We start from the raw sequence: 72,089 nt of genomic DNA on the forward strand, positions 1-72,089 counted from the left end.
TTAATTTATTTTTTAACATGTATTTTATTCGAGTGACTGACTTTAATAACTAATTTTAGTATACATATAGTATAGTCATAAAAATAATTACAATATAATATACTACAATAAAATACTCTTATACTATAATTAATATATAGTATCTAGTAAATACTATAAAGTATAATCAAACTTTAATATGTATCACTTACAATTTTTAAAATTTTATCTCATACTTTATAATATTACGTTCACTATTTTATAAAAAAAAATTCACTTAAAAAAAAACACACACACACACAGAAAGTTTTAATTTATTGGATGCTTCTTAGCTTGTTACATATTTTGTGTTTTGGTGTGTATTAAAATTTTAGAACTTACGCTATTTATAGGCAAAGAGAACTTTTCTAAGCCACACATCACAAGAGCAATATGACATTAGTGGTGGAATAATTGAAAAGAGATTATTATCATGCAAGTCATGACATATAGTGATATCAGAGCCATTTGATTAAAAAAAATTCAATTCTTTGTATGTTCTATGGTTAGAGTTATATCTAATCTTTCACATCAATAAAACAATTTTATCTTGATATAAGATGTTAGTCTAAAAATTTGAAGTAGATAAATTTGATAGTTCCAATAACTTCTAGTTATAAAAACTAAAAGTACAAGCTTTGCTAGATTAATAACGCATAGCAAAGGCATTAGCATTAAAAGAAAAACTCGAATTTACCGTCAAATTTAACAGCGAATATTAACGGTAAATTTATGATCGGATGTGACAATAAATTCATCCAATAAAAAGATGAATAAAGAATAAATAGGTTTTTGACCTTTTTTTTTTGCGGATATTTTTGTCTTCGAGGAAGGGAAAATACATTCAAGTCCCTCATCCCCGAAAAACATAGACATTTATGTTCTTCCGTTGAACTCAAGCGTTTGGACTGAACGGAAAAGTCTGAGCTGGCAGAGGTGGCGCTGACATGGCCGTTACGGAGGTCACGTGGCAGGGAGCATTTCGAAATAGGACAGATAAGTCCCTGGAGACGAAAACGACGCTGTTTCGTTTCCTCCCCCAATCTTTCAAACTTGTCTACCCTAATCCCTCGTCTACACTGAAACGGCAAAGTAGGTGTTGTGGGGAGTAGAGGCAGAAAGGAAATTCTTCCTTCCATGGCATCTGAAGGAGTATCATCAAGCTGGAGAAGAGGTGCAGGTCAGGTCGGCTCGAGCTCGCATCCTAACGAGAAGGACGGAAAACATGGCATCTCACCAAAGTGCTTTTGTGGAGAAAACGCAGTCCTTTTCATGTCGAAGACGCGAAGCAATCCGGACAGATTGTTTCTGGGCTGTCCCTTTTCATGTCGAAGACGTGAACCAGTTTTTAGTTTTTGAATTATGTGGGTTGATTTGCTGCAGGCAAGACAACCCTATTGTAAATTTTTTTTGTGGCTTGATGAGCACGTTGCTGGACTTGGATTGACAGAAACAGAGTATATGGGAGAGAAGGAATTTGTGGATGTTGAAGATTATGACAAGCAGCAGGACATGAAAATGAGGATTAGCTGCTTAGAGAAGAGGATATTAGCTCTAGAGATAAAAACAAGCCCAATAAGATGGTGTATTTGTGTCATTGTCATTGTGTTAATTTTTGCTGTCCTAAGTTGTAAGAGTTGATAAAAGAATGAAAAAGTGTGTTGTATTGTTGCACCAAACAAAAATTCAATGTCATTTATATGAATGATTGAATTGCCCTGTACATGTTGTATAAAGTATGGACGAAATTAAAGTTAGTTCCCTAATAGATAACATAGCATTGCATTATTGATAAAAAAAACTAGTTTAGTTAACATCTATGTTCATCTGACCCACAAAGGGTGTTTAAAAAGTATGCGACAAAAAGCTAAATTGTATGTACTACTTGTCATGAACCATTACATACACAAAAAGGTATCACAAAAGCACATAATGACAGAAGTCTTCATTTTTTCGAGTCCTTCATTTTTGGAGAAGTTGGCAAATTTGGGGATGGAGCATCCTGATTGGGTGCTGCAGATGGGATGGTAGATGAAATTGGCTGTTGTGTATTAGGTTGGATTGTGGAGGCAGCAATTGGAGCTGGCGGCCTGAAGATCTTCTGCTTTGGTCTAAACCTGGACTGTTGTGGGCGAGCTGTGTCATTGGCTTTCACTGGAGGTTTAAATGGATGGCCTATAATTGGGGCCGGTGGCCTGGTTTGAGTAGCTGTTGGCCCTGGAGGTGAAATGACAAGTGTGGATCTAGTCACCCTTGTTGGAGCTGGTGGCATAGGTGGATTGCTTGGGGCAGGTGATTCCACAGCAGTTGGGTTTGGAGTCAAGCTTGTGGAGCTGTCTGGTTGGCTGTTGGATGCATCCTAGAAATATGCATGTAAGATGTGAACAGAATAGCAGTACTAAGACAGATTAGTCCCTAACCATAATAGTACTAATACAGAATAGTCCCTAATGTTAGTAGTACTAAGACAGATTAGTCCCTAATCATTTCCATACTAAGACAAATTAATCCCTAATTATAATAGTTATAATACAAAATAGTCCCTATATGACAACGATAACAGTGGGGATCTTACCTCTGGTGGGGGAGCAGATTGTGACAGTGGAAGCACAATCAGTGACTGGGAGGAGCTAGCTGCTTTCTTCCTAGGGCGCCTTGTCTTCGGCTTCCAGTTTGGGTTGGTAGGAGCTCCGTTACATGTTTTGTAGTTGTGGCCCTTCTCACCACACTTGGAGCGGGATACAACGAATGACCTCTTCAGTTTTCCTTCTTGCATGAGTGGCTCAGCAGGATCCTTTTGCCTATTATGAACATTTGGCCGTCCAATTGGCCTTTTGATAATGGGTGGGTCTAGCTTCGAGAACTCAGTTCTTACCCAAAATTCTGGACTTGGAACAGGCTTAATGCAGTGTGCATATATCCTCTTGATGGACTCCATGCATAGCCAAGGGTGAACATAGTCATGAGGTGTGTCATGTCTCTTCCTAATGGCAGCAAGTGCATGTAAGCAGGGCATGCCTGAGGTAATGCAGCGAAGGTGAGTAATATAACCAAATAATCAGTAAAGGAGATTCAAATGAAAATCACAAAAAAATGAACCAATTAAGTACAGTAGTTATCAGTCAATTGCCATCGGTTGCATGAGCAACTGTGCCGAATGAGGTCCACATCCACCTTGGTTGCTTTGCGAGAAACCTCAAATCTCTTTCGTTCATTGTCACCAACTCATTCAGCCGTCCACTTGGTGCTAAGGTTTAATAACTTCTCCAGCCTCTTTTCCTGAACTGGTGCCAGCCTCCCTGAGTGATTCTCCAAGACCCGTTTATGATTCACCATCCTCCTCATGAGATAGACACATGGTTAGGATAGGCTTGCAGCGGTAGTTTACAATTTTAACATTAAAAACCTCACACATGTTGTTTGTGAGGTTATCCACTTTTGGCCCATGGGAGAAGTAAGCCTTAACCCATGTTTCTGGTTCAAATTTGCTGAGGTACTCCCAAATACCCTGGTTAACTGTCTTCAACTTCTCCATGCATTCCTTGAATTCAGCAACAGTCGTGCATCTAGCACACTCCCACATGACATGTCTAATGTATAGATCCTTGTAGCGATTTATGAAGTTTTTCCACATATGCATGACGCAATTGCGGAGCTTAGCGTGTGGCATGACCTCCTTCAACGCAGGCAGCAAACCCTGGGTTGAAATAAATCAAACTGACAGTAATAAAATTAACCAAATAGATAGCAATAAATGTCAGCAAGAAATTAGAAATGATCTAAACAAAATGCAGAGTAATGAAAATAACCATAAAACATGATTCACCTTCTATTGGTCTGATATGAAGTTCCAACCATGGTTTGCATCGTCTCCTATATCCCCTTGCAGATTGGTCAGGAACCACTTCCAGGCTTCCTTGGTCTCAGCTCTGACCACCCCATATACAACAACATAAAACTGGTTGTTTGCATCCTAAGCAACTGCTGCTAGAAGCCAACTACCATAATATGTTTTTAGAAAGTACCCATCCAAATGTAACAAAGGACGACATCCATCTTTGAAACCTTGTTTGCAGGCATCTAGGCAAATGTACATTTTATCAAAAATAGAGAGACCATATGGAATTGGCATCAGCTCAAGCCTAGCTGATGAGCCTGGATTGCTCCTCAGTATTTCCTCACAATAATCCCTCGTTCTCTTGTATTGTTCCCTTTCATTTCCGTGGATCTTGTCCCTAGCCTCTTTCACTGCTCTATAAACCATCTTAGGATAGGGACAGAGGGAAAATTCCTCTTTAAGAAAATCAGTAACCTCCTTCGTATTCATGTGTGGTTGGGTTGACATCCGCTTTTCAATCTTCTTACTTAGCCAGTGTTGATCAGCAGTGTTACTGCCCAAATCCCTCGCACAAGTGTGTTCTGGATGGTAGGTTTTGACTTGATAACACTGCAAACTTTTGTTGTATGACAAGTGAACCAAGTAAGGACACTCCTGATCCCCACACACCGCTCTCACTCTCTCTTTGTCATTTTTTATCCATTTCAATTCCCGACCCTCAGCAATGAAAGAATCTTTAACTACCTCCTTGAACCTGTCCACAGTGGCAAACCTAGTTCCTAGCTCAAACCTGCCTTCACCATGAGCATACTCATCATCAAATTCTGGAAATTTATCACCTCTGCCTTCATCATCAGATGATATGGGAGTATGCAAGTCTTCAGACTCATACTCAAACATGATCTCCTCCACCTCCGTCGGGAGCTCACTAACATAAAATCCACCCCCACTGCATAATCGGGCTGGACATCAGGCACTTGATCCCCTGCTTCACTACATGCATCAATCCCATTCCCACTGCCTTCCCCTCTTTCATTAACCCTTGTGCCAAATTGTCTTTTCTTCTTCCCTTGCTTCTTTGGTGTAACTACCTTCTTCTTTGGAGTAACAACCTTCTTCTTCGGAGTAACTACCTTCTTCTTCGGCGTAACTACCTTCTTCTTACCCTTGACACATCTTTTCCTCTTCCCAGCAGTAACCCCGCCATTGATGTCACTTTCAGTACTATCACTCTCAATTCCAGCCGGTGGAGGTTTATACAAGACGTCCTCCATGCTCTCGTACCCGTCCAGATGAAGAGGATAAATTGAGTTCCTCTGCAGTTTCATCCACCTCCCCTTCAGTATCTCTGTCCTGGGCATCATCCTCAACAACCTTCGGATCGTCTACAAGATGGTCAAAGTATATATAGAACTCACCTCACCCTGGGTTCTTCATTAGGTTCTCTCGCATTGCGTTGATCCCTGCATCCCCAGTCAATATGTTCAACCGGATTCAATATCAGTGCTTGTTGGATCATACCAGTATACTGCCTTGTATGACTAGTAGCCCAAGCCCTTAAATAGTGTCACCAGGTCTCCAAAATTAACAAAGTCTAGGTCCATCTCAGGGAACCTCTCATCCTTTCCATTCTCATATACCATTTTTTCATAAATTCCTCTTACAAAGTTCCCTCCATGGTGAAAGACCGGCACCACAAACACGTCAACCATTTGAAATTAACCAGTACAGAACTAGGATTAAAATGGTAAACAACACAACATATGAAAGAAACTACATTGCCCTAACACAATCCCTCCCCCTAATCCTACACAGGACGTTATACACCCCTTTCTCACTTTCTTTCTTACACTGTAAACATGCACACACATTGTCTTCCTAGCTAAGCATCACAATCTTACCTTCTGGCGAAGACAGCAGCCACGACCTCAGAGCAAGCTTCTTCTCAGCTTCTGCCACCAACTTCAACCCCTCACCTTTTGCTATTCTATGTGGTTGTATTTTTTGGAGGGAGAAACAGAGACAAAGGAGTTTGATCGTCCTTGGCTTAGGGTTTTCAGTAATTCTCTCACTCAAGTATGGGTCTTCTGGGTAATGTATATGGGGATTCAACTGTGTTTGGAGGGGAAGAAACGAAACAACATCATTTTCGTCTCCAGGGACTTATATGTCCTGTTTCGAAATGCTCCCTGCCAAGTGGCCTCCGTAACAGCCATGTCAGCGCCACCCTTGCCAGCTCAGACTTTTCCGTTCATTCCAAACACCTGAAATCAACGGAAGGACATAAATGTTCACATTTTTTGCAGGTGAGGGACTTGAATGTATTTTCCCTTTCTTGAGGACGAAAATGTCCGCAAAAAAAAATCAGAGACGTATTTGTCCATTACTCAAACGTGATTACTGTCGAAATTCAAAATACGAGTCCCTCTTCCTTTGCCTCTGAGAACACCATTTTCTCTCCCCCATTCTCCTCTCTCTTCTCTCCCCTGCAACATCCTTCGGCAGCACCTCCGGCCACCCTCTGCCGTGTCTCTTCTCTATCGACTAGATAGGTTGGCCTCATCCCTTTCCCGATTCTATTATGTTTTTATTTTTTTAATAAAAAATTCTAACTCCTTTTTTACCCTAACCCCCTTTTCAACTGCGGTTCCACCTCTCGCTTCCCATATCCATGAACTACAGAACCGCAGCTGATGAGTCCTCCATTCTCTTCTCTTTTTTCCTCTCGGTCTAGACCACCGCCCCCAATGCCTTGCTTCTGCCACACCCAGCCTCACCGCAACTGACAGCAGCAGAACACGGGCCTGCTTTTCTCGCTCCGATGACCTCCCTGCCACCGGGACCTCCACCAACAGCAGCTGTCACAGCGCAGCTGCTACCTCCTCTCTCCCCTTTTTTTTATTTGTCTATTCTTCATTTAGGTTTTGCCCAAGTTCCTTCTAATCTTTTCTGTTTTAATACAATAGGGTTTATTTAGATTTCAATTTTTAGTTAGTAAATGGATTGGTTATGATTGTTTTCTGCTACTGTTAGGTTGCTTTAGAGTAGGATTAGTATTAGTTCATAAAATTGAGCCTTTAGTTAATTTTAAATTCTTGTGATTTAGTTTATTATACCTTTTTAAATTTTGTTAATTAATTTTACTTTGATTAATTTAGTTGATTTCTAGTTTATTAATCAGATTCTGATTTTCTATTGTATATTTAGGTGGTTAGGTTAGGTTTTGCATTGTTAATGGAAGTGTTTGAGATTATTCTGAATTTGCTGATTTATGATGGAATCACTGATTTGCTGTGAAATTGCTGCTCCATTCATTTGAACCAACTTGATTAAATTTCTGTTTAATTAGTGGATAGATTGCTGGAAAGTTTTGAATTCTCGCTCTACTTCCTGATTCTTGCTGCTGGACTTATTGAATTGTTTTGAATTGCTCACTATGTTAATTTTGCTGAGAATTTGATGCTGACTTTTGGCATTATGCTATTTTTGGTTTTATTTGTTGATTGATATTCATTGTTGGATTGAGATTGAGGTTATATTTTGTTGCTTAGTGTTGCATTTTGAATGTTGGATATTTGTGCATACTAAATGCTTGTGACATTGACTTTATGAATATTTTTAGATTTCTGAATTACATGTTGTAGCTAGCCACCATATGATTTGTTTTCATTATTGTTTAGGCAATTGTTTTCTTGATTTGTTAATTTGAATAGCATTATAATAAGGTATAAGAAATACTTGGACTTTAGCTTCTTTATGTTTTGTTATTATTTTTTGTTTTCAATTTTCTTATGATTTTGTGATTTGTTTAGGGTGTAGGAGTTTATTCAATTTGATGATTTTGTGATTTATTAAATTGGAATTGCAAATTATATAGGAATTACTTGTTGGATCATTAGTTTTTTGATTTGTCATTGTTTAGTTTCCATGTAAATGATAGATTCCATTCATGAATGAAGTAGTTTTAAGTAGAAGAAAAGAGATAAAAAAAAATTAAACTTGTTTAGTTCATCTTTTGTATTTAGAATTCTTGTTTGTGAACTTTTCACTAAACATTATAGACAAGTTATTATAAGAAATTCTAAAATTTTAAATTTTATTAGTTTAAAAATTATTGAATTTAAATATTTAAAATTATATGGTGAATTTTCAAACAAATTTAAAAAAATTAAAATTTAAGTTTACTGTCGGATTTATCGAAAAAAAATTTGCCAGTAAAAAACTCAAGAATTTCATAATTAAAAGAGTTTATATTTGTCGGTAATTAGCAGCGGACGAAAAAATTTGACGGTAAATAATTACCGGCAAAGCTTATATCGTCAAATTTTTTAAGTCGCTAAATCCGACGATAAATCTGATGATATTTAGCTTTTGTAGTGTAGAAGGAATAACAGAATTGCTGAAAACATTGTCTAATAATAAAAAAGCAGATATAATAATAAAAGCAAAAAGTACAATTTATTTATGTCTGGCAAACGTCATATTTCGAGAAATAATGGATGAAAAAACTACTGATTTATTGTGAAAAACCTTAAATAAAAAATATTCTGTTAAGACCGTATCCAATAAGTTGTATCAAAGAAAGAAATTATATACATTTAAATATTTAAGAGATAAATCTACGAAAGTTTACATAAATGACTTTAATGGATGATATTCGATGTTGTTGCAGCCAGAATAAAAGTTTAAGATGTTGATCAGCTATGAATTTATTTACGTCACTACTTTTGGTCATGATAGTTTCTGTGATACGGTGATACTATGTTGGAGAACACTCAAATAAAGATGTCTGAGTTAATAGTCAAAATCGTCCCTAAAAGATACCTCGATCTCTATTTTCGTCCTCGAAAGATAAAATTAATCGAATTCGTCTCCGAGAGATGACCAACATGGTCATGTTCGTCCTTCCATCATCTCCTTCGCTAAGATGGCAAATGTTCGCTGATGTGTCCCGTTAATTGCCAGCATGGCAGACATCAAGTAGCACTCTCTTATTGCTGACAAGACAAGTCTTTTAAAACAATTCAAATTAGTCCCTAAGTAGATGAACCCTAATCCCAAATTCTTGGGATTACCTAGCTACTTAGAAATGTAGAGCAATGCCGTCCCAACAACTGCACCCTAATCACCGTCTACAACCCTTCCCCTGTCCATGTTGCCTTAACCCTCAACCACGAGTACCTCCGCAACTCCATTGCCGGCTCCATTGCCGCCATCCACTTCATCCTCCACCACTCCCTTGCCCTGAGAACATCTTCTTCCATTTCCTTGTCTCTGACTCCAATCTCAATTCCCTCGTTCAATCCACCTTTCCGCAGTTAACAGGACAATTTCCTATATTCTGTTTTTGGGATGGGGTACAATTTTGTATTCACAGTAAGTATTTCAATGGTTGTTCTTTCATTATACACACACCGAGTTTGTTTTACATGGTGGAGAAAAAATTTAAAAGGAAAAGTAGAATTGAAATATTCTATATAGGAAGCAAGATACATTTCTAAGATGTATAAATTAGATTGATGTGATTGTATTCCTCTTCCAGGATGCCGATATCATGTGGTTCAGGGACCCATTTCCTCGTTTTCACCATGATGCAGATTTCCAGATAGCATGCGATCATTTCATGGGTAGCTCATATGATTTAGAGAATATACCCAATGGAGGGTTTAACTTTGTAAAGTCCAATAATAGATCAATAGAGTTTTAAAATTTTGGTACTCTTCGCAAGAAGTCTATCCGGGATACCATGACCAGGATGTGCTCAATTTCATCAAAGTAGACCCTTTCATTATTGATATAGGACTGGAAATGAGGTTCTTGGATACAGTAAATTTTGGTGGCCTTTGTGAACCAAGCAAAGATTCAAATTAAGTTTGTACAATGCATGAAAATTGTTGCTATGGCATGGATAGTAAGCTTCACGATCTTAGAATTACTACTTCGATCCTAATATCGTTCGCAACCTGATCTCAACCTCCGTCAAGCAACTGCTAACTTACGCCAGAAATTACCTCGCTGACCTTCTCGAAACTTGCATCAACAGAGTCATCTATCTCGATTCCGATTTGGTTGTCGTCGACGACATATCCAAGCTCTGGAGCCCCAGTCTGGGCTCCAGGACCATCTGAACACTCGAGTACTGCCACGCCAACTTCAGCAAGTATTTCATGGCGGCGTTCTGGTCAGACCACCACTTTGTGGGGACACTTGAGGGGCGCAGGCCCTGCTACTTCAACACGGGATTGATGGTGATGGTGATGGATTTGGTGAGGTGGAGGACAAAAGGGTACACAAAGAGGATAGAGAGGTGGATGGAGGTTCAGAAGAGCGTACGGATCTACGAGCTCGGATCCTTGTCGCCGTTCCTTCTAGTGTTCGCGGGACACGTGGGCTCATCGAGCACCGGTGGAACCAGCATAAATTGGGAGGTGATAATGCTAAGGGAAGCTGCTGGGACCTCAACGCTGGCCCGGTAAGCCTCCTGCATTTGGGATTAGGGTTCATCTATTTAGGGACTAATTTGAATTGTTTTAAAAGACTTATCTTGTAAGCAATAAGAAGGTGCTACTTGGCATCTGCCACGCTGGCAATTAACGGAACACATCATCAAACGTTTACCATCTCAGCGAAGGAGATGGCGAAAGGATGAACGTGACCATGTTACTTATCTTTCGAAGACGAATTCGATTAATTTTATCTTTTGGGGACGAAAATGGAGATCAGGGTATTTTTTATGGACGATTTTGACTATTAACTCAAAAATGTCTATATATCATCTTTTGCTAAAGATATTTTGGTGTTGTATTTTAATTGGTTTTTGTATAATTTATTCGGTGTTCCTCGTCACACATTAATAATAATAATAATAATAATAATAATAATAATAATAATAATAATAATAATAATAAATTTAATAATGTGTGACGAGTAATACCGAATAAATTATACAGAAACTAATTAAAATACAACACCAAAACATCTTTAGCAAAAGATGATATATGCATCTTTATTTAAGTGTTCCCTGCCATGTTATGTGGGCATTTGAAATCACGATGTGAAATGATAGTTTCTGTGATACCATGTTATGTGGCCATTTGAAATCACAATGAAATATTAAAGATACACGGTTGACAAAGGAATATTAGAAGTTAGTATCTGTGCTCACAATCCTGCCCATGAGTTATTCATGACGAGAGGTCCAAGTAAAAAAAGAGGGTCAATAAGTTCAAGCAAGAGTAGATGGAAGTCATTAACTGATAGCAAGAATCAAATGCAATAGAACGTGATTCTCCATTCCCATGTAGATGCTCATGATCCAATACAACGTGTTGGGATCCAGGATCAGCACCCTCGAGTGGCCATTGATGTAGAAAACCACGCAATCACTGACACTGCTGCTGCTCCTTGCCTCCTGCAACGGTTCAACAAGCGGCGGTGGCTACTGATGAGGATGAAGGTTCTCCCGGTCCATTGGGCATCATGGCCACTGAAAATGGCTTTACTGATCGGCTCAAGCGAGTGGACTTGAAGAAAGAAGAAGAAAGGGAACAAGAAATGAGAAGGATTGCACAACTATTTAGGAATGCATATCGTTTCAGAGCAGCTCGAGAGAGTGAAACTGTACAACCTTTTCTAACCTCATCTCATGATGATGACGATGAAGAGGAGGAGAAGGAGGAGGAAGCAGCAGAAGAGATGCTTCATGGAGTGCAGCTTTTAGAGAGCATGTCTCTTTTTTCATGTAAATAACGTGTTGCATTTCAATTATAATGTTGATATTGATAAATGGTTACCTTTGAATCAGGGATGTTGGACGATTGAATATGCTAAACTGATATAGTAACTATGAGATGCATTCATATGCTAAAAAGGAAGGAAATAGGTACAGAGGGTAGCTGATTCTGGTAGCTGCAAGTAAGCTTTTGTTCCAATTAATTAGGTCTTACCATCTTACTACTTACCAAGCCTCTTTCTAGGATTAAACTACATCACATACATGCCAGTTGTCGTGGGAGAAGAGTTAAGTGATTGCACAGAGAGTTGTGACAACTTTAATATAGGTGCTTGTTTTGATGAACATGGTTTTAAGATGTTCATATCATATGTTTTTTTTATTATTTTTATTTCTTACGATATCTCAATCAAGTAGAATAAAAACTAATCTGTTAATGATTAGAATTTCATTTAAAAATTTATTGTTAATCAATAGATTGTTGCTTGTATAAAACGAAATTCAAACTCTTAACATTATTTTAAGCAAACTAGTAAACTAACCGTTGGACTAACATAACTTGATTATATTCATATCATATGATATCTACATTTATTTTACTAAATTTCTCACTTTAAAAAATCCTTTTTTTTTTAATTTTTGTATGAAAGAAAAAAAAATAAGGACTGATTTTGATAATAAGTTACATCATTCGGATTTGTGGGAAAGAAATGTTAGGAAAAGCAGGACAAAAAAATAAAAACGATATTGATAGACTAAGGATTTCCGGAGAAAAATAAGAGGTTCTTCAAGGATATTCCAACATTACAGTGTATCCAGTAACAATATTCTAGATGGTTGATCTAACATAAGAATAAGGCAAAGAAACTGGTTCACATATATACATACATGCACAGGTTATTTAGGTTTCATGACAACATTGACAAACCTAATATAACAGTACCTCATTTTAATAATATACACATTAGTCAAATCTGCAAACTCTGGCATGCAAGCTGACAAAGAAATGCCATCTTATTCTCTTCCACTTCTAATCACAATTGATTTCTCTACACACAAGAAAATGTTCTTTGCTGCTTCCTCCATTGATGATTATTAAATATTGACATATTCAGAGTCTCCAGCAGCTGAAAGCTATGCTGATTCTTCACCTTTATACACCAACTTTTTTGTTCTTTTAAATCAATTAGCTTTGTACACCTTAACATTGCCCTATGCAGTTGTTAGCATTCCCAACCCCCATTTATTATTGTGGCTAGGAACATATAAATAGCTAGCAAACGGTTAATCTTTTTCTAGTTTCTCGTCCCAATCGCCCTTTGGACTCTCCAATAAATCACCTGAGTAAGACCCGTCTGGTTGACGAATACATATATTCAAATTGCTGGACAGAAAATTCTCCTGGATGGTAAGAGAGAAACAATCAGAAAAACACTTGAAAAAAGCAATAATTGATCAATATATAAATTAAACCATTTCCAATTCTAAAGTCTTAATGACTTTTCACAATCAAGTTTGCAAGACGTATGTATAAGATCAGGATGAATGTGTCCTGTCGGCTCGGCTCTCTTAACAACTTTATTGTCGTCAGAAATTACCTGATCATTCGTCTCTTGGCCCTCTGAATGAAAGAGAATTGGCCGACACCGCTTATCCTCATTCATTAAGCTTGAATTCTGAAAATGTGTCACAAGTGCAGCCTTTCTTTGTATCCTTGCATATGCCAGTGAGACAACTTTTTTGCTATTAAACTTCCCCCAATTCTTCCCATTAAATGCCTACATAGACTTTTATATAATTTTTCTCTAGACCATTACAAGTTAAAATACTTGCAAATTACAAGAGAGTTACAAGAGTGTCTGCATCTATTTGCAACTTAGCAATTAACATGTATCTCCTTTTTATCTTGCTGGTTTTACTCAGAAAGTTTTAGCATCCATGGTGCAGTAAAGGTAAGCACCTATGTCACACATGGCGTATTCCCCATCCAATCGTGGGAGCGATTCACTCGTAAAAACAATTAGTCCCAACTCCCAAGTATAATTTTTTTTGAAAGAAAGAAACTCAACACATTAAGTAGAGCGAAAACAAAAGAACCAGTGGAAACCATAAGGCAAGCTATCCAACTCTAAATAACACTAATGTTTTTCTCATTGTCATCTCTGGCATTGCCATCAACAACAAAAATGATCCACACCTAACTACTTTTTATAGTTCATGAAGGACATATAAATAATCTCATCAACCCCTTTTCCTTTATTCTTGAAAAATCATTCTGTTCCTTTCTAGCCAGATGTTCCAGATAATCGCACAAAAACCTGTCAATCACCTCTTGCGCTCTTCCTTGCTAGCTGATATCTCAGTCCAACTTATAAAATGTTCTTTTAACGTCCCCGGAGAAGACCATTGCCTTCCAACAAATGATAACCAAGCATACCAAACCTGTCAAGAAAAATCACAACCAAGGAACAGGTGGTGACCATATTCAGTACTCTTGTTACAAAGCACAGATACAACATCTTCCTGGTGGATAACTCCCAACCGACTCAGCCTCTCCTTTGTATTGACCCTACCAGTCAATACAAACCAGACAAACAGTTCAACTATTGGTGGAACTAAACCTTTCCAAAGTGTCCTGGTAAAGTTGTAACTTGTTATATCCTTCGGAATGATGTCTTCCTGTAATACCAGCATAAAAGAGTTAGTAAAAAAGATCCCTTGTTTATCAAATTTCCATATCCTCACTCCCATAAGCCACTTTGACCAGTCTTAATGCATCATGCAACTGGTTCACTAGATCCAACTCCCATTAGAATAGGTCTCGCCTCCATTGGAAGTTCCATATCCACTCAGCCCCATCCCAAAACCCGCAATCCCCTATAAAAGATCCCCTTTGGTTTGATACTGAGAAAAGTCTCAGAAACTGATCTTTTAGAGCACCACCACACAGCCATACATCCTCCCAAAACCGAGTCCCTCTTCCATCACCAACTTCCATAGCCAACCCAGTAATCATCTTCTGTCTTACTTGCTGATTCTTGAACTGTATCTGGCAGATATCCTTCCAAGAGCCCCTTGATAGGTAAAACTTGAGAGGACAGCAACACATTTGGGTTGAGGTTATTACAAGCGCAAACCACCTTCTTCCACAGCGGATAATCCTCCTTTGAAAAGCGCTACCACCACTTAAAAAGAAGGGCAGTGTTTCGCAGCATGGCATCCCCAACACCCAACCCACCAAGCTTTTTAGGCGCCTACACCACCTCCCACATAACCAAAGCCATACCAAACTTACCATCCTCCTTACTCCATAAAAATCTTCTCTGTAAGGAAATAAACTTCTTCACAACAGCCTTTGGCATCTTATATAGGTTCAAATAATAAACGGGAAGGCTATTTAATACGAATTTAATGAGCACCAACTTACCGGATTTATTGAGAACATTGGCTTTCCATAGGCTAAGTTTTTCCTCTACTTTGTCAACAATTGGCTTCCAAGTCTTCACCAACCTTGGATTAGCTCCTAGCGAGATCCCCAAGTATTTTACTGGAAGGGAAGCTTCCTTGCAGCCTAGCACGCAGCACATACGTTGCACCCACTGAGCCTCATAGTTAATTGGAATCAAGCTAGATTTATCAAAGTTGATACTTAATCCCGACATCAACTTAAAACAGCGAAGGATCCTCCTGTAGTTCTTAATGATCTCTTCCTCCAACTTCAATATTTTGTTGTCCATGTCTCCAAAATTATCTTATGCCATCTTCCCAAAGGAATTGCCAAAGTCTTCAGCTTATCTGTGAATTGCAAGTCTCCTATATCTCTCCATTCCTTCTTTACCATCCTCAGGAATCCTTCATGTGTAAACCACGAGTCAAGGCTTCTGAACGGTCTAGGGCCACCTCGCAGTCTCTTATCTTCCACTATAATAGGACAATGGTCAGACAAACCCCTTGGATCACCTCGTAATTGAGTCTCTGGGAACTCCTCCAGCCATTCCAAACTCACCAGGGCCCGGTCAATACGGCTATAGGAACGTCCTCTGAACCAAGTGAACTTGCGGTCATTAATCGGCAAATCCATTAATCCCATGTCTTGAATCCAATTCTTGAAATCCTCCGCCGACAAGGCTAAGCTATCGGTGCCTCTCTTTTCTTCAACATGTACAATCTCATTAAAGTCCCCTATGAAACAACAGAGAACCTGGCATAGACCAGTTATGTAACTCAACTCCTCCCACACAACAAGCTTCTCATCTCTAACATGAGCACCGTAAACCAATATAAAGGCACAATTAAAATTATTCTATAGCAGAACACCTTCAACACACAACCGTATCTCACTTTTATAACAATTTCTAATTTCAAAGAAACCCTCATCCCACATTAGCACCAACCTGCCAGACGCACCAGTAGACTCAACATATTCCTAACCAACACAACCATTCCCCTATATTTTTGAAACGTCAAACTTAGTCACTGACTGTTTTTTAGTCTCTACCAAATCTAGCATGTTTAATCTATATTTACTCTTAAGATCCTTGACCATCCTCATCTTCCCGTCACCCCTCAACCCCCTAACGTTCCAAGAACTAATAATCATTTTACATAAATATTACACACCTTTTTTTGTGTTTTGGGTCTACTTCGTCTAGCTTTTGCCTTCTGTTTTGCCAGTCTTTTTTTCTGAGCCATTTCTTGGTTCTGTTGTTGAAGAGCTACCATAATATCCTCTTCTTCATCATATATATAGTTCTGCTCCTGAATCTTTTGCCAATTCCCAAACCCTTTTGTTTTCTAACAGCTGCTCATTCAATCTTGAACTCTCATTATCACTGGCTTCATTATCGTTTGCAAGTGTTCTGTCCTCAACACTATCCTCATCATCACTGAATTCATCTCGTTTCTGATGTTCTGGTAAAATTTGGTCGCAGGTCGCTTCAATTTCTGGCACTGTGAAGTCATTTTGTTGAACTCTGCCACTGTTCTCATAATCATCATCGTTACACTTCCCATTATACGGTCCGTCATCTATACCCTTGACATCTTCTGCCCATTCAGCCGTCCCCGGAGCTGTAACCTTTCGGCACCCTTCCTCCATTACCAAATCTCCTATGCTCCCAGCCTTCCTAGTCCCGTCATTGGTTCATCTTCTAAGAGGAACGCCAGCGGCGTCGACAACCCTTCACCACCGCTTTCAATCCGGGTTCGTCGCCGCTGCTTCGAGTTGTCCCTTCCCGCCGACCCCTCGCTCCCTCCTGCTCCAGTACAAGTTCCCAGACTAGGTCCCGCACCTCCCACGTCACGCCGCACATCTCACGTAGCTGCAGCAGGGTTAGGCGTTTCTCTGCCCTGCTAAATTCTCCAAGGCTGACCTGTTTTCCTCCAACCCGGCCCAGGAGAGGTTACCGCGTCACCAGCGGGATGGACTGTGTTGCATTTTGGGCCTTCGTGGCCCAACAAGTGCCTGCTTCTAATGTTTCCTTCGTTGGGCCCCTGACCTGGATTTTGTGTAACTGACCGTATAACCTCCTTAACCAGCCCATTAGACTTGCAATAATAATCCCAAGATACCGTTAATTCGGAATCACCTTTAGTACTTCCCTCATATCCCACTAAAGCAGCTAATCCATCAATGCCAGAATTATGAGTATAAGAAGTTACTAAATTCATTTGATTGGGACTTAAATATTCATAACTCCATTCGTTTAAAATTCTTTCTGAAATTACCAATTTGTCCTTGTCTTCAACCTCCCCTCGCAGTCCCTCCATTATCACTTCTACTGCCTGGTCTGAACAATTTGTCGAATTTAAAGAACTTTTCGACCTCATCACTGTATCATCACAAACCCTTGTATATATGTTCTTCTGTTGTTTACATCTGACCGCATCATCTTCCACAGTTACTACCTGACAATTCGTCCCAAAAGTTTCATGTCCCACCTCTTTCACCAACACGTCAAAGCCACTAGTGCCAATTATGATATGGACCCATTTATTGATCAAATCCAACACACATGTGTTAATTTGTATACGGCCAGCACTAAAGGACTGGCACGATTTCGTAATCTCATCGCATCTAACCACCTTACCCCATTGGTTTCCTATTATCCTGAAAGTATCCACGGACCACGCATGCAATGGAACCCCGAAACATTCCAGCCAAACTCTTCGAGTTTCACTCTTCTCCGACTCGTCCCATCTTCATACTCTATGAAACAACTTTAGCAGACTATCCATTTTGAACGTGTAAGCCTCTTCCACATTTATCAGACTGTCAAAGGTCAACAGAGCTTTATATGCTCCCATTTCTCGCACCTGAATAACTTGAGGAAGTTCTTCGCAACCGATTCCTTCAAAGACCTATAGTCAATGGCTTTCGTCGTTCCACCTACTAAGCTCCTCTGCAACCAGACCAAGTTTTCTTTCGCCACCACCACTTCCAACTTCTTCGTCCACCCATTCTTGTGTGAATCTTGGATCGTTTTCTCCTTAGTTAAATCTTTAGCAGGGGCAACAGGCACTTTCTGCTTCTCTTCTCCTTTTGGTGCCTGCTGAACTCGCAGCTGCACGTTTTTCATTTCCTTCACATCAGACGTTCTCCAAAATTTAGCTTCTCCCACGAAGATAACCTTACCTCTCAACCGCATACGATTCATCTCTGCTATAGCTTTCAAGGCTCCTCCTTTCGTAGTATATCGTATGAACGCAAAGATGTATAAGCCACCATTTTTTTATTTTCTTGATAAGTAAATATCGTTTATGCGTCCAGTCCAACCAAACAGTTGGAAGAGCTCCCTCTTGAAAATGTCTTCTGGAAGATTATCCAAAAATATAGAGAATGACTCGTGCTCCAAACGCCAATGCTCTTTTCGGTTCCAAACTCGAGGATCTTTAACCTGGCCTATCATTCTACCCCTCCATGTGTTTCCACCCTCTCTCTCATGCTCTCTCTCTCTCTCTATGATTTGTTCTTAACTCCCAAGCATAATATTTTCGAGAAATGCTATTTGTACACCAAAATCTGCTACTAAAATTAGCCACCAATATATTTCTGTATAAATACATGTGTGGTTTAATTTATTTCCAATGTGTATTTTGTATTTTAGCATGTATTTTATACTGGTGACTTAATTTGGTGGCTGATTTTGGTGTACACTTAGCATAACCCAATATTTTCACATACTTGTATATTTCTCACACTTGGATACATGTTTTGATGGTATTGCCGCCATTCGATTTCGAATTTTGCAGGAGCCTTGGATAATGCTTTTGCATACTTTTGGATCACAGATTCTTGCCCTTTAACTGTGAAAGATATTGCAAACAAAGCTCCCTTTGAAGTATTGAGTCTAGCAGGATCTATTGCTAATGCCCTACAAATATGAAGGCAAACTAGGGAACTAATAATAATATTGGATAGAATATTCAAGTTGGTGATAAAGGATATCCTCAACTTCAATTTTTTTTTTCCTGTTTTTACATTACAATGACATCCTTTTCATCTCTGCTGTAACCGTAGCATGGTGAAACCTGTGAATTTATTAGTTTCTATTATGATTGTTCTCTAGCATAAAAGCAAGACCAATGCATAATGCAAATTAAATCATCAAAATCTTGCTCTGTATTACTCATCAACGGGCACTAAACAAAATGGAAGTGACTGCAAAAAATGTATGATTTATAAACAAATGTCATACTTTTATGTTAAAAATGGAAAAATATTCAAACTTCCTCAAGCAAAGAACTAACATTATTCTGGGGATGTACTTGCACAAGGTAGTATTTGTTGAAAGTGATGTAATTGATCAATTGATTGACAGATTCTAAAGCTTAAGTTGATATATGATATGAAATCAAGCCATTTTTTTAAAATAATTCTATGTAACAACACAAGTTAAATATAAATCTGTAATTATCATCTTATGTAAATGTCTCCGCTAATTATCTTATATAAATTTTTACCTAATTTGCAAATTTTTTATAAGAGAGTTAAATATAATAAAGAATAACTAACCAAAAATTACACCTAAAAGATTAAGATAAAAATAATTCCAAGATACGAAAATGGCAAAAATAACTAAATTTGAGAGACATATACTCTAAAAAGATTCGATTTTTTTGCCTTAAAAATATCTAACTCTAAGAAACCATTTTATTAGTGGAAACTATGAAGCACGAACACTTTGCTTAGTTGCCGTGTTCGTGTGTCGGACACATTTTGGACACGACATTTATGTGTGCTGTGTCCAATCGTGCCTTAATAAAAAATAAAAAAAAATTTTCGGACACACTTGGACATACCTAAATATCATCATGTGTCAGCATGTCCAGTATTATTCTTAACATATATTCTTGAAATAAATTTAGATATAGTATAAGACATTAAAAATAATTAAAAAATTAATTTATATTTTGATATCAATAAAATATCAAAATATCATTACGATTTATTTAAAAAAAACTTTATATTTTATATGTATGCATATCTCCGTATCTTATAAGATTTTAAAATTCGCGTAAAAGTGTGCCCCGTATCGTGTCGTGACCCGTGTCCGTGTCGTGCATCATAGGACTGAAAAAGTATAGGTAAATAATTCCTAATCAGCCAACTTTAAACAACTGTAATTAATAATTATTAATTAATGACAATTAATTAATGGCCAATTTTATGGTGCTTGTAATTTTGGTGCCGAAATTGCCGAAGTTACCTTTTATAATAAATTTTAAATATTAAAAAATTGTTTACTTTTATATTTTTTAATTTAAATATTAAATTTTATCTCATTTTAATAAGTTAGACAAATATATATAGGCCCCATAGCATGCACCTTAATTAATATGAATTACAGCTTAAAAGTGCTTGTTGACTTATTGTTTGTTAGATCCTTGTTAGTTTCTAGCAAGCTTGATTTATTATTAACTGAATAATAGTTGATTAGTGTTGTTTACATTAAAACAATGTTATCTGACGTGGAAGATACAGAATCTAAAGCTGCGTTTGGTTAGTGTATACCAAAAGATATAGATATTGAGACATAAATAAATAAGATATAGATACAAAATATATGTATATATATTTTAGGGTAATTGACTTAATTAAAATAAAAGAGAGAAAGCTTTATCTAAATACAACAATTGAAACTTGCTTACATACATGTTCTGATTTGGTTTATATGTAAACCGTGGTGAGTAACCACGGTTTCAATTTATATGTAAATCGCTGTAAGCTGGCACGGTTTATATGCATGAAATAATGAACGTAAACCGTGGGAGGTTACCACCGATTACGCTTGAAAAATTGGTACTAGAAATCGTTGGTGTTTACCACGGTTTATGAAAAAATATTGTGAGTATAAAATTCTACCACGATTTATGCATGAAGTACTATAAATACATTATCCGCTGTAAGTTATGACGGATTACATTTGAGGAAAAGCAAATTCGTGGAAGGTAGGTGGTTGAGAGTGAATCTGAGGAGGTTGTGAGATTTAGGGAGAAGCTTTGAGATTTTGAACCAATTGGGTGGTGGAGTTAGGAAGACTTTTTTTATTGTGTTTTTGTAAAGTTTGCAAAAAGTTCACCTATTACATCAACTAAATTTATTTATTTACGTAAAGTTTGTTTATAGACTCAGCAAACTTGTTTACATTTTAATACGATTTAAATTGTATTAGTATATTTTTATTTTTAATCAATTTAATTTTATTTAAATAATTAGATTTTTAAATTATAAAATTTGTATTAATTTTAATTTAAAATTTAAATAGATACAATTTAAATTAATGATTTATAAAATTTTATGTATTCGTATTATTATACTCATATGATTAATTATATTTATTTGATTTTTAAAAAATAACAGTGGTTAATTTTTTTTATTTAAATATATTCATATTATTTTTAATTTAAAAAATATACTTATTTAAAATAATATAAGTATGTTTTTTTAAATTTAAAAAATTTTAAAATAATAAGAATATATTTATTTAAAATATTAAAATTTTAAATTTTAAATAAACTTCCTTATATTAATTTTAAATTTTATTTAAAATAATACAAATATATTTATTTAAATTAAAAAATTAAAATAACAAGAGTACATTTATTTAAAAAAATTTAATTTAAAAATAATATAAGTGTATTTATTTATTAATTAAAAATTAAAATTTTAATATTCACTCATGCGAGTTTCGTTTTCCATAGCTCCACCGCCCAACTGGTTCAAAACCTCAAAGCCTCCTCCTAAACCTCACAGCCTCCTCAGATTCACTCTCAACCACCTAGCTTCCACAAATTTGCTTTCCTCAAATGTGATCCGTCATGACATACAGCGGATAATGTATTTATAGTACTTCATGCATAAACCGTGGTAACCAACAGAGTTTTATGCTCACAATGTTTCTTTATAAACGGTGGTAACCACCAATAGTTTCTAGCACCAATTTTTCAAGCATAATCCGTGGTAGCCTCCCATAGTTTACGTTCATTATTTCATGCATGTAAACCGTGCCAGCTTACAACGGTTTACATATAAATTGAAACCGTGGTTACCCACCACGGTAAACTAAATCAGGACATGCACGTAAGAAAGTTTCAATTATTGTATTTGGGTAAAGCTTTCTCTCTTTTATTTTAATCAAGTCAATTGCCCCATATTTTATGTTTGAAACATAAATACACAAGACACATAAACTATTAAAAAGTCTATAATATCTTCATCTCTACCTTCACCACTATCATTACCGGACTCTTTATCAACCCCAAAAAATAAATAACAAAAAATTTCAAAAGTTTCAACAATAAATTTAACCATCATGACCGCTAGAACTCTATTTAATAATCAATTCAATAATTTTTTTAGAAGAAAAATTAAAACAAATCTAAAAAACAGTGGACAAAGAGAAAGAATATGAGAGATGTGACAGTGGAGAGGTGGTAGGAGAAAAGCGGAAATGACGGACTCGAGGAGAGAGAAGAATAACAACAAATTTGGAGATAACGTGAACAACGGATCTAGAGGCAATCATGGCAAAAGGCGATGGCGATGGCGATGGTGATGGAATAGAAGCGAAGAACAAAGAAAAAAGAGAAAGAGGAAAGTGGGAAGGAAGAGAGATAACTGTTATTCGGTTAGAGAAAGGGAGGAGAAAGGCGAAGATGGTGGTTTGGATGTGAGGGAGAAAATGAAGAAGATATGATGTAGAGAGAGGGGAAAGCATGAAAAATGGAAGAAGGAGAAAGAAAATTTGTAAAGGATATAATTGAAAAGAAAATGGAAAAAATGTGTGTCTATGTCTAAAAATTTGTATTCCACCCCTTGGTTCAGTACAAAAATTTTATATATTTGTGTATTTGCGTGTCTATCCGTGTCTGCTAAAAATTTGTGCCTCATCAGCAAATAAATAATGAATGTATACCACCATATTTATGTCTCAGTATCTATGTCTCTTATACCAAACATTGCCTAACAAAACAAAAAGCTTTTCATACTATTTAATGGTAACATTATTTTTTTGTCCACGGAGCACAGTATCACTCAGTTTGACAAAGTCAAAGACTAATCCACTTATCCATAGCGCATCAGAATTCTATTTAAAAGTTTGTTATTATCTAATAAGTTACTGTATATACAAGGTGAAATTCAAATTTTTAACACTTGTTTAAGGGAACTAGTAAGATAACTACTAAACTAATATAAATTATTCATTAGGGGTGTTCAAATCCAAACTGATCCAAATTAAACCGCTCATTCAATCCGAACCAAACCAAAAACCGATTAAAACCGCACTAATTCAGATTTGATTGTATTCTATTTTTTGCAAACCGCTGGATTGGATCGGATTTCGGATCTACTTTTCATAACCGAGCCAATCCAATCCAAACCGCACAATGTGCTATAATATTATTATTTTATTATTATATTTATAATTATACTTATAACATGTTCAATTTGTTATACATTTTATTATTATTCATGTATTATTATTATTTAATAAATATTTTATTTTCAAAATGTTATTTATTTATTTATTTTAACTAACCTATAATTTTATTTCTATTGTTATGTTATCGTTAGCTTTTTAAGATATTGTTAAGACTTGTTATGTCATTGTTGATTATTTAAAATTTGATGTTGAGACTTGTTATATGTATTTAATTTTTTTATTTAAAAAATCGCAAATCCAAACCGATCCAAACCGCTTATAATTGGATCGGATTGGATCGGATTTTCAAAAAAATTTCATCCAATCCAAACCGCACCGCACATAAATTAAACGTTCGGATCGGATGACTTTTTTCCTTAAAACTGCACCGCGAACACCCCTATTATTCATACATGTTACACATACAAGCTTTTTTGGCATACAAGTCCAAATAAGTTGGTCCAAACCCAACAAAAACCAACCTCAGATTAGAGTGTGTGACGCATTTTCCCAAATGTTGAATAGCGCAAACGTCATTATGAAAAACGGTTCTTTTTCCTAGATCAAAATCGCAATGCTCAAAATCTCTTAAAATTGTCGCAAAAAATCAAGGAAATTTTAAAGCTAAATTCAAAATCTTCACAAAAAAATATAGGAAAAAAAAGCACAAAAGATTATTGAAGGTACTGATCACTAATTATCCAGTTTTCTCACTTTTCTCTTTCTCATTTCGATCACCAAAACACTATATAGTCATATTCTGTTTATTTAGTAGATTCATTTTGTGTTCTTGCATTGAAGTACATATCATTGTTCTCATTATATGCTTCATTTGGTGATAAATGTGTTAGGTCGGTGTAAAAATGTTACGTAGTGTTTGTTGTACATTTTAACCTATATTTGTATGTGTTTGAGAAATTTAAATGTGTTTTTGTGTATATTTGAATGTTTACATATTTTGAACTAAATTTGTGTGTAGTAATTAGAACAACTTTCGGTTATCTCATGTGAATTGAGGTATATTTGGCATTATTGTCCTCTTTATATTGTAATTAGATAACATAATATTGTTCTTGTACTTCTGATATTATTTTATACATATTTGATTGATTTTTCATTATTTTTGTCTATTTTTCAAAAATTTTGTTCATCTATTTGTTGTAACAACCTATAGAATTCTATTGTAGTGCCTCTAGTATCATTTTACGCATGTTTGCACTACAAAAAAAAAGGGTTAAAATGGCGGTTTTTTAAGGTAATTACGGCGGTTACAACCGCCATTATTACCGAAAACGGCGCTTCCAAGAAACGCCGGAATTCTGGGCGCCATTCTGGTTATTACGGCGGTTTTCAAAAAACCGCCATAATAACCAGTGGATAATACGGCGGTTTTTTGGCGGTTAAAATGGCGGTTTTTAACCGCCATTTTAACCAGATAAAACGGCGGTTTTGTTGTTGTTTAAAATGGCGGTTCGCAACCGCCGTTTTTACCAGGATTTAATGGCACCTTTTTCGTTTAAAATGGCGGTTTTTAACCGCCGTTTTTACCTGAATTTAATGACATTCTTTTCGTTTAAAATGGCGTTTCTAACCGCCGTTTTTACCAGAATTTAATGGCATCCTTTTCGTTTAAAATGGCATTTCTAACCGCCGCTTTTACCAGGGTTTAATGGCATCCTTTTCATTTAAAATGGCATTTTTTAACTGCTATTTTTACCAGGATATAATAGCATCTTTTTCGTTTTAAATGCTATTTTTTAACTGCCATTTTTACCAGGATTTAATGGCACTATTTCTTATAATGGCACTATTTAATTACAATTTTATACTTTTTAAAATGAGATTGAAACGATATATTTTAAGTGACATTTTTAGAACTCAAACTTTAAAATCTCATAATAACCAAAAAGTATAACCTTAAATCAAACATCATAACAAGATTTTTAATTCATACATAGTCTCCAAAAATAAAAAATTATAATCCAAAAACAAAATATCAAAGATAACATTTTTCAATAATTTCAAAAATTATAAAAATCTTTATCATACAAGATCATGCTTCTTTGTTGCTCGCTCCAGAAGACCTACTTCCTAACTCTCTTGGTGATGAAATTCCAATCTCTTGATCCAATCCCTACAACAAAAATATAATTATGAGCACAATAAAAAAAGATATAAAACTGAATCTGAAACTATTAATATGAAATTATTCAATCAAAAAAGAAAATTCACATACACTAACTATTTGCACAATAAATCCTCTGTTTTCTACGAATTAGGAAAAGGAAACTCACTAATTTAACTCTATTTCAACCATCAATCTCTCTCTGTTTTGTCAAATAAATATTCATGTAACTACCTTCCAAATTATATCTTATCTTAAAACTGCCATATACCACATGCACCATCACCACCACCACTTCCACTATATATATATATATATATTATATATATATATATATATATATATATATATATATATATATATATATATATATATAATATCACACAAACTGCACTTTTATACAGTCCTACTTGAATTCAGAACTACTACTTCATTCTACTCTTTATCATAATCATAATGGCCAAGTTAAGTGCTAGAAGCATGAAGAAGAGTGCTACTAGTAACAATTTCAGGTTTGTGGTGGAGAAACTAATTCATAAGAGTTTGTTAATAGGGAGCAACAACAACAATAATGTTACTATAATTAGATATTAAAAAATCTATTCATTAAAAATCTATATATATTCTAAAGGCAAGAAAATTATTCTTTTATATGCAAATTAGATATTAAAAACTTACTTAAATAGTATTTAAAAGAAAATATAAGAAAATTATAATTACCTCTTTCAAATGATAATTTCCCTTCTTTTTTCTTTCCCAGCAAATATTAAAACTTGAAGCTTTCAAAGTAAAGTAGCTAACAGCAAGAGTTCAAGAAGATCTAAAACCTGTTTCACATGAAAAATTATCACCAACAGATTTATTAAAATTATCAAGATTAAACATTCAAAATTTCAAATAATCAGCATGCATGTGATCAACTAGAATGACATATTGATATATAATCTTGTTACATATATATATAAAAAAAGATACACTCGTTCTGCATATTGATAATTCATTTTCGGTGTAATTTATATCTATACAAACTAATTTAATATAAAACTGTGCGGAGTAACTATACTAATTCTGAAATTTCAAGGACTGTGTAAATATAATTGTTCACTGTCATTGAGTAGAACAATACCATTTGGATTTTTTGTTTTCTTTTTTTTTTTAATTTATTTCTTGCTTGATAACTATTTTGACTAGTTGATCATAGTTAGCATGTCCGTAAAAGAATGGCTTTGCAATGAGAAAATGATACATCATGGCTGTGGACAAGAAACAAATGTCAAGGTTATCAATGCAATGTAAGAATCAGAACTAAATCCTAAATAACAATCAAATTGCATTTTAATGAAAGTGGATAACTTACCATTCTAGCAATTTCAATCCAGACTTCAGGTTCTGAAAAATCATATATATATATATATATATATATATATATATATAGTTAATAATATGAACAGAGGTTATTAACATGATTTTCAATTTGTTGACCAATTTTATAGTTATGACTTATGACACTCAAGTCTACAGCTTCCACTCTTTGATTAGAGGTATATTTATTAATTAAGACTTAAGAGTCCATATATAATTAAATTAATTCTTGTGAAAAAACTAATTAATTAACCAAATATATATATACATGCCAAGGAACTTTCCGATGAATATTTCACTGCAATATTGCATGTTCTTTAAACCTTAGCCAATGAATTCAACTTGCAATACCCTTCCCTTGCCCTGAACAAATCTTGATATCACCATCTACACAAAAAAAAAAAAGAATATATCATCATCAATTGCATGTAGCAATTAATTAGAAATATTCTATGGATTAGGGGAAAAATGCACCTTGAAGCTAAGCTTTCACCAAATATATATTGCAATAATGAGTCTATATAGAAGGTACTAACTAGCTACTTGTCTTATATATATGTACATTATTTCTTCTTTGCAATTGATAATGGTAATGACAGAGAAAATAAAAGGAGATGTAAGATGGAGGGAAACTAAAGCTATGGTTATGTGAGAAAAGGGTGTGGTAGTGGGGTGTTGAGTATGTAGAGTGATTCCCTTTGAAGAAGAGAAATTAAACCACGTACCTTTACTATGATAATGCATCCAAATTTTGAACTGCAGAGGCCACAACAACAGAGGCAACAAGGACATTGTCAGTTAGGAGAACCAGGTGGCAAAAATTAGGATCGAGGAGGCAATTTATCACATTAAACTATCGAAAGCAAACACATTAAATGTACCATGGCTTTGGTCTTGAAAGCAAAAGTGTTAAGGTCTTATTTTTAGGTAAACTCTTTCACAAGTTCATTGAATGACTCAGCTCCTATATCATCATTACCCTCATTTGCCTCCATTAGTGCTCTGGTAAGCTCATCTCTTAGTTTCTTCATGCACATGTATAACCACAGTTAGAGAAACAGAAGAGGGGTGGGGGATATAAATTAAATGTGGAGAACATCTTGTCTCATATAATTTCTTTCAGCGACCATAATCTTGGTACTTTGTCACTGAAGCATCAAGAAGCTGAACACCGTAATAGTTCCCAATATCCCAAAAAGAAAACAGCTCAATCAGACCTGGTTTTTCAAGTATAGCATGTGTCCATTTAGAGAACCCTAAATCAGCAGAATCATTGCCGTCACTGATTTTCAATTCTGGATCAGACACAAAAAACACAACCAATAAAAAATAAGCACCCATCCCCAAATGGCAAAGGGCTATTATACTGAAAGAGTGTCAAAAAAATGAAGAGACCTGAGACAAGTGGGTTGGCATGAGATCCAGCTAGCCCAGCCTTAAGGAGGGCGTAGAAGATGCAGAGCCTGCCAAGCCAGAGGACTGGGGTCTCGATCAAAGAGGCACGTGAGGGTGCGGTCTTGGTCTTCCTCCCAAATGTAATGTAATTATATGCATTATAGGTGAGTACAAAACAAATATAATTTACATGGTGGTTATACTCCAATTTCAAACACATAAACGAGTGGAATAATGGAATTAGAAAAAATAAATTAAAAAGAAGAGGACATAGAGAGAGTAAACAACTTACAAAAGCTGTAGCATATATAAAAATTGTAGTCCGAGCAGAACATGCTCTTGTACCAAATGGAAACTGTGTATAAGTAGGCTTCAGTGATCTCACTGTTAAACAATATAATAAACAAAATCACCATTTTATTATCATAACAATAGTTAAAATTCTGAATTAACATTTGATTAATTCTATTAATAAGAACAAAATACTAAGAAAAAATGAATTCAAATACTCAAATCAGAGAATTTATCAATAAAAATGAGATTAAATCTTCAAACAAGTTGAATTCAAATAATCAAATAAATTGGTTTGTTCTAACTTCTTAACCACTTACATGAGACAGAAAGTTGAAAAACCAAGTACCTAACTCAAACACATTGATAATACTCAAACACATTGATAAATTTTTGACATTTCTTGTTAAGAGGTTCTCCATAAAGATTGGGGTTTTCTTCATAAGTTGCAGGATCGAAACTCTCCAGTTGTGTTCCAATTGGAATTTTGCCATCAAGATCATTGTTTGACAAGTCTAACATAGCAAGACGATCAATTTTGGAGAGACTTGAAGGGATTTTGCCTGACAAATGATTTCTTGACAAATCAAGAAACTCTAGTGATTGTAAGTTCCCGGTGTTAGAGATGATTTCATCGTTGAGACTGTTCCTTAATAAGTTCAATAAAACCAATCCAAATAACAACTCAATTTCCTTTGGTATTTCACCTGTGAGATGATTACTTGAGAAGTCAATTCCTGTTAGAAGCATATCTGCATTTTTGAAGCTACGATATGCGCCTTTCCATGTTAAAAAAGGTAAAAATTATATTGTTCTCCCGCATAAATATATATGTTTAATCAATGCAGATCAAGTGGTTTAATTGAGTAATAACTCAAGAGTTCAATAACATAGAAAGGCATTGAACATTTTAATCAAAGAAGAAAAAAAGTGAAAGAAATGTGACTTACTTTTAAGTAGAGTGTAATCACATAGGAGTTACTGTCAGCAACTGCTTCCCATACATATTGCTTATCAGATCAATGGTAGAAACAACAATCTAATTGCCATTCACATGCATATGAAACCCATTAAAAATAAGAAAAATAACAAATCAAGAGCATGCAACTAAGAAGTCACACACACTACCTTCTCGGCAACAAGAAAAGCAGAGTAGAATCCACCATCAAATTGACCAATCAAACCATTATCTTCTCCCAAAGCAGAACAAGAAACATTGCAAGCAAAATAAAGAGAAAAGTAAGCAACCTATTTTGACTACTATGCTGAGATTTAAACCAATTTAATTAAATTTTTTCATCCAATCTAAAGCAAGCCTAAGACAATCGATCAGAATGAAATTTTTTCAACAGAACAAAGGAAAAAAGGGAGAAGAACCTACCTCGCGAGTCTGGGAGCGGTGGAGAAACTCGCAGCATAGTAGCTCGATGGACGAGATTGCCGCGTAGGAGAACGTTGTCGGAGGAAATTGTCGCTGGAGAAGACGTCGCCGGAGGAGACGTCACTAGAGGAGATGTCGCTGGAGGAGATGTCATATGAGGAGATGTCGTGTGAGGAGACCATTGCTGGAGGAGACGTCGCCGGAGGAGGTCATCGTTGGAGGGGATCGTTGCCGGAGGAGATTGTGAACAGAGGAGATCGCGAGTGGCAGAGATTCAACCGTTCTCTCACAGTGGCCATCGTCTCGCATCGAACGTGTAATGAAAGTTAAGTTAGGGTTGGGCTTTTTTATACAATGTGGTAATGGCGTTTTAAAACCGCCAGAATCCACAAAAACCGCCCTTAGGTATAAATTAATTATGGCAACACAAAATCATGTCATAATATCCGAATATTACGGCGGTTCTACAAAACCGCCGTAATATTAGTGCCATTTTATGCCTCTTTTTTTGTAGTGTTGATTGAGTTGCATATCTTTTTTACCTCACATTGTATGATGTAATAAAAAAACAATAGTGATGTATTTAGTTTGCATTTGAATATATTTGACTCGTCTTTCGGTGTATTTTATGAGAATTGAAGTGTATTTGGTGTTGTTGTATTCTTTATGCTATAACTAGACAATAGAATATTGGTCTTGTACTTCTTATATTATTTTGTACATATTTAATCGATTTGCAATATTTTTGTCCATTTTTCAGGAATTGTGTTCATCTATTTATTGTAACAATCAATAAAATTTTGTTGTAGTGCTTTTGATATCATTTTATGCATGTTTGATTGAGTTGCATATTTTTTTAACCTCACATTATATGATGTAACAAAAAAATAATGCTGGTGCATTTGGTTTATGTTTTGATATATTTACCTTGTCTTTTGATGTATTTCATGTGAATTGAGATACACCTAGTGCTCTTGTTATTTATTAACCTGTTTTTTTATTCCATAAAAAAAATAGCAAAAAATTAAAAGCACCAAAATTTAATATATATATATATATATATATATATATATATATATATATATATATTTGAACAACTCAATTTAATTTTTATGAATATAATTTATTTACATGATTCTCATTTATTTACAGAAAAATTATGATTTGAGATGCTCTACAAGATCCATTTATGATAATTTTCACAACATGAGCAATGACAAAAAAACTATTGTTCAAGAACTGGAATTTGGTGGTTTGATGCATATCCCTACCATAATTGTACCACATAAGCTCTTAAAAAAATTGACATATTCATTTGATTTATCACATAATTGACACACTGGTATAATCAATATCATTCCAGAAAATATATTAGATGTTCTTGACTTGAGTGCATCTAATAAAAATTTATTTTATAATATATTTTATAAATCAAATTTGGATGTATTACCAAATTATTTTTGTGTTATTGAAATATTTTGTGCTATTTTTGCAGGAGGCTTGGATAATGCTTTTGGATACTTTTGGATCACAAATTCTTACCCTTTAATTGTGAAGCCATTGCAAAGAGTTAAATCTCAATTTGGTCCCTGAAATTTGGTTCGATGTTTAGTATGATCCTCACAATTTTGTTGGCCCTAATTAGAACCCCTAAATTTGCAATCGTGGCTCTGATTTGTCTCTGCGATTATCTCCGTCACCGGAATGCTAATCTGACGTAATTATATGGCATAGTGGCTGTTATAACGGTCATTACTAGTATCACCTTATGAACAGTTTAGAAATAAAACTTGCCTATTAGTTATTATAATCATTTATTTTCAATTAGGTGTTGTCTTTAACTGCAACTTGATATGTGTATGTTGTAAAATGTGATAATATTCAACATCACCGTATTAGCCAATTTAAAAATAAAACTTTCATATTAGTTATTCAACATCACCATGTCATGTAATTGCGTTAGATCAGCATTCCAGTGATCATGACAGAGATGATCGCAAAGGCAAGTCAGAACCATGAATACAAATATGGAAATTCTAATTGAGACCAACAAAATTATGGGAGTCATTGTGAGCATCAGATCAAATTTTAGAGGTCAAATTGAGATTAAACTCCATTGGAAACCAAGCTTCTTTAAAAGTATTTATCAATTTAACTCTTAAAATCTTTTGATATTACAATTTTAAATTAATCAATCAATTTTGTAAAATTTTTACTAGCTCTGATAATTTTATATTTTATGTACTTAATTTATTTTTTCACTTTCACATAAAATCTCAATTTTTTTTACCTCTGGCAGGATTTATTGCTAATGCCCTACAAATATGAGGGCAAATAAGGGAACTAATAATATTATTGGATAGAATATTCAAGTTCGTGATAAAGCAGATCCTCAACTACAACTTTTTTTTTTTTCTATTTTCAAATTACGATAACATCCTTTCATTTCTTCTGTAAGCTTACCATGCTAAAACATGTGAATCTAATTTTCTATTAGTTTAAAGCAAGACCTATGCAAGTAAGTATAATGCAAATTAAATAATCCAAATTTTGCTCTGTATTACTCATCAGCGGTCACTAATTTCTTTGTTCATTTGTGGGTTAAAAAAGTAATAAAATGTAAGTGACTGCGAAAAATGTATAATTCGTAAACTAAACACAAAGGAAACAAATGTAACACTTTTATGTTAAAAATGAAAAAATATTTTATCACAATGTATTCCAACTTACTCATGCAAAGAACTAACATGAATCTGTTGATGTATTTAGTTTTACACAAGGTGGTATTTCTTACTATGTGCTCAATTATTAATTAATTAATTTTACTGAATCCCCAATTCTTTTTTTTTTTTTTTTGGCGTTGTAGTTCAAAGAACAATGAATCCGTTTAAGTTTTATATTTGCATAGAGGAAGGACTCTATTCATGCAGTGGATATGAAGTGAACGAACAGCTGAAGGGATCAGAAAAAGGAATAAGGGGGTCTTATTTTTTCAATGTTTTCTTGATTCCTTTTTTTAATTTAATATGAATAAATGAATATTTGATTTGATTCAATATAAATATAAGAAGATTGTGACAAACATTTAAATTTGAATATCTATTTACATTAACAAAAATATTTGATAACTTAAATAAATTTAACTAAAATAAAAAATTTATTTTATTTAGCATTCACTAATTACTCCAACAACTAAAGAATACTAAATAAAACAAGTTCTTATTGATTTTTTTTTCTCTAATATTACCGGTATATTAAATATAGAAGCTACATGTTCTCAATCAAGTTTGAGGACTTTTACATTCATTGTTGGCCACTGATCTATAAAACCAAAAATGGTTGTGTTTTGTTTGAGTGCATTTTGAGCCTTGGATGTGAGACGTTCCATTCTAGCAAGAACTTTGTGGAATCTATTGATGAAGTTTGCATAAGCTGGCATTATTATTGATGGCAAGGAAATGTTTGGCAGTGATGTTGTGAGATCATCCTCCATGGACGACTGAGTGACAGGCCATCTTGCATGACGTGGTTTATGGATCCAATCACCGCCACCGATCCTTGTTACAACCTTCTCCTTAATATCATCTTGGATCGGTAGCTTTAGCTTCCTGATGATAATGTTAAAATACAAAATCTCCTTTCTTGATGTAGATGTAATATCACTTGTCACAGAAAAAGTATAGTCGTATTTGAAGGCAAGGCAACCGACCCTGGGCCAGTAAATCCTGAACAGTTCCAAAACAGATGTGTACTCTCGAGTATCAGTGGCAATATTTGCAATGACTTGTAGAAGCTGATCTAGAAGCTGATCTTCACTGGATTCTAGCGAAGATATTACCTCAACGACCTCTTGAATCTCATCATTTTCACCAATGAGCAGCTGACCGACCAGATCTTCGACGATGGATGGAGGAGCAACAAGGTAACTTACTGCTTCAGGCTGATGATCATGATCTATGTCAATGATTACTTGATGCTCATCTTGAAATTGATTATAAGGCTGAGACTCACCTCGGATTTCAACAAGATATCTTTGTAAATAGGGAGCTTGAACAATGAAGATGAAGCACAAAACCACTCCCACAGCACATAAGAACAACTTGATTCCCATGAGCTGTACAATTAGAGCTCCCGTGAAGAAGGTGAGGAGTTCACTGAACCTGCAAATAAGTGACATGACCGAAAAGGCAACGCACGAGATCACGCCGTATGCATCTGATTTCCCATTTGAAGGTCTATCAGAGAAGAATAAGAACACAGTGGTGGAGGTCAAAACCAAGAATTTCGGAAGCCCTTCGTGCTGCTGGAGAATCATATTCCATGCTTTATGAAACAACACGGCCAAACAAACGAGGCAACTGAATAAAATGTAAAGAAGGATCTTCCACCAGTTCCACTCTCCAAAAAGGTGGATGAAATAGCTGCTGCAAGAGTAACACAGCAATCCAACCACGGTTGAACCAACACTCACTACTCTCCGCACCTTTTCTTCTTCGTCATCAGGTCTCATAAGCAAGACCGGTACCCACAATCAGTGGCGGAACCAGAAATTTCATAAGAGGGGGGCCAATTAAATATAAAATATAACAAAAAATTAACAAAATATGATTTGTAGCATATATATCAAAAAAGTAATTATATTATATAAAAGTCAATGTTCAACTACATACTTTAAGATTTTGATATTTTTAAACTTGCTCGACGATGCTTCATGGAACTAAAATCATCAATTATCATCTCTGAAGTGAATTTTAAAGCAATTTCCTTTTCAATATATACAATCATACAATCTGCTAAAAATTCATCTTCCATCTTGTTTCGAAGCCTTGTTTTAATAATCTTTATAGCTGAAAAGGCCCGTTCAGTTGTTGCTGTTGTCACAGGAAGAGTCAAAACAAGACGAATAATCTATCAATTAAAGGATATAGATTTGATTTTCCTGTCTCTGTCAATTTTTGACACAATTCAGCAAGAGTAGACAAATTCTGAAAATCTGGAGCTTTAACCACATCAAGTTCATAATGTTGTAACTCATAATCCAATTGAATCTTTTCTTGCTCAGAAAAATCTAAAGAATAGAAATTCTTTACAAGATTGCATATGTTGCAAACACTGAATAACTTGAAAGCATCTTTAGGATCTAGAGATGTACTCAGTATGAGGAGCTCGGTTGCTTGCTCACTAAATCTACTATTTAGCTCTTTCAATTGAAAATCTATCACGCTAGTAAAAATGTCAACACGATAGTGGTGTTCAACAGTGACAACATCCTTTTTACGACGAGACCGAATTATGTCACTAAAAGAAGCACCCATATCAGGTATCTGAATAGCATGATCATTGCAGAAAGAACTAACTTTCTCCAAAAGTGCTCCCCAACTACTATCTCTTAACTGTTGAATCAATGACTTTGTACTAGAAACCAGATGCATAGCATTCAAAATGTCTTGAGATTTTTGTTGCAATGCTTGACAAAGTTTATCAGTGATTCCCATGATTTCTTTCATCATATGCAAAATGAAAACAAAATCAAATGATAATAAAGATTTAAGAGCATAAGTAGCATCACCACGTTGAGAATATGTAGATCCATTAGTAGCCAAATCTTCCAGAACTGAAGTTGTTGCTCCAAACATACGTAAAAGGCTACAAATTGAGTTGAAGTGAGAGCTCCACCTGGTATCTCCTGATCTTTTTAATGTGCCAATTTGATTTGCTCCTCTTCCTGTTTCAATTTGATTAGTTGCAACTAAATGGGAAATTTCAGTTGCATAAGCAGATCGTAATTCATCATTGCGTTTGCAAGAAGAGCACACAACATTGATAATATTACTCAAACTTTGGAAAAAAGCATGAACATCAACAACTTCTTTAGCCGCAGCAACAAGAGCTAGCTGTAATTGATGAGCAAAGCAATGAACATAATATGCATAAGGACATTCTTGAATAATTAAAGCTTGTAACCCTTTCCACTCTCCACGCATATTACTAGCTCCGTCATACCCTTGACCTCGAACATTTTGAATGTTGAGATTGTGATGAGATAATGCAGAACAAATCTCTTGTTTTAGAGTAGCAGAAGTAGTATCTTTGACATGAACAACATCTATTAGCCTTTCTTTGACAAATCCATGCTTATCAACAAATCTAACAACAAGTGCCATTTGTTCTCTTCTAGATTCATCTCTAGCTTCATCAACAATCAAACAAAACTTTGCATTACCAATCTCATTGCGAATTTCATTTTGCACCTTTCTAGCAAAAACATGTAGAATTTCCTTTTGAATAGAAGGTGATGTGTACACTACGCGAGAAACGGCAAATGGTGGCGGCCATATACCAGCGGTCTTCAGAAAATGCCGCTAAAATACTAGATTGTGGCCGTCTTCGTAACGATTTGAGATGGGCTGCTAAATTAAATATTTTTGGCTCTGAGTCAAGCGCAAAATGCCACACACACAAAATCCCCAATTGAAATTAAAAAAGAAACCTCTCCCTAGTGATTCAAGAAAAACACAAAACCTCCACTTTCGCGGTCTCTATTCCTGTACCTATCCCTGTTCTTATCCCTTTCACGAGCATCGTCGTGGTTGCGGCAGTCGGAGTCAGCGGAGGGTTTGGAATCGGCTACGGAATCGGAGGAAGGTCGATCACGAGAAAGGAGCTGCTCTTGGCGGCGCTTTTGGTTGGCGATTTTCCTCCTGGTGGCGCTGGAGTGCCAATTGCTCGTGCTGGGCTTTGGTAAGGAAGACGGGCTTGGATGGTGCGACAGAGTTGATGGCTAGCCGCTACATCCTTCCTAGTCACAGATCTGCTCAAGCTTCCGCATAGCTCCTGCGCACGAAAGAAAGGGGGAGAGACACGTCCGTTATTTGTCCCTTCGCTGTGAAGTCGTCCTCAACCTTCCTCCTTGCTATGTTGTGCGCCGCTCGAACGCACCCTCTTCCCGTTTCCTGGTTTGCTTTTTCCCCATTTTTCTGTTGTTCCAATTTTATCTTTTGTCTTTCAAGGTTTGTTTCAATTTAATCATTTTTCTTCTTAATCGAATATCTTTGCATCAATTTAGTTTAATTTTGCTTGTTTCCAATTTGTTTGCTATTTTGGTTCGAACCCTAGTCTGATGAAATTTTGCCCCGATTTAGTGACCGATAATATTCTCTGCCTCTCTTGATCTCTGTCTTTCTGCATAATTTCTTCAGCTCGAGTCTCATGAAAAATTCTTCGTTACTATGCAATCTGATCTTGGTATCCATTTTGACCTTTTCTAAATTGACATTGATAATAGATTCTTCTGATTGAATCCATATCTTACTGACAGCCATATATTATCTTCAAAACTGCATGTGTTCTATTGAAATTTTCAGTACTTGTGTGATTTTGCTATGCCATTATTGAAATTTTCTATTGTGTTTTAACTTTCAAACCTGACAAGAATCAGATTCGTAGTTTATTATCTTCCTGCTTCATTTATATGTGTATTTTGTGTATTGTTTCTAGGATTGATTTTTTTTTAATCTATTTCAAATTCAGGAAATGAAAAAGAAGGAGAAGGAACTCCAATCTAAGGAGGCTGAATTGAGAAGACGGGAACAGGTATATACCTGGATGTTTAATGGTTTAACTTAGTTTGGAGTTTCCATGATTGGTAACCATAACCTGATAATATGGGAATTAATGTGCATATTATTTCATTTGATGTATCAAAAATATAGGATCTGAGAAGAAAAGAAGAAGCAGTTGTACGAGGCATACATTTTCTTTATGGCTCCATTTTTGGAAGACCTTAATGTTTGCTGGAGCTGTTGGTAAGCTAATCTGGAGCATCTAAAGCTTTTGTACCTTCTGAAGTTATTCATATTGACTCACTAAGTGTTATGTTTAGGAAAAAATGCAATGTGACTGAATATGCCAAAGTCCCCCCCTTCTGTTTCTGTTTCAGCGCCCATTTTAATTTTGTACATAATTTTAATATTTCTCCAGCAGGTTACAGTAAGTTGTCTCATACTCCTTTTAGGTATCAAAGCTTGTTGTCATACATTCCCTATTTTCACTCCTTCCTTCTACATTCAAATGTATTTTAAGCATGAATTCCGTGAAATTGTGACCATTTGGTTTTGCAAAGAATAATGTTCTACCTCATTTTAATGTATATTTGCAGGAGATTCTCTTAGTTCTGTTATATATGTTCCATGCGAAGTGATGAAGCAATGCATGCAAGTGTAGGGAACATATTCATCTTGGAGTTCTATCGCCATGAATGATGGCATTGCAATGAATTCTAGCCAAAAACTGTATGGTTATTATACAGGGATGTTCCATGCGGGCTGCTCAATATGGAGAACACAGGGATTAAAGGGTTTATATGCAGGGTATACTCTAGAAACACTCAATTTCTCTTATATAACTTACATAATGACACTAGAGGTCCTGTTTCAGATTTGATAGATTTTTGGATGAAGTATTGTATTCTAGGCAACAATCAGGCAATTCTTTTCATGATTCAATTTTATTATTTTGTAAATGTCAATAGGTGTCAGTTGACAGTGAATGGGTAAATAGCAACCGGAGATGTAAAATGAGTCTATATGATATGAATATGTCATAATGGGAAATCAAACTGTTTCTGCTTTATATGAAATCTAGTTTCCTTCTAGATCCACAATAATTTACCGTGTGATATATATACTATAATGATCATTAACCTCAAATTTTATATTAACTGGACATTACTATGTATATAATTGAATAGCTAGCTTTTACTTATATTTTTAAAAAATATCAATCACCGACACAAAGTAGTTTAGTGAAACAGGGTCAACTAAACTTCAATTTATATGGAAACCTATTGGGGGGAAGCCTTGAAGTCTTAAGCTACTTACATAATATATTAATATTCAATTAACATATAGGTTGAACTTTGATATTTGCAAGAATTTAGTTAGTAGGGTCAAAACTTACTGATGACGTGTCTTTTCTTATATTAAGATAATTGTTGAATTTGTTTATTTGTCTCATAATATATCTGCTGCTTGAATTCCCATCATGTTAGTTAGGAGCCACTAAATGTTTCTTGTTTAACTGGGCAGGTTGAATTGCTTAGACAATCATTGACAGCTATTGAAGAGCTACATCTTATTGGAAACAATATAAGCAGAGTACTGGTACATTTTGTTTTTGGTTCATTATTCATGTTAAATATCTTAACGTCTGTACACTCAGATATCCTCTCATCATGAGTACCTATTTCTAAACTATAGAGAGCAGTTTAATAAACAATAGAAATTGAACCATTTTGATCACACTGCGAGATTTCTCTAAATCATAGTCTCAGAATGGAATCCCATTAAAGAAGGGAATAGCATTGTTGATATATTCTTCTTTCTTTAGCATTTTGTCAGCCTTTATTGCTCACCTCCTCAAAGGTTTGTCATTTTACATGTAGCGGGGCAGTAAGTTTATTATTATTATTATTATTAAAGCAAGCTAATAATCATGTTTCTCATCTAGTGAATAGTTAATTATGATAATCGCAATAAAAATACTACAATAGCAATTATAGTCATATTTGAGAATATGGATGTAATATTAAATATAGATTCTATTATCAACCTTCCTCCCTTGGATTTGCTATGCAATTTATTTAGTATAGAGCTGCACATAAACTCTTGCCTATTTTGGTATATTTTCTATGATATTTAATTAAATGAGTATGGCGTGGAGATGAATTATTATTTAAAACTAAGTATTAGATATGATGATTCAACTTTCAGTTATAAACACATGGTTTTAGAGTCCAAGAAAATAAGTTTTCAACATTTAAACCTCATTTTCCCCTGTATATATATGCTAGTATGTGCATAAGTAGTGCTCGAGTATCATGTTTTGGATTTTACAAATAAGTATTTTTTTAGTTAACATTTTGAATTTATCTGAGTTTAATATTGTTTATTTAGTGTTTTTTATATTAATATCTCAGGTTTAATAAATATGATGTAAAGAAAATAGGTTATAGTAAAGAAAAATGGTATAAATTATTGTAATTAATCAGTTTTTTTTTTTAAGCTCGTTTATGAAATTGCGGCGGTTTTGAACCGCCGCAATTTTTTTTAAAAAGCACCCATAATTTTGTGGCGGTTTTGTGACCGCTGCAATTTTTTTTAATTTCAATCACTGAAATAGCGGCGGTTTAAAACCGCCGCTAAAGCAAATGACGCTAATCCTTGGTTTTGCAGCGGTTGTGCCAGCGGTTTTCTAAAACCGCCGCAAAATCAAATCTCCACCCCTTAATAGGCGACGCTTTTGGAACCGCTGGAATTTTGTTTCGCGGCGGTTAATAACCGCCGCAAATCCATAAAAAAACCGCCGCTATTCGGCGTGTGTCTTGTAGTGGTATATTGCATTTTGAGGAGCATTATCCAAAACAATTGCATCTACTTCTTTATTGTAAGAAGCTAATAATTTTAACATTTCAAGAAAATTTCCTCGATTCTGAGACTCATGACTCTCGTCATGTCCCCTAAAAGCACAAGCTTGAAACGTTAACCATTTGACAGTATCAATAGAGGCTTTAAGACGCAATCTATTGCTTAAAACTTGTTGTGAGCTTTGCTTAGCCAATACTTTGTCAATGTGACATAATTGATTAAGCAAATCTTTACAAGACTTAACAGCAATATTATGAGGAGAATTAAGAGATTTACCCACATGAGATAAAAATGCACAATCCTTTCCATTATTCACTTTTTTCCAATTGCGAAATCCTTCTGATGTGAATGGACTTGATTTTCTAGAAAATAAATAGCATGGAAGACAAAATGCAGCATCCACTTCTGGCGAATATTCTAGCCAAGAAAAACTCTTAAACCAATGAGCTTTGAAACGACGAGGATGACTTTCTAGACCAGAAAGAGGGTACTCATCCATAATAAATTGATATGGTCCAAACTTTATGTATGCTCTACGGATTTCATCTTGTTGATTGATAGGATAATTCCAAATTTGCGGACGCTTTCCGGGATCACGCATCAATGTATCAATATTAACTTGATCTATTTCAGTCCTTGCTATTTTGGAAGCAGGGGGTTGAATATCTTGCTCAACAAGTTGTGTCACAGGTTGTTCAATAATATTTTGAACATTACTCAAAGAATCTGAAGCTGAATTTTGTTCATCATATATTCTCTCTTTTCTCTTGAAAAATGAGTGAATTGTTTTCATCTTTGACATTTTTAACTTAATTTGAACTATCTAACAAAAAAAAAAACAAAAATAATTGCATATATATTATTTTCTTAAAAAAAAATATTAAACCTATTGAGCAATAACAAATAATTTTAGAAACACAAATATATAATAACCAAAAATAAAGTTATTGATTTACCTGATTATTTTTTGTTCCAAGTCTCACAAAAAAATAATTCTATTGAGTTTTGTCCTCACTTCAATCTTTGAACACTGTCCATTATAAAAAAAAATTAATTATTTTAAATAAATAATGTAAATAATACTTGACATTGTCATTAACTTAAAAAAAATTGAAATATACCTCTTTGAATCTTTGTTGTGCATTCAATGGTTAATATTTTGTTGTTCACTTCTCTTCAATGGTTTTTCTTCATATGTCTTGTTTTGGTATGGAAAGAAAATTAGAATGAGAAGAGTAGAAGACCAAAAGTTTGGGAATCACTAAAAGAGAGAGAAAAGTGGCGCTATGCCTATGATAATTTGAAACAAATATTTGAAAAATGTACTAGGGTTACTTTAATTAATAGTATGGGCTTGGGCTAGTATAATAGAACCATTTTTATTAATTATTAGAATGGGCTATTTGTTAACAAGAGCAACAATAATTCAAATATCTAATACATAATGCAGTTTTTAGTTTTTTTTTAATTTATAAAATTTTGTAAGTTATATTTTTTTTAATATTATATATAAAAAAATTTAATATTATTAATTATTACTATTTACTATTTTTTTTAAAAAAATTTGGGGGGACCATGGCCACCTTAAGTCCCCCCGTGGATCCGCCACCGTATGTATGGAGATGAGATGAATATTTGTTTGTTGAGATGAATGGTTGTTTGTTTGTACTGGTGATGAAGATGAAGCTCTGGGTAATGTATATTATTTAAAAGAAGAAAAAAATATTTGAAAAAATAGTACATTAAAAAAAAAGAAAAAAAAATCTGTACCTAATAAATTGAAATAGGGAGATATTAATATATTGTTGTTGTTATTGTCAGTATTAGTAATCGAATTTAATTAATTATTACGATTAATAATGAAAATTTTATTAGTTATTTTATTTATGATCGTTAATTATTATGATTAATAATAAAATTAGTATATATACTGTTTGAATAATAATAATAATAAAAAATTAGTATGTTGTTTGGTTTATATAAATAATAATAATAATAATAATAATAATAATAATAAATAATAATAATAGAAAAATTAGTATGTATGTTATTTGAATAATAATAATAATAATAATAATAATAATAAATTAGTACGGTACGTTTTATATGAATAATAATAATAATAATAAAAAATTTGGTATGGTTTTTTTTATACGAATAATAATAATAATAACAATAATAATAATCATAATAATAGAGAAATTAGTATGTATGTATGCTGTTTGAATAATAATAATAATAATAATAATAATAATAATAATAATAATAATAATAATAAATTAGTATGCTTTTTTTATACGAATAATAATAATAATAACAATAATAATAATAATCATAATAGTAGAGAAATTAGTATGTATGCTGTTTGAATAATAATAATAATAATAATAATAATAATAATAATAATAATAATAATAATAATAATAAGAAATTAGTATGCTATTTTTTTGTTTGAATTGGTATTATGCTGAGAATTAGTTTTAATGGACATGTTAAGTATACTTGTGTTATTGAATAATATAGTTATGTTATATTTGTTCTTATACTGGAAAATGTGGTATTGTAGGCTTCAAGGATGTTGATGTGCGATCATTTACACCCGCCGGATCCATATAACCAAATTGTTGAGGCACAGTTACGCGAGACTGGATTTTATTATGTATCCCAAATTGGAGTTATTAAAGGCCAGTCAGCAATGATTAATGCTCTGATTGAGAGATGGCGGCTCGAGACTCATACTTTCCATTTTCCGGTTGGTGAGTGTGCCGTGACCTTGGAGGATGTGGCGGTAATTCTCGGTCTGCCAACAAATGGTCTTCCGGTTACAGGTCCGACCATGAGTAGCTTTGAGGCATTGGAAGCCGAGTGCTTGCACCAATTTGGAATTGCACCCAGCAAAAATGAATGTAGAGGGAGCTTTATAAAATTAACGTGGTTTAGGGGTGTGAGAGATCGTATAGTGTTGAATGATGATGTGCACATGCAGATGTATGTAAAGTGTCACATAATGTTGTTATTTGGGAAAGTTCTATTTGCAGATAAGTCGGGTGCAGGGGTGCACTGGAAATTTTTACCGTTGCTTCGCAACTTCGGGGTAATAACTCCAGAAGACTCTATGTAGAACACGTATATCAGGAACCAAATCATCCCCCTGGTAAGCTGGCATTGTTTCAAAGTGAACCACTGCTGATGGCTCTTTGTGGCACATGGCCTCAAACCATATCGGCAAAGCTTCATACGATGCTTCCCAACTTCCAAAAATTGATTCGACCGCCTGCTGCTTTGCTAACCAAGCCTTGCGATAACTGATGGTGTAGTTAAACTTTGACTGGATATCAGCAATTACTGATTTCACCTTTATAGACGGGTCAACCTCTACCAACGGCTTTATTGCTTCTGCAACTGTCTTGGAATCCAGCTTCGAATGGTCTTGAGAAATAGTAGACCTGGTACAAGTATGACTTCCATTGTACCTCCTTATCTCCCAATAGTACTTCTTCTGCATTTTGGTTACCCGGATCAACCAGTCACAACCATTCCCATATTCTATACATTTGGCATAGAATGTCGTCGGTTCCGACTCATATACCCGATAGTCCACACCTCTCCGGATGGTATAATCTTTCATTGCCTTGATTACTGCCTCCCTTGAGCTGAATTCCATCCCCACTGTGAACTCACCATCCGCCACAACAGGAGGGGCTACATACATCAAAAGTAACAAATGCTTCATTATGTACTCAGTAAGAAGTCCTTCATTACAACTCAATTAATAAACATACTTTACTAGGTAAGATCGTTATAGTCTTATTTTTCTCTATTCCATCTACGTAAACAACAATTAAAATATCATTCACAACAAATAATTATTAATTAATAAAAAATCAAACGCTATGCTCACAAATGCCTGGTCACATATCACATACATTACTCATCTGACTTATCAATCTACTACTTCAGAGATTCACGTAGCTAGCTAGGTTTACGCACCTGTATTCATATATTGCGGAAACTCCGGTGCGTGCATAGCCCCCAAATCCAACGACCACATGAAAGAAGGCTCTTGAAACGGATGCGGGTTTGCTAGTGCATTTGCAACTTCCGCCACATCTGCGTTCATGGCGCCAACAGCTTCTTCTCCGTCCTCACCTGGACCGACGATCTCATAGTTACTTTCAAATTCATCTTTGCTTTCACTATTATAATCTTCCAACTCAATGTTACGGTCTGCTTCAGATTGCTCAAACTCAATATATAACTCGATGCACGATATTCGGTGGCGATTTTCCATGTACATTGAAAACATTTCCTGCATACTCGCTTCGTCCATCACATACTTGGTTTGAAATTGAACAAACCCGCCAAACACAGGTAAAGGATACCTGTACAAAATATACGATATTCTCCTACATCTTTGCGTGCCTATCTTCTCACAAATCACACCTTTCAACTCCTCAAATGACAATGTGAACGGAATAACAACATCTAATGGATTTTCACACACAAATTGAACTCCCTCATATGTTTGTAATAAGATCTGTCCGTAGTAATAAATCTTCAATACAACTCTATCATCCATAACACTATCTATTCCCAGCCTCACAGAAATTTTTTTTACAAAAATGAAAGAGAAGAATCAGAGAAGAGAAGAGAAAAGAGGAGAAGAGGATGAACATTAGCGAACGAGGAAGAAATGGGGCTTCTGTGATACCACCATCCGCTTTTTGTGTTGACTAACGGCAAATCGGAGAAACCGACCGCTGCACACCCAAATCGGTGGGACCGATTGGTGAACCCGGATTAAAATAAAATTAGACCACACACAAATCGGTGGCACCGATTTCATACCCAACAGCCTCCCCCTTCCACAAATCGGTCCCACCGATTTTACCCCTCACTCACACAAATCGGTGGTACCGATTTCTCCTGCTTCAAATCGGTGCCACCGATTTCTTCCCCCTAAATTCCAAAAACGCAGCGCCGTCATAACAGTGTAAATCACCCATAATCATCATATTCCAGCATAACTCACACCCCAATATCATATCTAAAAAAATCAGCCAAACACTAACGTATAATTTGGGTAATATTTAATTAAGTTCATTTAAAATATATATATATATATATAATAAATATTTATATTAAAAAGTAATTTATAAAACTATTAACATATTAGATTCTTTCAAATATTGTGACATAAATATTTTAATAAAATTATCATTTTATAATTTTTTATTATTACATCATTTTTTTATGTAGTATTTAATTTTATTTTTTAATCTCTTTTTACTTTTTATTTTTATATAAATTATTCTATACCTTTAATAATAATAATTTTTTACTAAATATAAATTAATTAATAAAATTTAATTTATTTTATTTATTCTCATTATTATTGATATTTATTATATAAATAAATATTTACTTCACATATATATATATATTTTTTTCTCTCACATAATCTTATAATGAAACGCGTATCCGAGGTTGGATTTGGTTTTGCCTTTATCCCCGTAATCTTCGATTTATATAATGGAACGCGTCTGGAGGTTTCAAACTTCCAATCTTTTGTAAAGCCGCCAGCAGAAAATGCTACACTATGTAATATATACTAAGAAGCATTTTTTATTGGGAATGAAAATGAAATTATGTAAGCATTTTTAATTTTAGTTTTATCTCGTTGCCCTCTTGATTTTTTTGCACATAAAAAGATATAAGCTCGTTCAAGAATCAAGTACCCTTTAAAATAGTATAATGGATCCACTTTGAATTGCCAACTACAACAAGAAAATCAGAATAAAATGCACTAACCCTCACACAACTCTAATTTTAATATTTTTTATTTAGAAGGTATGGCATTTCTGTAATGTATTTTTTTAAGACAAATTTTATCAAAAAGTTATATACCTTCATTTTTTTTAGTATCTTTATTCTTAGTAATAGAGTCAAAAAATATTATTTTAAGAGTATTTCATTATCATAAGACTCATTTAATTGAATTTTTACCAAATTTTTTTAGAATTTTTTACTCTAAAAGTGAATTATCTTCTCATAGCATAATATTCAGATTCATATAATCAAAGATAATAAAAAAATTAAAAAAAAGTGAAAAAAATGAATTTTTGATACGAATATATAATATACCAATTAAAAAATAATTAGTTATTAGGAATTCATAAATAGTAAATATTAGTGATGAAAAAAATAATATATGTAAAAATATGGACTACATTATTAAAAAGATAGAAGAATTTAGTTAGCTCTCATTTGAAGTTTTATCCTCAATTCGAAAAATAAAATTACTGTATTTTTTTTCATATCAATACTCATACTCATATTTTTTATTTTTAATTCTTCAATTCACAACTCACTTACTACTTTATTAGTATACTTTGTTGTTTACAAGTCTTAAATTCTAACTTAATATTTTTTTATTGTTTAGATGAGGAGTGAAAATTAGATGGAAAAAAAATATAATGTGAATTTTATGTAAATTTTTTTCTTTAAAAATGAGATAAAAAAAGGAAAAAGATAAAAGTTGGTGAAATTATAAATTTATTTTTTGATTAATAAAAAAAATAAAATATTTAAAAATATTAATATAATTTTATACTATTGTAATTTTTTATCTTTTTTTTTTAATCTAAACAAAAAAATTTTATTTATTTTTATTCATAAAAAAAACACATAAATAATGATACTTAGCTTATACAAATTAAATATTATTAAACAATTCTATCACACATCAAGTCTTTTTTTTAGGCTGGCTAAATATTGATGTATATATAGAAATTTAAATTTTACAATCTATTTATCATTGTATATATATTTTTTATTAATTAGTTAAATAAGAATCTTTCTGTAAGTCTATTATTAATTGCATAATCAATAAAAAAGTAAACAAAATAGTAAAATTTTTATTATTTGCTAAAATAAACTTTAGATTAATTATTGTTCACATAAATATTAATTATTATTATAAAATAACTAGATAAATAAATAAGGAAGAGGTAACAAATATAAAATATGAAATATAATTTGATAGCTCTAATAGTAATGTTTACTAGAATTACTATATTAATAGATATATTTAATTATATTGTAGTAAAGTATAAGAATAATATAAGAGGGAGAGAGAATAAAGATTATTTTATTGCTATATTTTTGTGTGTGTTACGTACTAAGGTTTAATCTCTATATATACATATAAGGAGGCTACCTTTTTCCACTATTATTAAATACAAGGATTTTGGTAACAATGAACTTCAGTATGGAAAAGGTAAGCCACCCATGGTCATTCATTGTTGTTCTTATCGTAACACTCTCCTTTAAATGACCATTTAGGATTATTGCCTCGTTAAAACCTTGCTAAAGAAATATCCAGTGGGAAAAAACCTTAGTGAAAGGAAAAGAGTACAATATCCTTTAGTGATGGGGACTGCCTCATTAAAAACCTTATCAAGAAAAACCCAATGGAAAAAAAAACCTGACCAAGGAAAAAAGAGTACAGTCTCCCCCTCTTGCCGTCATCATTTAATGTCTCGAAATCGGCGTATCCCAATCTCATGTACCAATATTTCAAAGGAGGATTTTGAGAGTGACTTTGTTAATAAATCTGCCCGATTGTCACTTGAACGGATCTGTTGGACATCAATTGTCCCTTGATTTTGAAGATCATGAGTGAAGAAGAATTTGGGAGAAATATGCTTTGTTCTATCACCTTTGATGTATCCACCTTTAAGTTGAGCAATGCATGTTGTATTATCTTCAAACAGGACAGTTGGAGCTATCTTATGATCAATCAATCCACATGATGACAGAATATATTGAATCAGGCTCCTCAGCCAAAAACACTCGCGACTAGCTTCATGAATTACTAGTATTTCAGCATGATTAGAGAAGGTTGCTGCTATTGTCTGTTTCGTGGACCTCCATGATATAGCTGTACCACCATATGTAAATAGGTATCCTGTTTGAGATCTCCCTTTTGTGGATTAGACAAGTATCCGGCATCTGCATAGCCAACTAGTTGTGACTTGGATCCATAGGGATAAAACAATCCCATATCAACTGTTCCATGAAGATATCGAAAAATTTGTTTGATTCCACTCCAATGTCTTCTGGTTGGAAAGGAACTATATCTTGCTAGTAAATTCACCGCGAATGATATGTCAGGTCGCGTATTATTAGCAAGATACATTAGCGCTCCAATGGCACTAAGATATGGTACTTCAGGACCAAGGATATCTTCATTCTCTTCTTTAGTACGGAATTGATCCTTTTCCACATCTAAATATCTTACAATCATTGGGGTACTTAATGGATGTGACTTATCCATATAAAATCTTTTCAAGATCTTTTCTGTGTATGTTGTTTGATGAATAAAGATCCCATTTTTTGTATGCTCGATCTGCAGGCCGAGACAAAATTTAGTCTTTCCAAAATCTTTCATCTCAAACTCTTCCTTTAGACAGCAATAATAATGAATCCAGATGCAGATTTCTTTATGAAAATACAGGGGCAGATATCATCATTCTTGAATCCGTTTTTGGCCAGATACTCAGTAAGACGATTATACCACATTCGTCCAGATTGCTTTAGACCATATAAAGATCTTTACAATTTAACTGAGTATAACCCTTGCGAATATTCACTGAATGGTTTAGATATCTTTAGTCCTTCAGGGACTTTCATATAGATATCCCGATCTAATGAGCGATACAAATAGGCTATTACCACATCCATTAAATGCATATGCAGTTTATGATATGCAGATAAACTGACCAAATAATGCAATGTTATCGCATCCACTACAGGGGAATACGTTTCTTCATAATCTATACCGGGCCTTTGTGAAAAACCTTGTGCCACAAGTCGGGCTTTATAGCGCACAACTTCATTTTCTCATTTCGTGTTCTCACAAATACCCACCTGTATCCAACAGGTTTTACATTTTCTGGTGTACGGACTACAAGTCCAAAGACTTCACGTTTTGCAAGTGAGTCTAATTCAACCTTCATGGCTTCTTTCCATTTTGGCCAATCATTCCTTTGTCGACATTCTTCGACTGATCTTGGCTCAAGATCCTTACTTTCATGCATGATATTTAATGCCACATTATATGTAAATATTTCATTGACAATTGTCTTATTTCGGTCCCATTTCTCTCCTGTAAAGACATAATTTATCAAGATCTCATCATTTTCACAATTTTCAGGTACCTGAACGTCTTCTGGCGTTAAAATTATATCATAATTTTGGACAACTGCAGGTGTCTTTACTATGTCTTTTTCAACAGGAATAGTATTTACCTCTTTTCTCTTTCGAGAATTTTTATCTTTGGAACCGACAGGCCTGCCACGCTTCTGGCGTGAATTTGCTTCAGTGGCTACTTGTCCTACTGGGACATCAATTCGAATTGGGGCATTTCCGCTGGTATATAAGATTTTGTTATCCTCTTTGTATCAGAAAATATATCAGGCAATTCATTTGCTATTCTTTGCAAATGTATAATCTTTTGAACTTCTAGTTCACATTGTCCTGATCGAGAATCTAAATGCATCAATGATGATGCATTCCAATTAAGTTCCTTTTCAGGAAGCTTATTCTCTCCCCCTAATATTGGAAATTTTGATTCATCAAAATGACAATCCGCAAACCGGGCTTTAAATACATCTCCCATTTGTATCTCAAGTAGGGGTGGTAAACGGGCCTAAACCCGCCGGGCCGGCCCGCGTAACCCGCCAAAAAGGCGGGCTGGACTGAAAAATCGGGACCGCCAAATAGCAAAAGCCCGCCTAACCTGCACCGCTTAAACCACGGGTTTTGGCGGGCTTTGGCGGGGCGGGGCGGGCTTCCCCGCCGGGCTAAGGTTTTTCTTAGTGAGGAGGTATTTTTGCAATTTTTTTCCTAAAACCTAACTTCCCCCAACCTAACTTACAAGAGTATGAAGATAAAAATAGAGTGTTTTGAATTATGTTTATGTTATTTTGGAGACAATATTTATAATTATGTTTTGGATTATGTTTATTTTGCTTTGGAGAGAATATTTATACTTATATTTTGAACGAAAATTTGGTTTATAATTATATTTATTAGATATTTATAATTACAAAGACTTTAATGTTTGTGAATATAAAAAATATAATTTTTTATGCCATTAGAAATTATAAATTTATTAATATGGTTGTGAAATTATATATATTACTTAGTAGTTAATAGTAAAAAAAAAGAGGAGCTTTGGCGGGCTTAGCCCGCCAACCCGCCAGCCCGCAGTTAGGCGGGGCGGGCTAGGATTCTAGGACCGCCTAATTAGGCGGGGCGGGGCGGGCCAGCCCGCCAAAGGGCGGGCTTCTGGCGGGACGGGGCGGGGCGGAGCGGGCTTCCCCGCTTGCCACCCCTAATCTCAAGATACCTCACTATAGAGGGAGAATCATATCCAACATATATCCCCAATTTTCTTTGGGGTCCTATTTTGGTGCGATTAGGTGGTGCAATAGGAACATATATCGCACACCCAAATATTCTTAAATGGGAGACATTTGGCTGCTGGCAAAAAGCTAATTGCATAGGAGAGAACTGATGGTAACTCGTTGGCATCAAACGAATAAGTGTTGCGGCATGTAAAATAGCATGCTCCCAAACTGAGGTTGGGATATTTATTCTCATAAGCATGGGTCTAGCAATCAATTGGAGGCGTTTAATAAGTGATTCTGCTAACCCATTTTGTGTGTGAACATAAGCTACTAGATGTTCAACACTTATTTCATTAGCCATACAATAAGCATCAAAAGCTTGGGAAGTAAATTCACCAGCATTATCAAGGCGAATTGCTTTGATTGGATTTTCTGGAAATTGTGCTTTTAATCGAATAATTTGAGCCAGTAATCTTGCAAACGTCAAGTTGCGAGAAGACAATAAGCACACATGTGACTATCTCGAAGATGCGTCTATTAGGACCATAAAATATCTGAAAGATCTACATGGTGGATGAATAGGTCCACATATATCACCTTGAATCCTTTCTAGGAATTCAGGGGACTCAAATCCAATCTTTACTGGTGATGGCCTTAAAATTAATTTTTCTTGAGAACATGCAGCACAACAATATTCACTAGTTTTAAGAATCTTCTGGTTCTTTAGTGAATGTCCATGAGAGTTTTCAATAATTCTTCTCATCATGGTTGTTCTCGAATGACCCAATCTATCATGCCAAGTTATGAATTCATTTGGGCTAGTAAACTTTTGGTTTACAATGGCATGTGATTCAATTGCACTAATCTTGGTATAATATAATCCAGATGAAAGCGAGGGTAACTTTTCTAATATAACCTTTTTATTTAAATCATGAGTTGTGATACATAAATACTCATAATTTTCCTCATTCATTGTTTCAATATAATATCCATTTCGGCGAATATCTTTGAAACTCAACAAGTTCCTCAGAGACTTGGTAGATAACAGTGCATTATTTATTATAAATTTTGTTCCTCCGGAAAATAAAATTATAGCTCTTTCGGAGCCTTCTATCACATTGCCCGAACCAATAATAGTATTAACATACTCTTCTTTTGGCACAAGATGGGTAATATATATATATATATATATATATATATATATATATCACTTTTAAGAATAGTGTGCGAACTTGCACTATCCGCAAGGCAAATATCTTCAGAATATGTCCTTGCCATTTTTCTTCAAAAACAAATGATAATAATAATAAAATGAGTAGAAGTACATGCACAGTAAAATTATTCATATGAATACTTAACAAACACATACATATATCAAACTATTCCATCATTGATCAAATAGCCAATATTTCCTTCAAAATCCTTAAAGAAATTAGATACATCATAATAAGTGGTGGAATTTTCATCATTTGAAACAAAATTTATTTCCTTTCCTTTGTCATTCTTTTTCAAGGATGCTTGATAAAGATCAACTAGGTGCCTTGGGGTACGACAGGTACGTGACCAATGACCCTTTCCACCACAACGGAAGCATTTATCCTCAATTGATATACTTTGCCCATTGTTTCTTTCTTTATCCCACTTCTGGTGAGATCCTTTTTTGTGAACATAATTTCTTTTCCTTCCATAATTTTTCTTGTTATCAAAATCTTGCCATTTACATCTTCTGGGGTTAATTGCCGCATTCACTTCAGGAAATGGGGCGGCGCCAACTGGACGCGCTTCATGATTCCTTAAAATAACTCATTGTTGCATTCAGCAACAAGAAAGCAAGAAATTAACGCAAAATATTTTTAAATTCTTTTTCTCGATACTGCTGCTGCAGGAGCACATTCGAGACATGGAAGGTCAAGAAAATTTTCCCTAACATATCGGGCTTGAGGAAGTATCACATGATTGTACCTTTCTTCAAAGTCTTTCCACAGATCTGCAAGATCTTTTAATGTGGAATATTCATTTTTCAATCATTCGTCAAGATGACGATGAAGGAAAATTATGGCCTTGACTTTTATCCTTTTGGAATGTATTATTTTCAGCCTCAATGGTATCTTCAAGATCCATTGAATTAAGATGGATTTCAACATCTATATCCATGATAAATAATTATTTTCAAATATATCAAGAGCATTATATTCAAGATGAAAAAGTTTCGACATAATAAAAATTTATTACCTGGAGTCTTCCTAAAATTTGATCAGAGTCTCGTGCTGATAACGTATTATAAAATAACTAGATAAATAAATAACGAAGAGGTAACAAATATAAAATATGAAATATAATTTGATAGCTCTAATAGTAATGTTTACTATAATTACTATATTAATAGATATATTTAATTATATTGTAGTAAAGTATAAAAGAGAATAATATAAAAGAGAAAGAGAATAAAGATTATTTTATTGTTATATTTTTTGTGTGTTACGTACTGAGGTTTAACCTCTATATATACATATAAGAAGACTATCTTTTTTTGTTATTATTAAATACAAGGACTTTGATAACAATGAACTTCAATATAAAAAAAGTGAGCTATCCATGATCATTTATTGTTGTTTTTATCGTAACAATTATTAATTTATCTTTAATTTTTAGTTCAATCATGTCATGATTCAAGCATTCTTATAATCCAATCCAATAAAATTGGCTTAATTACTAATTAGTCCAAGGAAAAGTACGCATTTTATTTCTTTGTTCTAGACTTCCAATGCTGTCATTTTAATGTTGTAAGAGCCGCCTCTGAGCTGCTCTAATTAACATTAAGATTCACTTTCGAATAATCATAATTATATGATGATTTGATTATTTATTGTTCATTATAGTTTTATCAAATTTTTAATTAAATTTTTATATATTTTTTAATTGAATTTTTATACTATTTTAGTTTTATAATTAAGTCCTCTCGAATGTAAAAGTTATTAGAGTTAACTTAATATTTTTTCGCAAATTAAACGTATTTATAATTAAAAGTTTAATTAAATCTTTGATCACATGTATTTTGGTAAAAATATTATGTTAATTTTAATATTTTAACATAAAAAAGACGTAATTATAAAATTAAAAGCAATGTATAAATCTAATTGAAAGAAAAAAAAAGGGTATATGAACCTAATTAAAAATTTGATGAAATTATAGGGACTAATAGAATAATTAAACCTTATATAATTTACTAATGATAATATTAGAAAGATAAAAAAAGTTAAAACTTATTTAATAATTAATAAATATTAAATAAAATAAGTTCTAATTATTTTTTATTAATTTTTTATTGGATTTTTCATTTTTTCTTGAAATAAAATAAAAAAATATTTATTTCCTCAAACAAGATTTTTGAACTTTAATTTTTCTAATATAATTTTTTTATGCATTTAGGGCAAGTTCGCCGCACCCTCCGCAAACTTCAGGTTAGAGTTCGCTAGACTGTATAAGCGTGGGGCCATTTTTATTTGTTGCTTTCCTTCCAAATTTCTCCTCCAAATCAACTTTTTCCCTTTTTTCGCTTGTGATATTCAGATTCTTTTGCACAAAATTTTCTGTCTTTCGACATCCGTGAAGTTTGTTATCCCTACATCGTCAGTTTCAAGTCAGTATATATTATATTAGTTAGAGTTACTATTTAGTGTTTACATGTTAATTAGAGTTATAGAGTTACTGTTTACATGTTAGTTAGAGTTACTATTTGCTGTTTACATGTTAGTTAGAGTTACTATTTAGTGTTTACATGTTATATAGAATTACTGTTTACTGTTTACATGTTAGTTAGAGTATAACATGTTAGTTAGATTTTTTATGTTATTGTTTTTAAGGACAATTGTTGTTTACTGTTTATAACATGTTAATTAGTATAAGTTATTAGTTAATTATTAATTAGTTTAGATAGAATAATTAGTTTAAGTTGTAAATTAGTTAGATTAGATTAAAAGGGAACATGATTAGTAAAATTTAGTTTTCAGTTAGTTATTGATTAGTATGTTTATAGAGTTAGTTGATGGCCTCATGTGGCATACATTTTAATTAGTTGGTTTATAAACTGATCAAGATGTAAGGTAGACAATTAGTTAATTTAAATATGCCTTTTAAAAATTTAGTTTATGTGAAATGAACTGAGTTCAGTATATATTATTTTATTTTACTAGAGTCCCTATAGGACATGGCATACCAGCTGGGATTTAGGATCGATGGTGATCCTGTTAGTGGCTACATCAGTGGGTGGGAGCAGTACCATCAGGAACGGTCCATTGAGAACTTCTGCCAGCAGCTACTGGGTGTTGTTCCTGGCCGAGAGAATAGACAGTCACATAGTAAATAAACTGTCAAGCTCACATGATTCCAGAATACGGTCTGCAGAAAGCTGGGGCAGGATGCCACTGATGAGCGCCTGTTGCAGTACACGAGAGGGTATACTATGCGGGTGATCGAGGGTATCTTATTTCTGGATGCATCTGACTCTCGAGTACACATCAGGTGGCTCTCCCTCCTAGAGGACTTTGATAGACGCAGTAGGTTATCATGGGACTCGACTGTGCTGGCATGGTTGTACTGCCAGATGTGTCGTGCCACGGAGCATGGCCAGCGCAATTTGGATGGTTGCGTGAGTTTGTTGCTCTCTTGGGCCTATCACCATATTATTGGGCAAGGGCCCCTGAACTCTTCCTAACAAAAAGTTTACCCAAACGAAAATAACTTGACTTAAAAAGAGCCGTGATTGGCAAATTACGAGAATCATTCATGACAGCGTTAATGCACTCTAAGATATTTATCGTCATGTGACCAAATTGACGATCTTCATCCGCATACTGCGCCCAATGTGACCGAGGCATTTCTTCAAGTCAATTTGTGATTGCTACATTTTCGCCGCTTAGACAGTCAAAATAATGGGCAAATTTCCGCTGCAACTTCGAATACGCTGCGTTAACTAGAACCTTCTTCGAGTCCTTATTTTTGAAGTGAATCATGAAGTTGGCAGCAATGTGTCTTGTACAAAATGCCTAGAAGGCATGAGGTGGTTTTTATAAACTACCCTCAGCGTTCAACACATCATCAATTGATTTGTGTCTGTCCAAAATCACTAAGATGCCAGGTTGTGGTGTCACACGTTGCCGCAAATACGAAAAAAAGAATGACCAAGCCTCCTTCGTCTCACCCTCAACAACGGCAAATGCAATAGGCAAAATGTTTGCATTGCCATCTTGAGTAATGGTCATCAGTAACATCCCACTGTATTTGCCATATAAGTAGGTGCCATCAATGGAAATAGTGGCTTGCAATGCTTGAAAACCTCAACACACGGTGGAAACGTCCAAAAAATCCGATGAAACATGACATTGTCGGCTGAACCAGGCTAAGGCTATGTCACAAGTTGCACCCAAGTACCTAAAGGCCCATCAATAGTTAGCACATATAGATGGTAACTTTATACAAAACTAAGCATAATGAAATGAATCTTACTGGGCAAGTACATCTGCATAGCAAATAATCAACGAGGAAGCTTGTTGTATGACTCCTCCCAATCACCATATATTCTAGCAATGACTTTCTGCTTTGCAAGCCAAACATTTCTGTAGAACGTCTTGTAACTGAAGTGATTCTCTACACCTCCTTGCAGAATTTTGATGCTGATTGTTGGATCTACTTTGACCATTGTGAAAATGTGTTGAGCAATCACCTTTGAATCCAATCTATGGTGGTCTTACCCCATCGATGTTTGTATGCAAGTATGAGAACCAGTGTATCTCCTAACCTCCCATTTTTCTTACTTTTGGCGATATGATATGAGTATGCTCCAAGAAAAACCGGACCCGAACTGGATACATTGTACATTATACCTCAATTGGTCACTATCTACTATTTTATACTCCGCAACCCTCTTGATGTTGTATCTCTTAACTGCCAACATGACTTCTTCCTTGTTCTGAAATTGTTGTCCAACCTTGAACTTATTGCTTGGATCCTCTTCGGGGCCTCCCTGGGTAAACGACCAATTTGAAGTTATTGCATTGAGATTTAACTTGGAGAAGTGATCCGGTCGGTCATATGGTCAAAAATTGGCAGGCTGTGTCAGAGCGATTTATGTGTCACCGTAGTACTTCATCTCTTCTTCTTTGTCACCATCATCAGGAATTTCGGGTGGTTCATCAGTAGTGATGGTTTATTAGTGACTAAGAGAAGAGGGGTTAAATCTTATCCCCTTTTTTGCTTAGTAACTCTTGTTGGCCTTTAGAACACTTGAGGAGATATTTCTTGTTTTCTATCTCGTGCCTAATCAAGAGATTTTTTCATTTTGTCTCATGACCAGCTAGGAGATATTTTCAGTTTTGTCTCCTATACAGCAGAGGCAGAAATGAAGTAGAAGAGAGAGAAGATTACACCAAGATATATCATGGTTCAGCTGCTAAGTGCAGTGTGATGAGCGGATAATTTGTATACTTTTTGGCATTGTTTTTAGTATGTTTTTGATATGATCTAGTTAGTTTTTAGTATATTTTTATTAGTTTTTAGTTAAAATTCACTTTTCTGGACTTTACTATGAGTTTGTGTGTTTTTCAGTGATTTCAGGTATTTTCTGGCTGAAATTGAGGGACCTGAGCAAAAATCTGATTCAGAGACCAAAAAGGACTGCAGATGCTGTTGGATTCTGACCTCCCTGCACTCGAAGTGGATTTTCTGGAGCTACAGAAGCCCAATTGGCGCGCTCTCAACGGCGTTGGAAAGTAGACATCCTGGGCTTTCCAGCAATATATGATAGTCCATACTTTGCCCAAGATTTGATGGCCCAAACCGGCGTTCAAAGTCACCTCAAGAAATCCCAGCGTTAAACGCTGGAACTGGCACCCAAATGGGAGTTAAACGCCCAAACTGGCACTAAAGCTGGCGTTTAACTCCAAGAAGAGTCTCTGCACGAAATTTGCTTCATTGCTCAGCCCAAGCACACACCAAGTGGGCCCAGAAGAGGATTTTTATGTCAGTTACTCATTTCTGTACACCTTAGGCTACTAGTTTTCTATAAGTAGGACCTTTTACTATGGTATTTTCATCTTTGGACATCTAGTTCTTAGATCATGATAGAGAGACTTTGGTAGCTACCTCCATTTTTATGCTATCTTAGATCATTGGGAGGCTGGCCATTCGGCCATGCCTAGACCTTATGCTTATGTATTTTCAACGGTGGAGCTTCTACACACCATAGATTAAGGTGTGGAGCTCTGCTGTACCTCGAGTATTAATGCAATTACTATTGTTCTTCCATTCAATTCCGCTTGTTCTTGTTCCAAGATATCACTTGTTCTTCAACTTGATGAAGGTGATGATTGACGCTCATCACCATTCTCACTCATGAACAAAGTGACTGACAACCACTCTTGTTCTACAAGCATTTGAGGCTTGGTGAATATCTCTTGGATTCCTGATTGCACGATGCATGGTTGATCGCCTGACAACCGAGTGCTCGCCTGACAAACGAGCCAACCATTCCGTGAGATCAGAGTCTTCGTGGTATAGGCAGGACCTGATGGCGGCATTCAAGAGAATCCGGAAGGTCTAAACCTTGTCTGTGGTATTCTGAGTAGGATTCAATGATTGAATGACTGTGACGTGCTTCAAACCTGTAACCTACTGGGCGTTAGTGACAGACGCAAAAGAGTGATTCTATTCTGGTAGGGGAGGGAACCAAACCGGTGATTAGCCGCACTGTGACAGAGTGCATGAGCATTAGTTTTCACTGCGAGGATGGGAGGTAGCTGCTGACAACAGTGAAACCCTACACGAGCTTGCCATGGAAAGGAGTAAGAAGAATTGGATGAAGGCAGTAGGAAAGCAGAGAGACGGAAGGGAAGGCGTCTTCATACGCTTATCTGAAGTTCCTACCAATGAATTACATAAGTATCTCTATCTTTATCTTTTATGTTATTTTCGTTCATCACCATATCCATTTGAGTTTGCCTGACTAAGATTTACAAGATGACCATAGCTTGCTTCAATACTAACAATCTCCGTGGGATCGACCCTTACTCACGTAAGGTTTATTACTTGGACGACCCAGTTCACTTGCTGGTTAGTTGTGCGAAGTTGTGTAATGCCATGTGATGAGCGGATAATTTGTATACTTTTTGGCATTGTTTTTAGTATGTTTTTGATATGATCTAGTTAGTTTTTAGTATATTTTTATTAGTTTTTAGTTAAAATTCACTTTTCTGGACTTTACTATGAGTTTGTGTGTTTTTCTGTGATTTCAGGTATTTTCTGGCTGAAATTGAGGGACCTGAGCAAAAATCTGATTCAGAGACCAAAAAGGACTGCAGATGCTGTTGGATTCTGACCTCCCTGCACTCGAAGTGGATTTTCTGGAGCTACAGAAGCCCAATTGGCGCGCTCTCAACGGCGTTGGAAAGTAGACATCCTGGGCTTTCCAGCAATATATGATAGTTCATACTTTGCCCAAGATTTGATGGCCCAAACCGGCGTTCAAAGTCACCTCAAGAAATCCCAGCGTTAAACGCTGGAACTGGCACCCAAATGGGAGTTAAACGCCCGAACTGGCACTAAAGCTGGCGTTTAACTCCAAGAAGAGTCTCTGCACGAAATTTGCTTCATTGCTCAGCCCAAGCACACACCAAGTGGGCCCGGAAGAGGATTTTTATGTCATTTACTCATTTCTGTACACCTTAGGCTACTAGTTTTCTATAAGTAGGACCTGTTACTATTGTATTTTAATCTTTGGACATCTAGTTCTTAGATCATGATAGAGAGACTTTGGTAGCTATCTCCATTTTTATGCTATCTTAGATCATTGGGAGGCTGGCCATTCGGCCATGCCTAGACCTTATGCTTATGTATTTTCAACGGTGGAGCCTCTACATACCATAGATTAAGGTGTGGAGCTCTGCTGTACCTCGAGTATTAATGCAATTACTATTGTTCTTCCATTCAATTCCGCTTGTTCTTGTTCCAAGATATCACTTGTTCTTCAACTTGATGAAGGTGATGATTGACGCCCATCACCATTCTCACTCATGAACAAAGTGACTGACAACCACTCTTGTTCTACAAGCATTTGAGGCTTGGTGAATATCTCTTGGATTCCTGATTGCACGATGCATGGTTGATCGCCTGACAACCGAGTGCTCGCCTGACAAACGAGCCAACCATTCCGTGAGATCAGAGTCTTCGTGGTATAGGCAGGACCTGATGGCGGCATTCAAGAGAATCCGGAAGGTCTAAACCTTGTCTGTGGTATTCTGAGTAGGATTCAATGATTGAATGACTGTGACGTGCTTCAAACCTGTAACCTACTGGGCGTTAGTGACAGACGCAAAAGAGTGATTCTATTCCGGTAGGAAAGGGAACCAAACCGGTGATTAGCCGCACTGTGACAGAGTGCATGAGCATTAGTTTTCACTGCGAGGATGGGAGGTAGCTGCTGACAACAGTGAAACCCTACACGAGCTTGCCATGGAAAGGAGTAAGAAGAATTGGATGAAGGCAGTAGGAAAGCAGAGAGACGGAAGGGAAGGCGTCTTCATACGCTTATCTGAAGTTCCTACCAATGAATTACATAAGTATCTCTATCTTTACCTTTGTGTTATTTTCGTTCATCACTATATCCATTTGAGTTTGCCTGACTAAGATTTACAAGATGACCATAGCTTGCTTCAATACTAACAATCTCCGTGGGATCGACCCTTACTCACGTAAGGTTTATTACTTGGACGACCCAGTGCACTTGCTGGTTAGTTGTGCGAAGTTGTGTAATGCCATGGTATTGAGCTACCACGTTTTTGGAGCCATTATCGGGGATTATGAGAGTTGTGAAAAAAAAGTATTGTTCACAATTTCGCGCACCAAGTTTTTGGCGCCGTTGCCGGGGATTGTTCAAGTTTTTGGTAACATCAGTGGTTCACAATTACAGTATTGTTCAAGTTTTGAGCAAGCTTTTGGTAACATCAGTGCCAAGATCCGGCAACAACATCAAGTTTTTGGTGTTATTGCCCGGGATTGTTTAGGCTGGACAACTGACGGTTCATCTTGTTGCTTAGATTAGGTATTTATTTTTTTCGAAATTCTTGAAGATGAGTTCTAGAGTTTCATGATGATTTGTTGAAATCTGGCTGGCTGAGAAGCCATGTCTAATCTCATTGGACCGAGGTTTCAACTTATCACCACAAGAGCTTGTTGATTTCTTATCAAACTTGCTTTTGGAGCAGTGATCTGCTAAGGCTTGGCTGGCCTTTGGCCATGTCTAGTGTTTTGGACCGAAGCTTTCTTTGAAAGCTTGGCTGGCTGTGAAGCCATGTCTAATTCCTGGACCGGAGTCTTAGACTAGCATTGCACTGATTCCTGGGATTCTCATTAAGAATTTTGATACCTTTTTTTTTCTTAATTTTCGAAAAACACAAAAAAATATTATAAAATCATAAAATCCAAAAATATTTCTTGTTTGAGTCTAGAGTCTCATCATAAGCTTGGTGTCAATTGCATGCATTCATATGTCTTATTGATCTCCAAGATGTTCTTGATGATTTGCTTGATCTGATCTTTGAATTCTATTGACTTGAGTGTTTTGTGTGTCTCATATGCATTTTCGTTTTGTTAGTGTCAGTAGTATACAAACTGCTAAGTTTGGTGTCTTGCATGCATTGTCATTTGATTCTTGTTGCATTTTGGTTTGTCCTTATTATTAAAAATCCAAAAATATTCTTAATTTGTGTCTTTTCAAGTCAATAATACAGAGAATTGAAGATTCAGAACATACAGCAGAGGAATTGCACAGAAAAAGCTGGGCGTTCAAAACGCCCAGTGAAGAAGGACAGACTGGCGTTTAACGCCAGCCAGGGTACCTGGTTGGGCGTTTAACGCCCAAAAGGGTAGCATTTTGGGCGTTAAACGCCAGAATGGATACCATTCTGGGCGTTTAACGCCAGGATGGCAAAGGGGGAAGATTTTGTTTTCAAAATCAATTTTTTTTTCAAGTTTTCAAAATTTCTTCCAAATCAAATCTTTTTCAAATCAATTTTTCAATCAAATCTTTTTCAAAATTAACTTCTTTCCTTTTTCAAAGAAACTTACTATCAATTAATGATTTGATTCAACATTTCAAGTATGTTGCCTTTTCTGTTGAGAAAGGTTTAATGTTTGAATCATATCTTTTCTTGTTAAGTCAAGTTTTTAATTTTCAAATCAAATCTTTTTAAAATGTTTTTCAAATCATATCTTCTCAATCACATCTTTTTAAAACCAATCATATCTTCTTAACCACATCTTTTTCAAAACAGTTTTCAATCAAATGTTTCTGATTTCTAATTTCAAAATCTTTTTCAAAAATCATTTGATTTCTTTTCCCTTTTCATTTTCGAAAATTAAGTAATGTTTTTCAAAAATATTTTTTTTAAATTTTCCACTTAATTTTCGAAAATGACTTCCCTCCTTCTCACATCCTTCTACTTATGGACTAACACTATCCCTTAATGCAAAATTCGAACTTCATCTCCTTTGTTAAGTTCAAATTTTCCACTTCTGTCTTCTACTCTTCTTTTCCTCTGACACTTCAAGGAATCTCTATACTGTGACATAGAGGATTCCACATTTTCTTGTTCCCTTCTCTTTCTTATGAGCAGGAGCAAAGACAAAGGCATTCTTGTTGAGGCTGATCCTGAACCTGAAAGGACCTTGAAGAGAAAGCTAAGAGAAGCCAAAGCACAACTCTCTTTAGAGCACTTGAACGAACTCTTCAAGGAAGAAGAACAAATGGCAGCCGAAAACAACAACAATGCCAACAATGCAAGGAAGGTGCTTGGTGACTTTACTGCACCTACTCCCGACTTCTATGGGAGAAGCATCTCTATCCCTGCCATTGGAGCAAACAACTTTGAGCTTAAGCCTCAATTAGTTTCTCTAATGCAACAGAATTGCAAGTTTCATGGACTTCCATTGGAAGATCCTCATCAGTTTTTAGCTGAGTTCTTGCAAATCTGTGACACAGTCAAGACTAATGGGGTTGACCCTGAGGTCTACAGACTGATGCTATTCCCTTTTGCTGTAAGAGACAGAGCTAGAACATGGTTGGATTCTCAACCTAAAGAAAGCCTGGACTCTTGGGAAAAGCTAGTCAATGCCTTCTTGGCAAAGTTCTTTCCACCTCAAAAATTGAGTAAGCTTAGAGTGGAAGTCCAAACCTTCAGACAGAAGGAAGGAGAATCCCTCTATGAGGCTTGGGAAAGATACAAACAATTGATCAGAAAGTGTCCCACTGATATGCTTTCTGAATGGAGCATCATAGGTATTTTCTATGATGGTCTCTCTGAACTGTCCAAGATGTCTTTGGATAGCTCTTCTGGAGGATCTCTTCATCTGAAGAAGACACCTACTGAAGCTCAAGAACTGATTGAAATGGTTGCAAATAACCAATTCATGTACACTTCTGAAAGAAATCCTGTGAACAATGGGACTAGTCAGAAGAAAGGAGTTCTTGAGATTGACACTCTGAATGCCATTTTGGCTCAGAATAAAATATTGACCCAACAAGTCAATATGATTTCTCAAAGTCTGTCTGGAATGCAAAATGCACCAAGCAGTACTAAGGAAGCTTCATCTGAGGAAGAAGCTTATGATCCTGAGAACCCTTCAATAGAAGAGGTGAATTACATGGGAGAACCCTATGGAAACACCTATAATCCTTCATGGAGGAATCATCCAAATCTTTCATGGAAGGATCAACAGAGACCTCAACAAGGTTTCAATAACAATAATGGTGGAAGAAACAGGTTTAGCAATAGCAAGCCTTTTCCATCATCTTCTCAGCAACAGACAGAGAGTTCCAAGCAGAGTAATTCTGACTTGGCAACCATGGTCTCTGATCTAATCAAAACCACTCAAAGTTTCATGACTGAAACTAGATCTTCCATTAGGAATCTGGAAGGACAAGTGGGTCAGCTGAGCAAGAAAATTACTGAACTCCCTTCAAGTACTCTTCCAAGCAACACAGAAGAAAATCCAAAAGGAGAGTGCAAGGCCATCAACATGGCCGAATTCTGGGAGGAAGAAGAGGCAGTGAACGCCACTGAGGAAGGCCTCACTGGGCGTCCACTGACCTCCAATGAGTTCCCCAATGAGGAACCTTGGGAATCTGAGGCTCAAGATGAGACCATAGAGATTCCATTGGACTTACTTCTACCATTCATGAGCTCTGATGAGTATTCTTCTTCTGAAGAGGATGAGTATGTCACTGAAGAGCAAGTTGCTAAATACCTTGGAGCAATCATGAAGCTAAATGACAAGTTATTTGGAAATGAGACTTGGGAGGATGAACCCCCTTTGCTCACCAAAGAACTGGATAACTTGTCTAGGCAGCAATTGCCTCAAAAGAGGCAGGACCCTGGGAAGTTTTCTATACCTTGTACCATAGGCACCATGACCTTCAAGAAGGCCTTGTGTGACTTAGGATCAAGTGTAAACCTCATGCCCCTCTCTGTAATGGAGAAATTAGGGATCTATGAGGTACAAGCTGCAAAAATCTCACTAGAGATGGCAGACAACTCAAGAAAACAAGCTTATGGACTTGTAGAGGATGTTTTGGTGAGGATTGAAGACCATTACATCCCTACTGATTTCATAGTCCTAGAGATTGGGAAATGCAGGGATGAATCCATCATCCTTGGCAGACCCTTCCTAGCCACAGCAAAGGATGTGATTGATGTTGATAGAGGAGAGTTGATCATTCAAGTGAATGAAGAATCCTTGGTGTTTAAGGCCCAAGGATATACCTCTGTCATCATGGAGAGGAAGCATGAAGGGCTTCTCTCAAAACAGAGCCAAACAGAGCCCCCACAACCAAACTCTAAGTTTGGTGTTGGGAGGCCACAACCAAACTCTAAGTTTGGTGTTGAACCCCCACATTCAAACTCTAAGTTTGGTGTTGGGAGGTTCCAACACGGTTTTGAGCATTTCTGAGGCTCCATGAGAGTCCTCTGTCAAGCTAATGACAATAAAGAAGCGCTTGTTGGGAGGCAACCCAATGTTTTATAATTAATTATTTTCTTTTGTTATTTTATCTTTTTTGTAGGTTGATGATCATAAGAAGTCACAAAAACAATGAAAAAAGCAAAAACAAAATGAAAAACAGGAAGAAAAACAGCACACCCTGGAGGGAGATGCTGCTGGCGTTTAAACGCCAGTCAGCCTAGCAGTTGGGCGTTTAACGCCCAGTCTGGCACCCTTCTGGGCGTTTAACGCCAGAAAGGGGCACCAGACTGGCGTTAAACGCCAGTAAAGGGCAAGAACCTGGCGTTAAACGCCAGGAATGGGCACCAGCCCGGCGTTTAACGCCAGAAATGGCTCAAAACGTGGATTTTGATGCCATTTGGTGCAAGGATGCCTTTTCCTTGACACCACAGGATCTGTGGACCCCACAGGACCCTACCATCACTCTCTCTCTTCTTCCCCCATTCACCAATCACCTCAACACCTCTTCCCCAAAAACCCCTCACCTATCAAATCCCATCTTTCTCTTCACCACTCACATCCATCCTTCATAAATCCCCACCAACCTCACCCTTCAAATTCAAACCACTTTCCCTCCCAAACCCACCCATCATGGCCGAACCATTCACCCCCTCTCTCCTATATATACCCTTCTTCTACCCTTCATTTTCACACAACCTAAACACCACTTCTCCCCCTCTTTGGCCGAACACACCACCATCTCCCTCGTCCTCATTTCTTCTTCTTCTACTCTCTTCTTTCTTCTTTTGCTCGAGGACGAGCAAACATTTTAAGTTTGGTGTGGTAAAAGCGTTGCTTTTTCGTTTTTCCATAACCATTATGGCATCCAAGGCCGGAGAAACCTCTAGAAAGAGGAAAGGGAAGGCAAAGGCTTCCACCTCCGAGTCATGGGAGATGGATAGATTCCTATCAAAGGTGCATCAAGTCCACTTCTATGAAGTTGTGGCCTTGAAGAAGGTGATCCCCGAGGTCCCTTTTTCACTCAAAAAGGGTGAATATCCGGAGATCCGACATGAGATCCGAAGAAGAGGTTGGGAAGTTCTTACCAACCCCATTCAACAAGTCGGAATCTTGATGGTTCAAGAGTTCTATGCCAATGCATGGATCACCAAGAACCATGACCAAAGTGTGAACCCGAATCCAAAGAATTATCTTACTATGGTTCGGGGGAAATACTTGGATTTTAGTCCGGAGAGTGTGAGGGTGGCGTTCAACTTGCCTATGATGCAAGGAGATGAGCATCCTTACACTAGAAGGGTCAACTTTGATCAAAGGTTGGACCAAGTCCTCACAGTTATATGTGAAGAGGGCGCACAATGGAAGCAAGATTCAAGGGGAAAGCCGGTTCAATTGAGAATGCATGACCTCAAGCCCGTGGCTAGAGGATGGTTAGAGTTCATTCAACGCTCAATCATTCCCACTAGCAACCGGTCCGAAGTTACCATAGACCGGGCCATCATGATCCATAGCATCATGATTGGAGAAGAAGTAGAAGTTCATGAGGTTATAGCCCAAGAACTCTATAAAGTGGCGGACAAGACCTCCACCTTGGCAAGGTTAGCCTTTCCTCATCTCATTTGTCACCTCTGTTATTCAGTTGGAGTTGACATAGAGGGAGACATCCCCATTGATGAGGACAAGCCCGTCACCAAGAAAAGGATGGAGTACACAAGAGATCCCACTCATCATGAAATCCCTGAAATTCCTCAAGGGATGAATTTTCCTCCACAAAACTATTGGGAGCAACTACACACCTCCCTAGGAGAGTTGAGTTCCAACATGGGACAACTGAGGGTGGAGCATCAAGAACACTCCATCGTCCTTCATGAGATTAGAGAAGATCAAAGAATCATGAGGGAGGAGCAACAAAGACAAGGAAGAGACATTGAGGAGCTCAAGCACTCCATAGGATCTTCAAGAGCAAGAAAGAGCCGCCATCACTAAGGTGGACCCGTTCTTTGATTTCCTTGTTATTTGTTCTTCTGTTTTTCGAAAATTTATGCTTATGTTTATCCATGTTTGTGTCTTGTGATCATTAGTGTCTTAGTGTCTATGCCTTAAAGTTATGAATGTCCTATGAATCCATCACCTTTCTTAAATAAAAATGTGCTTAATTGATAAAAGAAAGAATTGCATGAATTTTGAATTTTATAATAGTTTAATTATTTTGATGTGGTGGTAATATTTTTGTTCTCTGAATGTATGCATAAACAGTGCATATGTATCTTGAATTTGTGGTTCATGAATGTTGGCTCTTGAAAGAATGATGAAAAAGGAGACATGTTGATGAGGATCTGAAAAATCATTAAAATGATTCTTGAAGCAAGAAAAAGCACTTTCAAAAAAAAAAAGAAAAAAATCGAAAAAAAAAAGAGAGAAAAACGAAAAAAAATAGAAAGAAACAAAGAGTTGTGATCCAAGGCAAATAAGAGTGTGCTTAAGAACCCTGGACACCTCTAATTGGGGACTTTAGCAAAGCTGAGTCACAATCTGAAAAGGTTCACCCAATTATGTGTATGTGGCATGTATGTATCCGGTGGTAATACTGGAAGACAGAGTGCTTTGGGCCACAGCCAAGACTCAATAAATAGCTATGTTCAAGAATCATCATACTTCACTAAGAGAATCATTAGCACTATCTGGACTCTGAGTTCCTAAAGAAGCCAACCATTCTAAATTTCAAAGGATAGAGTGAGATGCCAAAACTATTCAGAGGCAAAAAGTTAAAAGCCCCGCTCATATAATTAATACTGATCTTCACAGATGTTTTTGGAATTCATTGCATATTCTCTTCTTTTTATCTTATTTGATTTTCAGTTGCTTGGGGACAAGCAACAATTTAAGTTTGGTGTTGTGATGAGCGGATAATTTGTATACTTTTTGGCATTGTTTTTAGTATGTTTTTGATATGATCTAGTTAGTTTTTAGTATATTTTTATTAGTTTTTAGTTAAAATTCACTTTTCTGGACTTTACTATGAGTTTGTGTGTTTTTCTGTGATTTCAGGTATTTTCTGGCTGAAATTGAGGGACCTGAGCAAAAATCTGATTCAGAGACCAAAAAGGACTGCAGATGCTGTTGGATTCAGACCTCCCTGCACTCGAAGTGGATTTTCTGGAGCTACAGAAGCCCAATTGGCGCACTCTCAACGGCGTTGGAAAGTAGACATCCTGGGCTTTCCAGCAATATATGATAGTCCATACTTTGCCCAAGATTTGATGGCCCAAACCGGCGTTCAAAGTCACCTCAAGAAATCCCAGCGTTAAACGCTGGAACTGGCACCCAAATGGGAGTTAAACGCCCGAACTGGCACTAAAGCTGGCGTTTAACTCCAAGAAGAGTCTCTGCACGAAATTTGCTTCATTGCTCAGCCCAAGCACACACCAAGTGGGCCCGGAAGAGGATTTTTATGTCATTTACTCATTTCTGTACACCTTAGGCTACTAGTTTTCTATAAGTAGGACCTGTTACTATTGTATTTTAATCTTTGGACATCTAGTTCTTAGATCATGATAGAGAGAATTTGGTAGCTATCTCCATTTTTATGCTATCTTAGATCATTGGGAGGCTGGCCATTCGGCCATGCCTAGACCTTATGCTTATGTATTTTCAACGGTGGAGCCTCTACACACCATAGATTAAGGTGTGGAGCTCTGCTGTACCTCGAGTATTAATGCAATTACTATTGTTCTTCCATTCAATTCCGCTTGTTCTTGTTCCAAGATATCACTTGTTCTTCAACTTGATGAAGGTGATGATTGACGCCCATCACCATTCTCACTCATGAACAAAGTGACTGACAACCACTCTTGTTCTACAAGCATTTGAGGCTTGGTGAATATCTCTTGGATTCCTGATTGCACGATGCATGGTTGATCGCCTGACAACCGAGTGCTCGCCTGACAAACGAGCCAACTATTCTGTGAGATCATAGTCTTCGTGGTATAGGCAGGACCTGATGGCGGCATTCAAGAGAATCCGGAAGGTCTAAACCTTGTCTGTGGTATTCTGAGTAGGATTCAATGATTGAATGACTGTGACGTGCTTCAAACCTGTAACCTACTGGGCGTTAGTGACAGACGCAAAAGAGTGATTCTATTCCGGTAGGGGAGGGAACCAAACCGGTGATTAGCCGCACTGTGACAGAGTGCATGAGCATTAGTTTTCACTGCGAGGATGGGAGGTAGCTGCTGACAACAGTGAAACCCTACACGAGCTTGCCATGGAAAGGAGTAAGAAGAATTGGATGAAGGCAGTAGGAAAGCAGAGAGACGGAAGGGAAGGCGTCTTCATACGCTTATCTGAAGTTCCTACCAATGAATTACATAAGTATCTCTATCTTTACCTTTGTGTTATTTTCGTTCATCACTATATCCATTTGAGTTTGCCTGACTAAGATTTACAAGATGACCATAGCTTGCTTCAATACTAACAATCTCCGTGGGATCGACCCTTACTCACGTAAGGTTTATTACTTGGACGACCCAGTGCACTTGCTGGTTAGTTGTGCGAAGTTGTGTAATGCCATGGTATTGAGCTACCACGTTTTTGGAGCCATTATCGTGGATTATGAGAGTTGTGAAAAAAAAGTATTGTTCACAATTTCGCGCACCACCATGGTATTGAGCTACCAAGTTTTTGGCGCCGTTGCCGGGATTGTTCGAGTTTTTGAGCAAGCCTTTTGTCCGGTAACATTAGTGCCAAAAGCCGGCAACAGCACCAAGTTTTTGGCGCCATTGCCGGGGATTGTTCAAGTTTTGAGCAAGCTTTTGGTAACATCAGTGCCAAGATCCGGCAACAACATCAAGTTTTTGGTGTTATTGCCCGGGATTGTTTAGGCTGGACAACTGACGGTTCATCTTGTTGCTTAGATTAGGTATTTATTTTTTTCGAAATTCTTGAAGATGAGTTCTAGAGTTTCATGATGATTTGTTGAAATCTGGCTGGCTGAGAAGCCATGTCTAATCTCATTGGACCGAGGTTTCAACTTATCACCACAAGAGCTTGTTGATTTCTTATCAAACTTGCTTTTGGAGCAGTGATCTGCTAAGGCTTGGCTGGCCTCTGGCCATGTCTAGTGTTTTGGACCGAAGCTTTCTTTGAAAGCTTGGCTGGCTGTGAAGCCATGTCTAATTCCTGGACCGGAGTCTTAGACTAACATTGCACTGATTCCTGGGACTCTCATTAAGAATTTTGATACCTTTTTCCACTTAATTTTCGAAAAACACAAAAAATATTATAAAATCATAAAATCCAAAAATATTTCTTGTTTAAGTCTAGTGTCTCATCATAAGTTGGTGTCAATTGCATGCATTCATGTGTCTTGGTGATCTTCAAGATGTTCTTGATGATTTACTTGCTCTGATCTTTGAATTCAATTTGACTTGATAGTTTTGAGTGTCTCATATGCATTTTCATTCTGTTAGTGTCAGTAGTATACAAACTGCTAAGTTTGGTGTCTTGCATGCATTGTTAATTGATTCTTGTTGCATTTTGGTTTGTCCTTATTATTAAAAATCCAAAAATATTTTTAATTTGTGTCTTTTCAAGTCAATAATACAGAGAATTGAAGATTCAGAACATACAGCAGAGGAATTGCACAGAAAAAGCTGGGCGTTCAAAACGCCCAGTGAAGAAGGACAGACTGGCGTTTAAACGCCAGCCAGGGTACCTGGTTGGGCGTTTAACGCCCAAAAGGGTAGCATTTTGGGCGTTAAACGCCAGAATGGATACCATTCTGGGCGTTTAACGCCAGGATGGCTAAAGGGGGAAGATTTTGTTTTCAATTCAATTTTTTTCTAAGTTTTCAAAATTTCTTCCAAATCAAATCTTTTTCAAATCAATTTTTCAATCAAATCTTTTTCAAAATTAACTTCTTTCCTTTTTCAAAGAAACTTACTATCAATTAATGATTTGATTCAACATTTCAAGTATGTTGCCTTTTCTGTTGAGAAAGGTTTAATGTTTGAATCATATCTTTTCTTGTTAAGTCAAGTTTTTAATTTTCAAATCAAATCTTTTTAAAATGTTTTTCAAATCATATCTTCTCAATCACATCTTTTTAAAACCAATCATATCTTCTTAACCACATCTTTTTCAAAATAGTTTTCAATCAAATGTTTCTGATTTCTAATTTCAAAATCTTTTTCAAAAATCATTTGATTTCTTTTCCCTTTTCATTTTCGAAAATTAAGTAATGTTTTTCAAAAATAATTTTTTTAAATTTTCCACTTAATTTTCGAAAATGAATTCCCTCCTTCTCACATCCTTCTACTTATGGACTAACACTATCCCTTAATGCAAAATTCGAACTTCATCTCCTTTGTTAAGTTCGAATTTTCCACTTCTGTCTTCTACTCTTCTTTTCCTCTGACACTTCAAGGAATCTCTATACTGTGACATAGAGGATTCCACATTTTCTTGTTCCCTTCTCTTTCTTATGAGCAGGTGCAAAGACAAAGGCATTCTTGTTGAGGCTGATCCTGAACCTGAAAGGACCTTGAAGAGAAAGCTAAGAGAAGCCAAAGCACAACTCTCTTTAGAGCACTTGAACGAACTCTTCAAGGAAGAAGAACAAATGGCAGCCGAAAACAACAACATTGCCAACAATGCAAGGAAGGTGCTTGGTGACTTTACTGCACCTACTCCCGACTTCTATGGGAGAAGCATCTCTATCCCTGCCATTGGAGCAAACAACTTTGAGCTTAAGCCTCAATTAGTTTCTCTAATGCAACAGAATTGCAAGTTTCATGGACTTCCATTGGAAGATCCTCATCAGTTTTTAGCTGAGTTCTTGCAAATTTGTGACACAGTCAAGACTAATGGGGTTGACCCTGAGGTCTACAGACTGATGCTATTCCCTTTTGCTGTAAGAGACAGAGCTAGAACATGGTTGGATTCTCAACCTAAAGAAAGCCTGGACTCTTGGGAAAAGCTAGTCAATGCCTTCTTGGCAAAGTTCTTTCCACCTCAAAAATTGAGTAAGCTTAGAGTGGAAGTCCAAACCTTCAGACAGAAGGAAGGAGAATCCCTCTATGAGGCTTGGGAAAGATACAAACAATTGATCAGAAAGTGTCCCACTGATATGCTTTCTGAATGGAGCATCATAGGTATTTTCTATGATGGTCTCTCTGAA

General features: G+C 35.7%; 2 protein-coding genes, 2 long non-coding RNA genes and 1 pseudogene across 20 annotated transcripts; 2 read left to right on the forward strand and 3 right to left on the reverse strand.

Annotated features, from left to right (window-relative positions):
• The first annotated feature begins 8,776 nt into the window (after positions 1 to 8,776).
• LOC112795117 (uncharacterized protein At4g15970-like) lies at positions 8,777 to 10,455 on the forward strand (annotated as a pseudogene).
• Positions 9,622 to 16,956, reverse strand: LOC140184674 (uncharacterized). Of its 2 annotated transcripts, XR_011881922.1 has the most exons (3): positions 15,016 to 16,956; positions 13,187 to 14,911; positions 9,622 to 12,989 (listed from the first exon to the last, which is right to left on the reverse strand). It is a non-coding gene; the product is annotated as an uncharacterized lncRNA (long non-coding RNA). The 2 variants fall into 2 exon arrangements; XR_011881921.1 differs by having other exon boundaries at positions 13,187 to 16,956.
• An 8,455-nt stretch (positions 16,957 to 25,411) lies between these two features.
• LOC112795161 (uncharacterized) lies at positions 25,412 to 30,387 on the reverse strand. 16 transcript variants are annotated; one of them, XM_072236994.1, is made up of 13 exons: positions 30,067 to 30,387; positions 29,814 to 29,875; positions 29,636 to 29,724; positions 29,035 to 29,392; positions 28,687 to 28,778; positions 28,395 to 28,521; positions 28,217 to 28,294; positions 27,881 to 28,024; positions 27,725 to 27,755; positions 27,323 to 27,386; positions 26,995 to 27,026; positions 26,358 to 26,464; positions 25,412 to 25,646 (listed from the first exon to the last, which is right to left on the reverse strand). In XM_072236994.1, exons 4-8 carry the CDS (start codon positions 29,186 to 29,188, stop codon positions 28,011 to 28,013), a joined length of 465 nt encoding a protein of 154 aa, XP_072093095.1. In that variant the 5' UTR covers positions 29,189 to 29,392; positions 29,636 to 29,724; positions 29,814 to 29,875; positions 30,067 to 30,387; the 3' UTR covers positions 25,412 to 25,646; positions 26,358 to 26,464; positions 26,995 to 27,026; positions 27,323 to 27,386; positions 27,725 to 27,755; positions 27,881 to 28,010. The 16 variants fall into 16 exon arrangements, 15 of the variants coding, with proteins under 15 accessions (XP_072093095.1, XP_072093080.1, XP_072093083.1 ...); XM_072236979.1 differs by adding an exon at positions 26,764 to 26,890 and having other exon boundaries at positions 27,272 to 27,386; positions 28,395 to 28,778; XM_072236982.1 differs by lacking the exon at positions 27,881 to 28,024 and having other exon boundaries at positions 27,272 to 27,386; positions 28,127 to 28,294.
• Positions 30,388 to 33,343: 2,956 nt separating this feature from the next.
• On the reverse strand, positions 33,344 to 40,989 carry LOC112800151 (uncharacterized). Its single transcript, XM_072217240.1, has 3 exons — positions 40,501 to 40,989; positions 35,029 to 36,413; positions 33,344 to 34,490 (listed from the first exon to the last, which is right to left on the reverse strand). Exons 1-3 carry the CDS (start codon positions 40,987 to 40,989, stop codon positions 33,344 to 33,346), a joined length of 3,021 nt encoding a protein of 1,006 aa, XP_072073341.1.
• LOC112795219 (uncharacterized) lies at positions 36,355 to 39,436 on the forward strand. The gene is made up of 5 exons (XR_003198910.3): positions 36,355 to 37,022; positions 37,597 to 37,659; positions 37,779 to 37,871; positions 38,225 to 38,435; positions 39,153 to 39,436. It is a non-coding gene; the product is annotated as an uncharacterized lncRNA (long non-coding RNA).
• Positions 40,990 to 72,089: the final 31,100 nt, after the last annotated feature.

The sequence above is a fragment of the Arachis hypogaea genome, chromosome 1, assembly GCF_003086295.3.
Source record: "Arachis hypogaea cultivar Tifrunner chromosome 1, arahy.Tifrunner.gnm2.J5K5, whole genome shotgun sequence".
Classification (NCBI taxonomy): domain Eukaryota; kingdom Viridiplantae; phylum Streptophyta; class Magnoliopsida; order Fabales; family Fabaceae; genus Arachis; species Arachis hypogaea.

Coding starts and splice junctions, on each gene's coding strand:
- LOC112795161 (XM_072236943.1), bottom strand. CDS start 29,188: ATGATCTTGATGGCAAAATTCCAATTGGAACACAACTGGAGAGTTTCG. Junction 28,295..28,394: donor TGCCAACCCACTTGTCTCAG/GTCTCTTCATTT, acceptor TGTCTGATCCAG/AATTGAAAATCAGTGACGGC. Junction 27,756..28,126: donor GACAAAGTACCAAGATTATG/GTCGCTGAAAGA, acceptor TGGCCTCTGCAG/TTCAAAATTTGGATGCATTA.
- LOC112800151 (XM_072217240.1), bottom strand. CDS start 40,989: ATGGATGAGTACCCTCTTTCTGGTCTAGAAAGTCATCCTCGTCGTTTC. Junction 36,414..40,500: donor TAGCTTCTTACAATAAAGAA/GTAGATGCAATT, acceptor CATTTTCTGAAG/ACCGCTGGTATATGGCCGCC. Junction 34,491..35,028: donor TTGTCTACTCTTGCTGAATT/GTGTCAAAAATT, acceptor TTACTCTTGCAG/CAGCTATTTCATCCACCTTT.